This window comes from Trichomycterus rosablanca, chromosome 22, assembly GCF_030014385.1.
Source record: "Trichomycterus rosablanca isolate fTriRos1 chromosome 22, fTriRos1.hap1, whole genome shotgun sequence".
Taxonomy (NCBI): domain Eukaryota; kingdom Metazoa; phylum Chordata; class Actinopteri; order Siluriformes; family Trichomycteridae; genus Trichomycterus; species Trichomycterus rosablanca.
The window spans coordinates 16,948,155-17,020,243 of NC_086009.1; the positions used below are offsets into that span (position 1 = coordinate 16,948,155).

The 72,089-nt window shown below is 37.3% G+C and overlaps 2 protein-coding genes across 4 annotated transcripts; one reads left to right on the forward strand and one right to left on the reverse strand.

Annotated features, from left to right (window-relative positions):
* Positions 1 to 1,226: 1,226 nt before the first annotated feature.
* Positions 1,227 to 3,453, reverse strand: LOC134300039 (lipid droplet assembly factor 1-A-like). 2 transcript variants are annotated; one of them, XM_062984666.1, is made up of 5 exons: positions 3,412 to 3,453; positions 2,570 to 2,721; positions 2,068 to 2,236; positions 1,808 to 1,947; positions 1,227 to 1,718 (listed from the first exon to the last, which is right to left on the reverse strand). In XM_062984666.1, exons 2-5 carry the CDS (start codon positions 2,669 to 2,671, stop codon positions 1,647 to 1,649), a joined length of 483 nt encoding a protein of 160 aa, XP_062840736.1. In that variant the 5' UTR covers positions 2,672 to 2,721; positions 3,412 to 3,453; the 3' UTR covers positions 1,227 to 1,646. The 2 variants fall into 2 exon arrangements, with proteins under 2 accessions (XP_062840736.1, XP_062840737.1); XM_062984667.1 differs by lacking the exon at positions 3,412 to 3,453 and having other exon boundaries at positions 2,570 to 2,727.
* Positions 3,454 to 5,505: 2,052 nt separating this feature from the next.
* On the forward strand, positions 5,506 to 30,248 carry spag9a (sperm associated antigen 9a). Of its 2 annotated transcripts, XM_063018590.1 has the most exons (30): positions 5,506 to 5,979; positions 9,506 to 9,626; positions 12,834 to 12,904; positions 13,280 to 13,374; positions 13,892 to 14,045; positions 14,388 to 14,471; positions 15,805 to 15,949; positions 16,272 to 16,365; positions 16,907 to 17,028; positions 18,504 to 18,561; positions 18,874 to 19,026; positions 19,321 to 19,372; positions 19,630 to 19,760; positions 20,056 to 20,115; positions 20,512 to 20,679; positions 20,984 to 21,113; positions 21,262 to 21,354; positions 21,487 to 21,624; positions 21,858 to 22,026; positions 22,423 to 22,656; positions 22,942 to 23,134; positions 23,346 to 23,468; positions 23,636 to 23,716; positions 24,339 to 24,406; positions 24,500 to 24,648; positions 24,806 to 24,977; positions 25,707 to 25,820; positions 26,215 to 26,391; positions 27,803 to 27,934; positions 28,077 to 30,248. In XM_063018590.1, the coding sequence occupies exons 1-30, from the start codon at positions 5,680 to 5,682 to the stop codon at positions 28,202 to 28,204; spliced, it is 3,909 nt and encodes a 1,302-aa protein (XP_062874660.1). In that variant the 5' UTR covers positions 5,506 to 5,679; the 3' UTR covers positions 28,205 to 30,248. The 2 variants fall into 2 exon arrangements, with proteins under 2 accessions (XP_062874660.1, XP_062874661.1); XM_063018591.1 differs by lacking the exon at positions 14,388 to 14,471.
* Positions 30,249 to 72,089: the final 41,841 nt, after the last annotated feature.

Consider the following 72,089-nt stretch of genomic DNA (forward strand, 5'->3'; position numbering starts at 1 on the left):
CAACAAACAGCGTTGAAGTGACCACGATTAATTGTCTGGTTCGAGAATCTAACTTTTCCATTATTAATGACTTCATCAAGAAATTCAAACCAGTATAACATATTTTAATCATTACTGACATGCTGGAATAAAGTAGTAAATTGAATTACCTTGAATTTACATGAAATGTTACTTTTTTTTTAAGGTTAACAGAGCACTAGGATTTTAATGTCATTCGCAGCTACTTATTTTTTGTGATTGGAACACATCCTTTTGTCAACAAAATCCAGTTCTTTTTTGAAATTTATTTTGGGTTTTCTAAAAATGCAACAAAATCTGCTGGAATAATAAAAAAAAGACTTTACAGAAATTAAAATTACTAATTTGCAGGTGTAAGGAGTTTTTAAATGACCTCCCAGTTCCTTCTAGGTGATGGTAATTGACAACAGCTGGGGACTTGTTTACAGCACATAATAGGAAGGTCTAAAAAGCCTTCTACAGATAATGAAAAGCCAATTTTAAGCAACTTTAGGTCAAAAGATTATCTTACAAAAGGTACAAACTACTTGGAACCGTTGTCTTTGCCAAGTTTGGGAGAAAAAAAGGTAAACTGTCACCTAATGTGGAACTGTTTTGCGGTCATTGATCTGTGTGTTGGAGTGGACATATAAATGTGAAAAAGAAAGATTTTAACTAAACCAGACCAAAATTATTGTCAGAAAAAAAGACATGGGCATAACACAGAACAAATTAATACAACAGGTATTAATATACATTGACTCCATCATCAGTCATCCAACATATATCACTGCAGCTAACCTGTCATACTTGCATTGTTTTGATAAAAAATGACCTGAAAGAAAATGCCATATATGTTTGTGTTTTACAATCAGATCCTTTGGACCTTCTCCATCTATCTTGAGTCAGTGGCCATTCTCCCTCAGCTCTTCCTAATTAGTAAGACAGGAGAGGCTGAGACTATCACCACCCACTATTTGTTCTGCCTGGGCGTCTACCGTGCTCTCTACCTTTTCAACTGGATCTGGAGGTTTTACTTTGAGGGCTTCTTTGACATGATTGCCATTGTGGCTGGAGTGGTCAAAATGTATTGTCAGAAAAAAAGACATGGACATAACACAGAACAAATTAAATGTATTCTTATTATTTAGTCATAAAAAGAAGCAGTTGTAGAACTGACAGCCATGACATACAGCTGTGGACAAAAATAAGAGACCACTGCAAAACTGTCAGTTTCTCTAGTTTTACTTTTTAAGTATGTGTTTGTGTAAAATAAACATTTTTTTATTCTACAGACTACTACAAAACAATGTTTTCAGAACCCCAAAAATGCAAAAAATAAAAAGTTTATAGTTTTAAGAATACAATACTAGTAGATATTTGGTGGAATATCCCTGATTTTCAATTACAGCTTTCATGCATCTTGGCATATGCGCTCCAACAGTCTTTCACACTGCTGTTGGGTGACTATGCCACTCCTGGTTCAAGCAACTTGGTTTTGGGCTTGTGACTATCAATCTTCCTCCTCATCACACTTCAGAGCTTTTCAATGGGGTTCAGGTCTGGAGATCGGTCTATTGGCCCTTTATCCATACCTTGGTTGGCCTGGCTGTGTGTCATGGAGTATTGTCTGAGGACAATGTGGATCTCTAACTAGCTGTCAGCTTTGATGGAGTGTGTATTTCTGTCTCTATGTCCTCTTTAGAGACTGTCTGTTCACTCTATCCAAAGAAATGAACAACAGTTAGCAGGGTGGTTTCTAATAAAACCTGTTTGGCATGATCATGTGAAGTCTGGGGGTTTAACATACCTGTGAATGATAAGAGTAATTAAGGAGGTGTGAAATGATGGTGTAAAGGATGCTAAATATGCAGGATATCCAGAAAGAGACCACAGCTAGGCAGCATAGAACACACAGCAATGTGACTCCTCCAATGGTTAGTAGGAAAACTACAGAAAACACAGTAAACCAGAACATATATTCTAGTCAGAACATAGAATCTAGTAACCTAGAACTGCATTTTAACTGTCACATTATACTGAATGAGCAATTTCTTCTAAAATACTTACTTTCAACAAAGACAAAGTATATTGTAACAGTGGCCAATGTAACAGCTGCAAACACCAAGAAAAGTCCAATGGGCACTGAGGCTGTAACACCAAATACAAGCAGTACTAGTGTGATGAAGGGGTGATTACTGAGATACCTTCCAGGTTTGGTATTCAACAACTCTGCAATCTAAACAACAAAAAAGCCGCAGGATTAGTAGGTTGTAGCAGATAATTTATTGGAGCCTGGGAATAGATACAGATATACAAAATAGTTGTGTATAAATAATAACTAAGCCAGACAATTGACCTTAAATCAATTAAGATTTAGTGGCATGACCTGAAGAGTGATAATTATACAAGAAATCCTAGAATGTACTAACGTTCATTATAACCACTGTACCACAGAAGTATAGTTGTATTTTGTGGTAGAAGTTTAGCCATATTGTGTTTGTCTATTAATATGACTGAAATCGAGATCAGAAAACACCTGACATGAATGAATATAAATGATAAAATTCACCTTGGGGTCCCATTTTAAGCCCTCCATTGATGCTGTGAGATATACCTGCAGTGCCAAAGCACAAGCTGGCAGCAAAAGTTCATTTTCCCTTGAACGATTCATGGGTTGCAAAGATAAAACTAAAGATGCACATTCTAGTTCTTGGTGTATATCTGTAAATAAACAGACACATTGGGCTATCATTTAAATGCACTGAGAAGTTTCCATACATTTGTGGATAATATGTATGCCATGTCAGTCTTGTGATTCCAATGATTTCTTATATTTTCTCATTTCTGAAACATACTTTGCTGTCAAATATTGTTTGCCAAACATATTGTACATTATGTGTGGTCAAACAAGCCCTATTTATATAGACACCAGCTGTAATTAAGCACATTCCTTAATAAGAAATGTCAAATAATATTATAAATGCTGCCAAATTATTAATGAAAAGTTGCTTTATGTAAAGCATTGTTAGCAGATTTTTTGAAAACCCACACCTAATGTTACAATGATTCAGTCATAAAGCAGATGTAGTGTGTAAACCTTTGGCTTCTACTTTAAATAAAGTAGAACACAATGACGTTGTTCTTCTGTACTACTTCAAAAACTATTCATGCAACTACTAAAGAGTTTAGAAAACGTAATAAACATGAAAATGGTTTTATTTGCACTTAAAAACTTGAAAGCAGCCATTTCCATGCATGACTAGCAAAATACATTCTGCAGGAATCGTACAAGTCGGGCTTTGTACTTGCCACCTAACTTTAGCCAAGCTAACCATCTAACCAGCTAAACATAAAACACTACGCAAAATGTTTGCAAACTGTTTAAGTAAACAGGCAACATAATTCAAATACCTGTCAATCCGAAAATCAAGAAAATGCGTTAAGAATACACCACGTTATCAATTTTAACAGATTTTCAAAAACAGCAATACAGTTCAGTTTATGTTATTTTCCCACCCGTATTCAGCCGTGTTTGTCCACCTGTTTCCAGCTTCCTGTCCTGCCATTGTTCCCTCCCCCTGCACCAGGATTGGCTAGTTATTCTCAATAGCAGGTCGGCGATTGGACAGCTGTTATCCAGCTTGTTGAACTCTTCAGATGTTTAGTTTATCTGATCTAAAAAGGTTTGCAAAATTACAGTGCATGAATATGACAAATCCCATAATATCGGTTTACTAATGCCAAAACAATAAACAAAGCAATATGCAACACAACAGTTGGATGATGACATTTGAACAGATTGAAAACAACGACTGAGATTTTAAAAACGAAGCCCTACTTAAATCTGTTTTCAATACATTTAATACATTACCTATTTCCTTTTTTAATTTCATTAAGTGAATGTATTTTAGTGCTGCAAAAAAAAGAAATGAGAGTTTGTGTGAGAAAGAGTGAGGAACGGTGTGTGTGGTGGTGGTGGGCGAATCGATCCAAATATCGATATTATCGATACCAACGTTGGTATTTGAATCGGATCGATACTAGTGTGATGGGATCGATACTTTAGTTGAACTTTTTCTCCTCTACATTCGGTACGCTTCTCCCGTATCATCAGAAAGTAAAGATCATGTGTGTACAGATTCCGCTCCTCTCACATCTTACATGCTCACCTTACTCCCCCCTCCTGCTCTGCTGTGTTTTGTTGTGGTACCGTCACGCTATGTTGTTAAAATCCTAACACACATCAGTACATTAGAAGATTGTAAGTTTTTGAATACTTTGCTTTGCAGATACAAAAATACGGTAAATTCTAGTGTAAACTATACGTACGTAAAGTACGGACGCACCTTACGCACTTTGCGCAACCTACGCAAATCGGAGCATGCGCAGTGAGGCTCTTATTCCATGCGTTTGTGTTTTGGTGAATGAGAGCTCTTTTCTTTTGACTTTGTGCCTATAAATGTAAACAGAATAGCATCGATTTTTATTTTAAATTAACAAGGACACATATATTCGGTCACTATTAAAATATACACATTGATTCACCCAGCAAACACAACTATATGTGGTATGAGTTTGCTGCTTGGTGGTGATACAGCATGATGGTAACGTGAGAAAGTAAAGCACCAGAAACAACTAAATTTATTTACAACCCTACTAAGAGCAGCTACTTACAAAAATGTATGTATTACAATAATACACTTGAAGATCAAGAAAATTCTAGGCTACAACTGTCCCATCACTGTCCCTACAACTGTCAGCATCACTACACACACCTGCCACCAGGTGAGGGACAGTGAGTGACCACGTCTCGCTCGCTCTCTCTCTCTCTCTCTCTCTCTCTCTCTCTCTCTCTCTCTCACACACACACACACACACACACACACACACTAATAAAACTAATTTGATTTTGTAGTCGTTAGTATTTTTCAACTGTTGTTACTATTTGCTGTGTTATTGTTTTTTTTTTACTATTATAACTTTTGTTATATGTTTGTTAGAACGTTTGTTCGCTTCTTAAATCTATAACTGAGTTTTGGCATATTTGTCCTGCCAATAAAGCTATGATTGAAATGAGAGAGGAACCGTGTGAGTTTGTGTTATTTTTATTGTTATTATTATTACTGTTATACTTTTTTATTAATATTATTAACGTTATTATTGTTATTATTATTACTGTTATTGTTATCATTATTATTTTTTAATATTACTGTTATTCTTATTGTTATTGTTAATTATTATTATTATTATTATCATTACAAGTGTTGTTATTATTATTATTTTATTTTTAATCTGTTTATTATGTAACTGTGCTTTGGCAATACGAATGTCCATATTTGTCATGCCAATAAAGTTAAGTTTGAATTGAATTGTGTGAGAGAGGAACTGAATTGAACTAAATTAAAGGAGCTGTGTGTGTGTGTGTGTGTGTGTGTGTGTGTGTGTGTGTGTGTGTGTGTGTGTGTGACTCAGTGAGAGAGAGAGAGAGAGAGAGAGAGAGAGCGCTCGACCGCTATTCCACGTAAACAGTGCAGAACGGCGGCGGTCAGTTCCAGGCGGGGTGTTGTGGATATTTCATGCTTTTACTCTTCTATATTACTATTAACGGAGGAATAAGAGGGGCTGGTGGTGAAGGTAAAGGTACAGAACCGGGTTTTTAGCGCCAGGAAGGGGGAGATCATGGAGCTGGAGGACGGAGTGGTGTACCAGGACGACCCGGCCACGGCGGCGATGATGTCGGATCGGGTGTCGGGCCTGGCCAGGTCCATCTACCGCGAGTTCGAGCACCTGATTGGAAAATACGACGAGGACGTGGTGAAGGAGCTGATGCCGCTGGTGGTGGCCGTGCTGGAAAACCTGGACTCGGTGTTCGCGGAGAACCAGGAGCACGAAGTGGAGCTGGAACTGCTGAAGGAGGACAACGAGCAGCTGATCACACAGTACGAGAGGGAGAAGGCGCTGAGGAAACTCGCCGAGGAGGTGAGCAGGATGATGCTCATGATGCTCATGGTGCTCAACGCAGATCCGAGCCTTTGTTTTGCTTTAGCATAGATGTTAGAATCTTTACGTGTGTGTATGTGTGTGCTTTGTCATCCACATAGAGGTTCATCCCTTTCCTGACCGGATGGCTTGCAGGCCTTGGACGGAAGTTGAATGCTATTGAGAAGCGAGCTTTGTTTACATGTTGATGCACGTTTTGCACCCATGGTGGGACTGTATGTGGGTCTTGTTAGATTCTGGCCTAGGAATCTTTGATAAACAATAAAAACGTGGTGGCACCAGACAGCTGTTTTCATTCTGAGACTGAGGCAACATTCTGTTCTTCATGCTGTCATCTAAATTTACAGCTAGAGGGAAAATCAGATGAATGAAGACTGAGCACGAAGTTATGCAAGCTTCCTTATCAGCATCCCTCCATGTGATATCAAGGATACCAAATCAATGTAAAATGCAAAAAATCTTTATTCCAATTTTTTTTTATTAATTCTTTCATCTTTAGTCAGGAAAAAAAACTCCTAATACTGGAGCTATGTTAATGTAATAATCATTTTAAGGCATCCCTAATAACCACATTATCTGATCAGGACGCTTAATGCACCACCCAGAAACAATGTTCGCAGAGCAGGAACAAGGTGCCAATATATCTCACTCACAACAATTTAGAGCTGCCACTTCCCCTTCTGCATGCTTTTTAAAGCTGGGAGAAAATCAAGGCAACCAACTGAAACACACACTGCTATAGAGATAACACACCAGATTCCTTACAGCCAGTGACTGGCGGTGAGGTTTGAACCCAAGTCTCCAGGACTGGTGCTCTGTGGCACTCACACTTTGTATACTGTATGTTCAGTGACCGCTTTATGCCAGAGGCCTTTTTGAGAAACACTGAGCTCAAGGTGGGAATAAATCCTGGATGTGATTGTAGTCTATCATGGTCTATCACTATTTTGGGTATATTGGACATGACATGGGTAGACATCCTAGACAGAGCTTTAATTGGCTTAGTAACTTGAGCTTAAAATTGAATCCAGAATTCTAAAGCTGTGTGATACCAACACTGACTTCTGTGCCACTATGTTGTCTAATAATCTACAGTATATATTAATCTATATATTTATTTATTTATCTTTAATAACTATAGTGGGTCCCAGGAACACTGGACACAAGATAAATTTACCCTGGACAAAGTTTCAGTCCATCTCAGTCTATTACAATCACTGACATCTAGGAAAAAAGGCCAGCCAGTCCACAGACAGCTCCCAGAGCTCAGGATTAACTCACAAATTCTGAAGCAGTGCAGCACCAAAATCTGTTATCTGATCCACTAATTATCTTCATAATAATATTTTTATTTTAATTAATTGGTCTTCTCCTGCCAATTGATCCCAGTCAGTGTCAGTGATTTTCTAGTCCTACTAAAGTCTATTACAAGTCAAATACGTACTGATTAATTCACTCTCACACTGACATTCCAATTTCCAGACTGTGACCAATTAAATCAAGAATTAAACCACTTAGAGCCGAAGATGAGCTGAAACATCAGGGCTGACTGCCTAATACGCTGTCAAAACAGCTCTGACCTGCCAAGACATGGACTTCACAGGACATCTAAGGGTCTGATACCAGGACAATATCAGCACATCCTTCAACCTCTGAAAGTTGTGAGGTGGACTGCCTTACAATGCATACTGGTTCCATCTCATTGGTGTCCAATCTTAAATAAGAAGACTGATTAAACAGGTGGAATAAGCTATGTGCTGGGTTTGTATGAAAACACACAGACAGCAGGGGATTGGACACCCCTGCTGTATGTAGTGTAATGTAGGCTTCCTGGCTGCCAGATGTGAGAACCTTCTAGAGCTTGGTCCTTCCTCTGTTCTATTTTGTTCTACGGGAACCACATGGCCCACGTTTTATATTAAGAAGTTCCAAGCTTCTGTGGGTGGACTGCTCTGAATGAACAGCATGTGTGACTCAGCATCTTCAGTGTGTATTGTGTACCTCCTCTTGGAATGAGTCCTCACCTTATAGTCTTACCAAGGAGGTGAATATTTCTTTTAAACTGAGTTTACTATGGCGGCTGTTCATGATTCAGGAGAGCGTGTGGTGTAACTGAATGTGCTATTACTGCTTGCATGCATTGGTCATTTGCTGATTGATTCTGACTTTACTACAAAATAGTAAACTAAGAAAGAATCAGACCTAGTGCAGATGCTCTAATATAAGTTTAATGAATTAATAAAATTGACATTAAAATATGAATAGGGAAGATAATAATAATAATAATACATTTTATTTATATAGCGCTTTTCAAGATACTCAAAGACGCTTTACATAAGACAAATAATCAAAACAAATACGTACATACACCATACAAATCATAGTACAAAATCAAAATAGTACATCAACATCAAGAATAATTAAGATAAAAACAAAGAGAGCAGCATAAGACAGTTCATTAAAAATTAGCTAAATTATGAGAGAGAACAACAAATATAGAACAATTTCTTAAAATTAGACAGAAACAGGACAGATTTACATGCAATCAGGAAACTGAAAACTTTACAAGTTTTAGGATCTAGGACTTCACATTTCTGTCGTGATCTAAGTATAAAAACTATTAAAAAGAATAGCAAAAATAAAAGCATTTATTTTGTGTTGTTACAAGTTAAATGCCACTCTGAATAGATGAGTTTTGAGAAGTGACTTGAATTTGGACAGGTCAGGACAATCTCGTAGGTGTTTGGGGAGAGCATTCCATAAAGATGGAGCAGCTATGGAAAAGGCCCTGTCACCCCAGGTCCGGTGCTTGGTCCTAGAGGGTATGGACAGTAGGTTAGCCTCAGAAGAGCGAAGGCTACGGGAGGGAATGTGCTGATGGAGCAGGTCGGTGAGGTAGGATGGGGCCTGATTATGGAGAGCTTTGTGAGTGAATAGAAGAATTTTGAATTGAATGCGTTGAGCAACGGGAAGCCAATGAAGTTTTTGTAGAACAGGTGTAATATGATCACGGGAGCGAGTATGAGTAAGGAGGCGAGCAGCTGAATTCTGGATATACTGAAGTTTTTTTAGGATTTAAGATGACCAGAAGTACAGTGTAACACGCCCTGCCTCCTGGACATTGAAGTGCACTTGGTGCCCATCAAAGGGTTGTACCAGTGCTATCATAGTAGGGACAGTGGTACCTCAGTGGTTAAGGTACTGGACCAGAGATCACAAGGTTGCAGGTTCAAGCCCCACATCTGCCAGATTACGTCTACTGTTGTGCTTTTGAGCAAGACCCTTAAACCTGTACCGCTTAGATTGTATCTGGTCACAACTGTAGCCCTTGACTGTCACTAATTTTACCATTTATTTAAGGCTTTGGGACCCACCAAATTAAGGCCGTTATTTCCAAATGGAGACTTGTAAGAGTAGTGGAGCACTCTGTGAACATGTAGCTGATGCTGATGTTGGGATTCATAGTTTCAATACAGGTGCTTGCTTTTGTGTTCTCTATGAGCAGAAGTTTATCGAGTTAGAAGACTCTCAAGAGCAGGAGAAGAAGGATCTGCAGAACAATGTGGAGAGGATGGGCTCACAATCACGCCAGCTGGAACTCAAACTCAAGAACTATACTGACCAGAGTAAGCACTCACACTATCACTGTCTTACTTCTCATGTGTCCTTTAGGTAATTGTGTCAGGTTTTCCTCCCTTGGGCTCCAACTAATGATAATTTTCGTCATAAATTAATCTCTTGAACACTTTTGATTGATAAATGGGCTAAAGGGGATGACAAAGTGCACAGAGCAACACATGGGATATAATCAGTATGTCATGTACAGTATGTCCACAAAGTTCACCTGTATGGTAAGTGTAGCTTATAAAATAATCAAAGGATATATGTACCAAATAGGTGTACCTATAAATAATAAAGTGCTCAGTTTTTGTAGTGTATTATTGGTATATGGTTTTTGAGTAATATTTCCAGGGATTAAAGATAAAATTCCACAGTCTTTTACTGCCTTTGCCCTGTGTTACAATACTCACACAGTGCTGGACTGATAACCCGTCACAAGTGTTGTGTAACTGACTAATGTAGGCTCTGACCTCATTCGAGTCACACCACACATCTGCTTCCTCACATACCAGTTAAAACTTCCTATCTATTGACCATATGTAAAATATATAATCCACTGATTTTAATGTTGTCCAGCTCTAACAGCTTTATATAGTACTGCCACATGTATGGCTTTATTTACACTTGTCCTATCCCAACTGGTTTAAATTCTGGGAAATGCTTATGCAGAACGTTGGCTAATTAAAGACCTGAAGAAACATTACAGTGTATCAAAGCTTACACCCACGTGTGGAAATTACAGCTCAAAGTAGAGCAGTCATGTGCAACAAAGCCTAGTAAATGGTGAATGATTCACAAGAGCTTCATTCCGTCTAAAAATATTTCCCACTGAACTCATAATCCAGTTTAGGCAAAAAGAAATCAGGACTTCTATATGCAAATTGTGCTGAGAGTGCTACAGCTGTATTAGTACACAATAATTAAGTGTGATTACATGTACTGAATAATAATAATAATAATAATCTGATTATTGTAGTAGACATGAAATCAGCATTTCTACAAACCCCCTTTACAGAGCACTTGAGGCATTTTGTAATGCAATAAAAAGCAGTAAAAGTACAGGACTAGTAAGGTCTCTGGAAGGTCTCTGGTTCAAGCCCCACATCTGCCAGGTTGCCACTGTTGGGCCCTTGAGCGAGGCCCTTAACCCTCAATTGCTTGCAATGTATACAGTCTCAGTTGTAAGTCGCTTTGGATACAGGCGTCTGCTAAATGCAGCCCTTTAACCAGTGATCACAAAGTTGCAGGTTCAAGCCCCACATCTGCCAGATTGCCACTGTTGGGCTCTAGAACAAGGCCCATAAACCTGTACTGCTTAGATTGTATCTGGTCACAATTGTAGCCCTTGACTGTCACTAGTTTTACCATTTATTTAAGGCTTTGGGACCCACCACATTGAAGGCTGTTATTTCCAGATGGAGACTTGTAAGAGTAGTGAAGCACTCTGTGAACATGTAGCTGATGCTGGTGTCAGAATTGATCATTTAAATACAGGCCCTTGAACGAGGCCCTTAACCCTCAATTGCTTGAAATGTATACAGTCTCAATTGTAAGTCGCTTTGGATAAAAGCATCTGCTAAATGCAGCCCTTTAATCTTTATTAAACTAACAAAATCTTTGCCTATTCTTGCCTGATACAAGACATCAACTATTAAACAGTCTGTGGTCGCCATTGTCTGATTCCCCTAATCATAATGCGCCATTTGATTTCAATAAGAGACTGGACTACAGGCAAGCCAGTCAAGCATGCACACTCTTTGTCTATGAAGGCGTACTGTTGTAGATTGTGCAGAATGAGGCCTGGCATTGTCTTTATCGAATAACCATGGATTTTCCAGGATACAATGGAAAGCATATGGCAGCAAATGTCTCTCTAAAATCCGCGTCACCATTCGCGTCACCAATTCTATGGGCACTGACGTACCCCCCCATACCATGACAAATGTTGGATTTTGGACCTTTCAGTAATCAGTCGTCTTTGGAGAATCCAAGGTCTTTTCCTGAAAACAGAAAATGTAGATTCATCAGGTCATATCGCACATTTCCACTGTCCACTTTCAGTCCATCTTGGTCAGAGCTTGGTCCCAGAGAACTCTGTGGCATTTCTTGATGCAATGTTGAACTGTGTTAAGTGGTTAATATGATTTTTTTTTTCTATGCACTGAAGTGTCCAGTTTTTGTAAAATATAAATATAAGAGATTCTGCCCAAACGAATGGCTTAGCAATTATGAAATAATTATCATTCTCTGTAATAAAACCATCTGGGTTAAATGCTGGATTCAGGTGTCTCATCCTGTCATGGTTACATAATTTGAGCGTATAACCCATTTACATGCACATGGCTTCTCTCCAGGCATTTTGCATTTAAATCGAGATTTTCTTTTATGTGATCGTAACCCAGTAGTGTATGAAGCTCAGCTCCCCTACTGCGTTTATAGCAGGAGCACAACAGCAGCGTGAACACACAAACACACAGAGGCTGTTTAAATATGCAGTTTGGTAGATAAAACAAGGACCACTGTTTATTCTGGCTGCCAGTGGAGGACTGTGTTTCCTGGGTTATACTGACTTAATTCATTCGATGAGAGCTGGATGGGGCTCTTTATTCTCTTGTCCATATTAGGAATATATTGCAGGAGTGGACAGATCATTAAAGGAATAATTCATCATTTGTATGTACAGTACAAATACACTATATGGCGCAAAATATGTGGACTCCTGACTGGGCCAGTGATAGCTCAGTGGTTAAGGTACTGGACTAGTAAACAGAAGGTTGCCGGTTCAAGCCCCGCCACCACCAAGTTGCCACTGTTGGGTCCCTGAGCAAGGCCCTTAACCCTCAATTGCTCATTGTGTTCCGCTCACTGTGTAAGTCGCTTTGGATAAAAGCGTCTGCTAAACGCTGAAAATGTAAATGTAAACTTGTTGAAATAACATGTTCCAAAATCATGAGCATTAATATAGAGCGGCCACTTTGCAGCTATAATGGCTTTCCCATTCCACCAAAAATAGCTTGCAATCAATGTTCCAATTAATACCAAAAATATTTAATAGGGTTAAGACTAGGGTTCAGTGCAGGCCATGTATGTAAACATTTAACATTGACAATTAAGTGGTTAGTAAAAATTTTTATGAATGATTATATGGGCTGATGTTCTCTCTCTTTCTCTCTCTCTCTCTTTTTTTTATTTTTTATTTCTCTCACTGTTAGTAAGCCGATTGGAGGAGCGGGAAGCAGAACTTAAGAAAGAGTACAACTCCCTGCATCAGCGACACACAGAGGTATGTTAATACAAAAACAAATACAAATTAATGTAGGCGCTTTTAACGACAGGAGGTAGTTTGAGCATTTCGACTGATCTGCAACTACGCTGTATCTTACACAGAACGGTGTAATGGTTTACCTATTGGTACCCTGTCCATGGTATTCCTGCCTTGTACCCAGTAGTTTCCAGTGGAACCGGGCCCCTTGACCCTGACCAGTATAAAGTGGTTGATAAAAATAAAAGAAATTGCTCTGAATTGCCACCTGTTGGACTAAACAGCAATGAGACAAAATTAGCTGTGACTAAGTAGGTGCACATAATCGTCAGTGCTAATGATTCATAATATCATTCAGCGTTAATCAGAGGTGATGTTTTGCTTTGCTCTTTCTAGATGATTCATAACTACATGGAACATGTAGAGCGCATTAAAATGCAGCAGATAACTGGAGGAGAGGCCTCAGATTCAGGAACCCTGGGAAGGATCAGGTAGGAGGAGAGGCTCATCTGTAAACAAATACACCTGTCTGTACTGTTTAAAGTTTTACTCTTTGTGGCTATACAATTACTGACTGTAGCCTTTCTATTGCATTGTACACTTACCCATCAATGAAAAGGGGACCCTCTAGGACCACCACTGGCCAGAAAGTATTTATGTGGTGGACCATTCATAACACTGCAATGAGAATAATGTAGTATTTACATAATAGTGTGTTATAGTGGGATGAGTGTATTAGGTACAGCAGTGTTGTTGGGGTATTTATAAACCTCACAGTCAATGCTGGGCGGAGAGTAGAGTTACAACCAGAAATACAATTCAAACTACATTCTGTGATCAGAAAAACCTGATGTACACAATAACTGGGAGAGCTGTCTACATCCGTCTGGTCATATATTGTATATCATAGGCTAATAAATGAACTGACAATGCAGGTGTGTCTAATAAACTGGCCATTAAGTGTTTTGGTCTAACTGCATTTCTCTATATCGGTACTGTCCATGTCAGGAAAGAGCGTCCCCTCTCCCTGGGCATCTTCCCCATGTCTGGTGGTGGAAACAACTCCCTGATTCCAGACATCCTGGGCCGAGCGGAGACTCCAGGAACTGAAGGCTGGAGATTTAAAGACATCAGCCAGACACATTCCAACACCAGCCTTAAGGTACCTTCATCTTTAAAAATGAGGACAAACTGCTCACGTAAAAGTGTCCAGTTTATTAAGGTTTGATGGCTTTTGTGCTGCAGCTGCTTTCTTTAAATCCCACCAAAGATTTTTTATGGGATAAATATAATCCTTCTATAACTGACTGAAAATTCCAGACTGAATCTTTAAATCTGAACTTATTCAACAAATCAATGCATATGCTCAACACCATAAATAATGTCACACACCACTGCAGTTAATCATCCAATGATAGGTTTAGAAATATGGTTCCCATCACTTTTTCATGCTGTTCCACCTAAAAAATCAACCTGCTTCACTTGCATTGTCTTCCCCAAACAGCAGGAAACAGAGGATCCTTTAAAGAAAAGCGAGGTTATTAGTGCACAGGAGGCTTGGGGAAATATGCTGGGAGATGACTGCAAGGTAGTAGGTTCTGTAGCGGCCGAGAGCGTGTAGTCCAGTCCGTCATCATGCTTCAGCACTGCTTTGCACCATCCAGTACTCATCATGTGTAGTATTAACTGAATGCAGCCACAAAGCAGATGTGTGTAGTTTATAACACTTTAATTACATTGTACATTCAAATTGTATAATTGGATATTATGTATAAAAGGATAATTGGATATTGTCCTGATTAAAGGTGTACTGGCTAAAATGTAATTGTTGTAACTATTGATTACAAATAAGGTAACACAATATAACAGAATTGTTAGAACAATATAATAAAAGCTTTTTTCATAATACATTTATAAGAAATCGGAATAGAAAAAACACAGAGCTGGCCATGCACACGTTTTTACTGCTTACAAGTGAAAACATGGCAGACTCTTTTGCAAAAGGGCAGCATCTTATGATTCGATGGTGGCCTAGGAAACCAGTTCTACTGTAGTTCACCTTGTTACCACTATAGCTAAAATTCTACCCAGTGCACCTTTAAGATGGAGCTAAAATAGACTGTATTTTGACCAATAAGATGGTAGTTGCATTCAGTTTTATCACAAAACTGAGCTTGACTGCATGGCATTTTAGTTGCACCCTTCATGTTTCATTATTCTTATTTAACTTTATATTTTGTCATGGTAGATTTGTATTGTTATAGTAGTGAAAATGATACTACAGGTACTCAGATACTGTTGTTTTAGTACTATGCTAACTTCCTCTGGTGTACTTTTGTTATTTCATTTGACATTGTTGCCTTACTGTAAGGTTGAAATGGTTCTGTGTGGAAAACAGAGTGCGTTTTTAGTAGTAGGTAGTTTGTGATGTGTTGTTGTTGTTAGTGTGTGTTGTATTTGTGTTTTGGTGTGGTGTGTTGCTTAACTTTGTGTGGGACCCAATCTGACTCCAGTTTAGTATTACTAATTATAAACACAATCAGGGCGCTTGGGTGGCACAGCTGTAAAATACGCCAGCCCACTACCACTGAGATCTAAAGATCCGAGGTTTGAATCTCAGTGGTGCTGTCGACCGGTTGGGCTGGGCAGGTCATTGAATCTGACCATCAGCCCAGCATAGCAAACCAACAGAGAGTTTTGGGGAATTGAAAATGACAAAAGGTTAATTATTTGTTAATTCTAAAACATTTGTCTTGATAATAATTGCAGTATATTGTATACAGGTCAAACTGAGCTTGGGTCTGTTCTCTAATGTCTATATAGTTGTTGTGTAGTTGTGTTTTTGTCTCTTCTCTTACAACTGTTTAAAACCTCTGACCCCTGTTTTGACTTTTGGTAAGAGTGCGCTTTTGGATTTTTAGGACGAGCTCTTGGGCTCTAGGTCTGTCACCCCCATGTCCACCACAGCCTCAGAACCAGGTTTGGACTGCCAGCGGGAGGAGGGTGATGGTTCCAGTCGAAGTGCTGAGGTTCAGGCTGCTCCGGGTACCTGCTCAGTTTCAACAGGTGAGTCCGCATATTTTTGTGGTTTCTTGTCAAAACAGTAGGAAACGTCATAGATGTTACATGGTAATCATAGTAACAATAATAATTTTTAACAATAACGTGTAGAAATGTTATTGCAACATTCAAAAACTATCTGAAGAAGATCTGTATTAGCTGCAACTGTTGGAAAACATTTATTTTATATAAAATAATATATAAATACCTGTTCCTCTGCTGCTTGCACGAACTTTTGTCTTAAGCAGCAGAAGAGTTTACCAACTAGAGCTTTCTTAATTGTCTATAAAGTTAATGCTGTTTATTGTGTGTAATCTGTCTTGTGTAGGTTTGATGGAGAATGAGGACAAATCTGATGTGCAGGCTATTATTGAGTCCACACCGGAGCTTCAGCTGGACCTGAGTGGTTACAAAGGTTCCAGGTACTATACATAATGCTCAATTAATAATGGAGTAATGAATATGATTTAGTGTCTGATAAGGAATATGAATCAGTCTTTTCCATAACTAGCTCTTCAACCACTTTTGTTTTTATTTAATATAATTCACAGTAATATAGCTTATTATTTTTTGTATATATGATCATAAGGATAATAAAAATAAAAATAATTCTTCTGCCTTTGTTTGGTTAAAATAATCATTGTGGAATGTGGATGTAAAACCAGTTCTGGTCATAATTTTATGTTTATGTTTATGTTGTTTTATTTTATTCCGTTAATCCTAGGACCACACTGACATGTGGCTCAGTCAATACGATTCATTTTGTAATTCCTCAGTGTAAGCTTGTAGGTTTACACTAAACTATTAAACAACGGCGGCTAGTTAATATTTATTAATACATAATCAAAACACATTCTCAAATCAGATATATGCACTGGAAGTAGCCACACTATTTTTAATATGAGTAAACCTAGTATATTTCAGGTTTACTAATATTATATAACATTTCATAATGTATTCCAGCACACCAACTAAAGGTATTGAAAACAAGGCGTTTAACCGGAACACAGACTCTCTGTTTGAGGAACTATCATGCGCAGGTTCTGGTCTTATTGGGGACGTGGATGAAGGAGCTGATCTGTTGGGTAAGTTGTTTTTTTTTCTAAGAATTCAAGAATATTGTTTAACTGATCACCTCTGATATTTTAATCACAATTTAATGAGAAAATGTTTCCTTTGCGGTGAGTTGAATAACAAAAAATGGCAAAAATATATTATGTATACACCTGACTCATGAAGTGATGAATCAAGCCTCAGAATGTTATAATTTGACATATTAATCTTAATTATTGCAGAGTCAGCTTATAGAATTTCCTGAAGAAATAATGGTCTGGGGCTGTTTGAAAGTTAATGTTGTGATATACAATGATGTCTGTTTTAGTATTAAACTGTCCTGGTTTTAAAAAAAATACTGGTTGCATATTTTTACCTGCCAGTAGTGGAGTCTTACTGAGAGTTGCATAGCGTACGGAGAGACATGCTTAAGCGCTGCACAAATCATGTTTGGAACATGACTACAAATGAACTTTCTCCTGATAAATGAATGAATTAGTATTTTTTGATTTCACGGTTCTACTTAATCCTCACAGCTAAACTTCTAATCCCATGAGTGAGCTGTATTTCGCATTGTGACACTAACTGTAATCTCTCCTTCCATGCTGTGTTCTCCTGTTCTCTGGTTTCTGTCTGGTACCTTATTCCAGTGGAGTACTCTGGTGTGTATGTCCTTCCTATCCTGCCGTCTCTTTTCCTGACTTATATGTCCTTCCTATCCTGTTGTTTCTTTTCCTGTCTGTGTGCCTTTTCATTTCTGACACTATGTCCTCATTCCACTCTCTCAAAGAACTCTCTCTACTTTATGGATGCATCTACATTCATTACATTTTCACCTTATTTATTTGTCAGCTTCAGAATTATTGTTATTATTCAGAATTAATTAAATATTGTTTGTAGTAATAGAATAGAAATGTCATTTTAGAGATTAGATTTTTCTTGTATACAGTGAGAAATCTAAACTTTGTTAATAAACATTTACAATAATTCTGGACCTGACCAACATCATATCTGTACTTGACTAATTGCTATGGGATCTATTTTTGTGTGTGTTTTAAATCTGATTGACGTCTCTGCATCATTTACTCAGACTATCCACATCCTTCTTGCTCTCTCTGCCTAACATGGACTGCATGCTTTTTCAGACCTGAGTTTGCTTGGTAAGACTTACCATCTCTTCTTCCATCCATGCTTGACCGCTGTTTCTTCACCTCATGTTACCATGCTGTCAAATGGTGACATACACTTGTAATTGACATGTATTTCTGAGTAAAATTGATTTGTACATAATTAAAGAAGGATTTATAAGTTGCAGTCCAACTAGGAATATTTGTATGGGAATAGAATTAATCATAAGCTATAGTTAAACAATTACTAACAGTAGATTGAGTTAAATGACATGTTCTCATTCTTATTTTAAAAGAGAGACAAGCAAACTGGTGTATTTTTAATAGAAAGTGTCAAAATAACTAGTAAGTAACTTGTAATTGTTTTTTTATTTCTGCAGGCATGGGAAGAGAAGTGGAAAATCTCATTTTGGAAAACACACAGTTGCTGGAGACAAAGTGAGTGTGTTCCAAATGTCTAAGACCACCAGTGTAAATGCTTTTATTTTTGCATTACTTTTTAATAAATAGTAGGTCAATACTGCTAAATAGTAAGTCAAATTAGTTCTCTACAACTGCTGGCATTTATAATGTTTGTGTTTGTGAGGTCATGCAGTCACTGAAAGAAAAATCCAGACTCACATTTACTGTTCCAATTCACTCCAAAGGTGTTTAGTGGGATTGAGGCTACTGGAGTTCCTTAGACTTCCATACAGTACTGTGCTTTTTAAAGATGCACTGTTTAGGGTTTGGTTATGTCCGTGTACACAGAAATGCGCTGAATGTGGTGAAGAATGACCTGATTGTCCAAGTGGATGAGCTCTGCTCAGAGAAGGAAGTTCTTCAGGGTGAACTGGAGACAGTCCTACAAACCAAGGCCAAACTGGAGGAGAAGAACAAGGAGCTCGAGGAAGAGATCAAGAAGTTTGTATAACCTTTCTTCTCACTAAGGTTTTGTCATATTGTCTTGCTGCTTAAGAGGTTCTTGAAAGGGTTAATATAAGTCACAATAGGATTGTCAGACCTTCTTGCTAAATGGCTGTAATTCAATGATACTATGGTTGAGATAAAAAAAAAGATCTGCTGCTGTAGATCATTATGCAACCAGAGGAGACAAAATGTTACCTCATCCATGAACAGTTTAGATAAAAATGCTATGATAACCTTCTTCTACTCTGTTCTTGCTACTTGACTAATTTGCATTTTTATCTACAATAGACTTCGAACAGAAATGGAAAATGCCAAACAGAATAACAAAGATGAAGATGAGGTAAGAACTCATTTATGTGATCAAAAAGTAGGTTTTTATGGTTTTGTGTAATTTTTTATGTAGACACCCGTTGTATTAATAAGTTTAAGTGTTTCAGCCACATCCATCACTAACAGGTGTAGAAAAAAATAAGCAATATCAAATAAACCAAATGCTTTTAATTTGTGGCAACAGTTAAGGGAAGGCCCTTTAATGTATCAATTATTTAATTAAGGAATACATCTAATAGTCTGCTAATACAAAATGTATGATTTTAGAGTGACGTGCCCACGGCTCAGAGGCGCCGCTTCACAAGAGTGGAGATGGCACGTGTGTTGATGGAGAGGAACCAGTACAAAGAGAGACTGATGGAGTTACAGGAGGCAGTGAGGTGGATAGAAACGATCCGGTAAACACTGATTACATTACTTAAATATACTATTTACAACTTAACAATTCTGAATTGTTCTTATGACCTTACAATTATCTGCATCACACTAATTATCTATCATTTTTTCATGAATAATTCGTTTCATTTCATATTTCATTTCACAACTTTATTATGAGTTAAACCTGCCACTAGGAGGCCACTGGGAGTTTTGAGCTGCTGAGTAGCATAAATAAAGCAAAATTCATAAATTCATTGGCTCTGACCTGATGTTTTTTTTACGTGTCTTAAGTTGATATATCCCATGTTTCCACAGAGCTTCAAAGGAAAGTCCTGCGCTCTCCGAGAAGAAAAAGAAGTCCAACATCTGGCAGTTGTAAGTGTGTCAACTTCTCTGATTGTTCTACCCACATTTTATGATCAATTTTTATAAAATTACTTGATGCTAGATAACATAACTTCTGTACAGTATTCCCCATCGGTTTCTCTTGACATGTTTGTGATACTCAGCATGTATATAAAACAGTCAGTTCTGAATTGTCCCTTACTTGCTTTAAGCCCAGATCTATGAAAAGCAATAGAAAGATTACTCTATATTTTTTTCAATCAGGCCCAACCCTGATTGACAGCAGTTGTAGGTAATTTGCTGTAGGTATTTGCACTAGGTACTGTCATAAGGTTGGAATCTGTGCAAGGAATCTGTGCATGTTCCAAATGTGCACCCTCCTCTATTCTTCATCTCTGTATCTGTTCTTTCTATGTGCTCTCCCAGCTTTAGCCGCCTGTTCAGCTCCTCTTCGTCCAGCAGCAGCACCAGCAGCACAGTGAAACCTTCCCCATCCAATGTAAAGTACAACCCGCCCAGTGGCATGAGGAAGAGCAGTACCTTCTCCCAGTTTCCCACAGAACGCTCCAAAGACTTCGAATTCCTCAAAGACGAGTAAGAACTTGTTCACCAACATGCGTCTGTCCAGTTCATCTGTTTCTTCTGCTTCAGGTCTGAGCTTCATAATGAGCAATAAAACCCTTTATGATGTTAATTAGAACTTTACCTTGGCCATCTTGATCCACTGTCAAGTTTAGCTGGGTCTCCTCGGCCTTTCTCCACATACCACTGTGTATGGTTGATCTTCAATACATTCCTTTAAAAGAATCTGCTCTCAATGTCTTCCTATACTTATTTTTTATGTCACCTGTCTGTATGTATATCAGATTTCAAAAGTGATTCTCTTTCCGTCTTTCAGTGTGAACCTGTGCATTCCACCATCCCGTCGGGAGCAGAAGAAGGCTGAGTACATGAAGGTTAAAGCCCACGTGCAGAAGGTGGACGGGCGAATGGTGGCTCATGGCTGGAGTCTTCCCAGTAAATGCAAGGCAAGATGTTAAATTCTGTTACAGGAGTAAGATCAGTTGCTAGGACATTTCCAGATGTTCCTGCTGCAATACATGTGTACTTTTTGGAAAGTAAAAAGGATTTTATGTACACCTATAAATACAACTTTTAATTGATTCTTTCTCACAGGTGGCAAATGGTGGTCAAGCAGAGAGCAAGATGAAGAACTTGCCTTTGCCTGTGTTCCTGAGACCCTTGGAGCAGAATGATGCTTCTATGAAGGTCAGCTCTTGGGATTTAAAGACCTGGTTCATCTGCATCTTACATGAGATGTTAAACCACCAGACGTCTTCTAATCCTTCAAGCTTTAAAAAATGTAAATAGCTAAATGCAAATCTGTTGTGCTCGTTCTAGCTGTGGTGTGCGGCTGGTGTGAACCTCTCAGGTGGTGGGACGTGTGAAGCCCTCTCAGGTGTGTGCACTGACGATGAGAGCTCTGCACAGAGAAAAGGATCTCAGAGCAGCTTGGACCAGCTGGAACAAGATCCTAAGGTAAAGGCCTACGAAATGAGCTTGCCCTGAGCTTGTGCTTCCTTTTCCAACATAAGTCTTTGCTTGTGATGCTTAATGTGAGAACATAATCCAAGACATAAATCTCAATAAAGAGTTGGATCCACATATATTTGACCATATAATGTAACATTGTGTCTTTAGTAGCTTACATAAACTCTTACTGAACTTAACAAAGCATCTTGTGGATGCTTGTGTGCACGTGTGTGTGTCAGGAGCAGGAGCGAGAGGTGTTGCAGGCAGAAATTTCCAGCCGTGTTTGGATATGCACCAGCACGCCCTCGTCCACCAAAATCATAATCCTGGACATCACGCGGCCAGACGAGCTGCTGGACAGCTTCTACGTCTGCAATTCGCATGTACTGTGTATCGCCAGTGTGCCAGGTAAGCCAAACACACACTCATATAGGAGGCATTTACAGCACTCAGAGACAAAATGTGTGGAATTTAAAGGTGCATCTGCCTCTAGCGGTCACAAGGTAACCTATAGCAGCAAATCAAACTGTCTCCACATCCCAGCAAATACATACTTGCATACACACAATCACATATCTGAGCAAAAGTATTCACATCACACCAAATACATACTTGCATACACACACTCACATCTCTCATCAAAAGTATTTAAACCAACACATATTCTATCACACTTCTCTAGTCTTTATATGCTAACAGTGTAGCAATGAAACCTGCCAGTCTAAAAATATTTAAATATTGTACACATTAGTAACAGTATTAGTACATTAGATGTATTAGTAACAGGTCGTGTTTACTCTTCAGGTATTCTGGAGACTGACTACCCTGCTGGAGAAGAGGTTCCTCAGGATTCAGAGACAGGGCTTGAAGGTTCACTGACGGGCAGCATGACAAGTACCTGCTCACAAGGCAGTGATGGAGCACCGACTGGCATCTCAGCAGTTGGCTGTAAAACAGAGGGGGTGGGATCTGGCATACAGATTGGCAGCACGGGGACGAGTGAGCTTCCAAGAGAGCTCAGTCCTGACCGGGGCAAAGGTAAAAACTAGGATATATTATAGCATTTAAGCTCTAATTTAGGAACTAAATAATACAAAGGTCTTCAACCTTTTTTGGCCATTTCTGCATATGCAGACAAACAAATCACATTTATTGCCAACATTAAACAGGAATTGAGGGAAAAAAAGACCCCCCCCACAGTCACAAAAAATAGCCAAAAGTGACCGTTCCCCTTTATTGCAGGATAACGTTGGTATAATTGTATTAAAATCACAAATAAACATGTCTGCTTAGCTGTGATACAATAAAGTCCTGTGTGTGCAGTGGAATTATCTAGCGAACCGAGTCCCAACGAGGACGGCGTTCCCACAGCAGAGGAGGCCACTGAAGCTACAGAGGAAGAACATGAGACGCCGGGCACAGACACCAGCCAGCCTGGCATTTATACTGAGCATGTATTTACAGACCCGCTGGCAGCACAGCACACTGAGACCTCTTCAGCCACAGACAGCACAAGGTGAGAATCACAGCACGAAAGGTTTTATCATAGATTGGTTTCATCTTATGCAAGGCACAGTTCATCTGTATTCAGGCCTTGTTTATAGTTAGTGTAAATCCAGTAAATCCAGTGTAAAACTGTACCTATATACAGTATGTAGCATTTATAGCAGAGAGCTTTACGGTTATGTTACTAGTTGTACAAAGTTTTGTTTGTACTGTATCAACAGGGAAACTGGTCAGGAAAGAGATAGTGAAACATCACCAGGAAGCGAACAGGATCAAACCACATTAGAAACACAGAGAATGAGCAGCACCTTGCCTACCATGTGGTTGGGAGCTCAGAACGGCTGGTGAGACACCAACACATAAAAAAAACTAAATAGAATTTAATCCTATATTCCAAACAGTTACTACCAGGTAAAGCCAGGTTTACACTGTGTAATGTCATTGCTCTTCAAAGATCATCACTTCTCACGCTAGGAGTGAATTACACACTCTCTTTTTTCTTATTTTCTAGCCTGTATGTGCACTCCTCTGTGGCCCGATGGAGAAAATGTCTCCATGCAGTTAAGCTGAAGGACTCCATACTTAATATTGTGTAAGTGGAAAGAGTAAAAAATTTAATCAGGACAAGTAAATTATAGTAAATTACTATAAAAACAAAAATTATTATTTATTATATTGCCAAAAGTATGTGGACAATGGACCGAAATCTTCCTATTGAAAGACATCCCATTCTAAAAGCATGGAAATTATTATGAATTTGTTCCCCCTTTGCCTTAACACCTGTAAGCAATGGGTGTAGCTGAAACACCTGAACTAATAATAAGGCGTGTTCACATACTTTTGACCATATACTGTAGCTGCAAGTATTATAAATAACTTTTTTTTTCAGAAACATTTAAAATTGAACAAGGCAACGTTTATTCATGATCAAAGTTTTATGATTTATTTCATAAGTTTTTTGGGTATAGTAATTTAAATGGTTACTGGTTGACTGCTTGATCATTTGATATTGAGGAACATTTAATTTAATTATGCTTAATTTACTACTTAGATCGCTGTATTTTCAGTGTTCAAGACCAAGACTTTGGGTGTACAGTGTAGACTTCCATAATCTCTGTACTAAATGTCAGTGAAAATCGTATGCATGTGCAAAACTAAATTATCAGGCTGCAAAACAGGCATGGAATGTTACTCATCTGTGTTTCCTTTTATAGCCACATTAAAGGCCGAGTGCTGGTCGCTCTTGCTGATGGTACACTAGCTATCTTTCACAGAGGTGCAGGTAAGATAATTTCCATCAGTACAACTGTCAGATGAATCAGCCAATCCTATCTGCTTTCTTAAAATAAAAAAAAACATCTTTGACTCTTTATAGACAGACAATGGGATTTAACAAACTATCACCTGCTGGATCTGGGGCGGCCCCATCACTCTATCCGCTGCATGACAGTGGTGCACGACAAAGTGTGGTGCGGTTACAGAAACAAAATCTACATCATCCACCCAAAAGCTATGAAGATTGAGGTTTGTATGTCTGTTTGTATGCTGAAAATTTTTTAGGGGTTTACTGTCACCCAGGAACACTGGGAACAAGTAGGGAATACAGTCAGACATTTTGTTTTTTGTACCCTTGTAAGTTATGCATATGTGTGTTTATGTTTGTGCATGCATATCAATGCAGAAATCATTTGATGCCCACCCACGGAAGGAGAGTCAGGTGCGTCAGCTGGCCTGGGTGGGTGACGGTATCTGGGTCTCTATCCGCCTGGACTCCACCCTGCGCCTCTTTCACGCACACACTTTTCAGCACCTCCAGGACGTAGACATTGAACCCTATGTCAGCAAGATGCTGGGTAAGAATCAGAAGGACGCTTATATTTTTTTTCTATAGGCCGTTACATTTGTCTGAGTTTCTGCAGTGTGTCCTGCACTGCTGGCACAAGTCAGCATGTTACATTACCTTGGAAAATGTACTCAGACCCCAAACCCTTTTTATGTTTTGTCTTATATTTTAAATATAATAAAGTTTGGATCCATTAAGCTGTATTATTTATTATGTCAAATAAAAAATAAAACACCAGTGCTAATATGTTAATAGTCAACACCTCTTTGTGAGAGCTATCACTATGATAAGAACTGCTCATTGATTAAATTAAAATGAAGTCGAATTAGTATTTCAAACGTCAGAGATCTAAACATAGATAAGCAGAGATCTGGAGTATTAAAACAACTTTAATGCTTACATCAGTTCATCATTAGAAGTGGAGAAAATATGATTAGCTAGTTAAACTATCCACGTCAGGTCAACCCTCTCAACAAAAAAGCCACTTATTACATCCATTTAGATATGTAGTTTTGTTATCTCTAGTTCCATAAGACAAACTTACACAGTACTACTTCAATTCCATTGTTCTATTAGGTTCTCTTATTTGCTTTACCAAGAAATAACCATAGATTGGAACAATATCATCAGAGATTTTTAGAGACCTCTTTTAAGCACCTATTTTAAAACATGCTGCTATTATATGGAAGATTACTGCTGGTATGTTTGTGTTTTCATCGTTTGCCTCTTGGATTAACAGGCACAGGTAAACTCGGCTTCTCGTTTGTAAGAATCACAGCTCTCATGGTGTCCTGTAAGCGGCTTTGGGTCGGGACAGGGAATGGCGTCATCATCTCCATCCCTTTATCAGAATGTAAGTTACACTAAATGTTTTGAAACATTCATAATTTTTATTAGTTCCACACTTATCCCATCATCGCTCTGATCTGTCTCTCTGTCCCCCACTGACTCTGGTCTGGATTTTTCTCTCCATGCTTTCAATTGTAGGTCGCTTAATGTGTATGTAAAAGGTAAATGTGTATTTGTGGACTGATTAATATGAAAATGTTGTCTGCTTGTCTGCTGACACCTATGCAACCTGTTAGTCGCAACCTGTTTGCTTTAATTATCTTTGAGATATGTCAAGAACTTTTTATCATTCACCTTATCTGTACAGTGAGCGCATTTTGCTGTGGTTGCACTTAAACATAGGTGCACTTATACATAGCAGAATATTGAAGAATAATGTTTGCTTTTTTGGATTGTAGCTAACAAGAGTGTTGGAGCGATAGCAAGTCGTCCTGGAGGAGCAGTGCGTGTGTTTGGGAATGAGAGTACAGACAATGGGATGCCAGGCTCCTATGTGCCCTACTGCTCTATGGCTCATGCGCAGCTCTGCTTCCATGGTCACAAGGATGCAGTCAAGTTATTCATCTCAGTACCAGGTATCAGATGTTCTGCAGAGGTTCTGCAGTGTACTCCTGTTGAGTCTCCAAATGCTGAGAAAAAATTGAATAGAATAAAGTATATAAGAATGGTTTTTGAAACTGCAATGATAGTAGAGATCATCTTATTTTACAGCCATCCTGCTTGATAAACATTTTGTTTCTAATTCTCTGTAATGTATTTGAGAGAATGTACCTGGCCCTTAGAACAACAGTCATCACAAATCAACAATCGAATGAAACCATAAATATTGAAACAAAACAAAATCTTAAAGATAAAAAAATAAACCAAAACATGTTTGTCTTTGTGTACTTATAAATAGACATAAATGAAGTATTAATTGTGAGCAGACATAACAATGTAACTGTTTTTAAATAACTTAAGAACTAACTAGACACAACACTTACAAACTTACTAGACATAACACCAAAAGGAAAGAAATTGTGTGTTGTCTACAGAATGCAGTTTTAGTATGAAAGGGTATTTTTATCATTTCATTTTAGAATATCTGCATACGTAAACGGATAATATTGGATTGTCTGAATGAGAGGGTAGTCAATTGTTGCATTTATGCATACTCTATATTTATTTAAAATGATTCGTTATTGCTTTAGACTTTGTGAATTTAAATTTAAACAGAAATGTATGTATTTATGAGCATAGCTAAAAATATTTAGTCGCAATGTTAAGATGTAAGGTTACATAAAAGTAAATCACATTCTAGAAATTAATATTGGAAATAGAGAAAACACACTTCTGAATTTAGACAAATGTACAAATCGGTACACAGATTTAACTCATATTAACTTACTTTCATGCAAAATAATACAGACAAAATGTGGTTATATTGACCACATCATGCATCAGACTTTTCAAAACACCAAAAATGTTTTTCCTTAAACACATCTTATTTCCATATTTCATAGAGGAAACCCACAGGTCCTAAAACATCTTAATTTGTCCTAAAGTTTATTTTATTTTTCTTAGATTTGTTACATGGTTTTCCACTAAAGGCTATATAATTTTTGTGCTTTTAATTAGAGTTTGTTCTTACATGATTGAAGTGATTTTTAAACATGATGATATGAAGCCATAGAATTAAAGTGATAAAATCTCACATGCAGTGCAAGTCACACAAAAGTAATACAATAGCTAGTTCAGTTTCTATATTTATCTTATGTTCCAGTTTCCATGGATACTGGGCATTATGTTATTAACATCTATCGACTTCTAATGAGTTATGTTTTTAAAACTACATGTAGTTACTGGGGAAAAACCCATTCCTTATGACATGAAGCAATAGTTAATTACAACAATCATCACAATCATTCAAATTTGGTCACACGGATTTAAGGTCACATGTTTAAACCCAGTGCGTGTATGTGTGTGTGTGTGTGTTTTTATTATTAGGTCAAGTTATCCCTCCTGCATGTGTGACCCCAGACTCAGACACTTCATCCTCTGACAGTCCCTCACAGGAGCAGCAGTCCAGGTTCATGCTGGTCATGAGTGGAGGAGAGGGCTACATCGACTTCAGGATGGGTAAGAAAACCAGAAACCTCCCAGACGTCATGTATTATGTAAAACATCAAACATATAGGCCAGTGGATTAAATTAGCCTATATCCAGCCTACGAATAAAAAAATGGAAATAAAGAATTCTGATTTACATTTTGTAATTTTAGGTGATGAAGATGGAGGAGGAGCTGAGGATGAGGTACCACTGGAACCCACCGTGAAGCTGCAATCCGCTTCAAGTAAAGCTGAGCGCAGCCACATTATTGTCTGGCAGGTTGCCACCAATGATGAATGACCGGCCAATCACTGCCTCAGTTTTAACAGAGAACTTTGCCCCGATATTGCCCTGCATGGGACACTGTTTCATTTTTTGTAATGTCATTTCCATTATAGGACAGAGAAATTCATTTTGGAACATTATAGTTTAATGAAAAAAATGTGTTTGTTACTTTGTATTTTTGTTTAGAACAAGACATGCAGATTAAGAGAATCTTACAGAGGTGAGATGGAAGAGCATACGAACTAGAGTAGATAAATCCGTCCAGGACTGTAAATATTACAGTCTGAAATGTAGGAACTACTGAAGAAAACAAGCGCTTTGAGTTTACGTGTAGAATTGCACATAATGTTTTAGGAAAGGGACCTGAGGGCTATATCACCGTTCTAGCTGAACATACACAATTTAATTTATTTTGTTTAAGTACCGATTATATTGAAATAACTTATAAAATTATTGATAAAGATTAAATATATGATTTTGTGCTGTTTAAATACTATCAAGGTCGGCAAACTTGCCATTTTGCAGGTTAGTTTCATAGTATAATATGCCAGGGTAGCTAAACTAGAGTGCATCTGGTCTTGGTATCTGGACCATAAAAAAGGAAATTGTAATAAAACTTGAGTTTTGTGATTCTAGTAGTAAAATGGTCAGACTTTAAAGCCTGTAATACCTTTAAGCCTGATTTATCTCAAAGTTAATCACAAGCGCTGTTTGATGGTATAGCCCTCAGATGTAAGGTTTTTTTGTTGTGTTAAATTGGTGCAGAACCTCCCTGTGGTGCTGATGTGCACTGTGACTGGTGTATGTGTGATGTTTCTGAAACATCAGAAAGCTATTTCAGTTATCTTGACATGCATTGTTCTAGAACCCAAAGGCATGGTCTGTTTGTGTGTTTGGTGTCCCTCCTGAATAGAGTTTTGTATTTTGTTTCTAATTTTTGTTCGATTCTGCCTTCCAGGGTAGCACCTTTATGGCTTATACACCTCTACAGCTTGCTGGCACTTTAAAATAGTGACCGACTACACTAGATCAACACTAACTCAAGAGACCAGACATTTTTTTGTTCAAAAAGAGGCTTGTCTGTTACCAAAGGTCAATTTGTAGAACAAATGCTTATCAGCCTGTAGTTACTGGCATGTCATATAGGATTTCTTTGTTGTTTTGCAACATTCACTACACACTTTTTTAATGGCATTGTTTTATTTTTTTGACAGGGAATTTATCAGTTTTTGCTTTGCACCTTACAATGTTTGTTCCAGTGGTTTTTACATGTAATTTTTGTCTTGACTCATATTCAAGTGTATTGTCCAACATTCTCAAATGTCGATATTTTCTTATTTTAATTGGGGTGGGTTTTGTAAACACTATTTGTGTTGCCTGCACAACAGGCCAATATCTGTCTGTATTTCTAGTTAAATTAAGAAACAGGATTTTGAAAGGTTCTGGTTGAGTTTTTTTGTGTTTTTTTATTTTTTTTTATTAATGTAGCTCAGAAATTGAATATTCATATACTTATTACCATTCCAGTATTTATTTTTTCATAATGTATTTTGTGGTTAAGAATGTAGATTTGTACATGAACATTCTCAGTTTGACATTTGTCAGACACTCCAGCAGTTTTATGTGCTGTGTTATTGCATTAATTGTGAAGGGAATGCATTAATACTGCTTTTAAGTATAACATCATGGACTGAAATGGGTAGGGAATTTAAAATAACTTCTGAATGGACTGTGTATCGTCTGGAAATTAACTCATTCATTGTACCAAGCTATGCATGTTTTTTGAAGGACACTGCTTATACTGCATATTTGTTTATGTCCCTGATTATTGCCACCTTTTTGGGTGGAACAGTTAGTGTGGATGTGTGGGTGACTGACGTAGAATCGTGCTGTAGCTCTGCTAGCTGCATATGTATGTGTGATCAGTCTCTTAATTCTTACAAGATGCGCTGTGGTTATCACAGCTTGACATTACTGTGGTTTTTCCATGTTTGATGTTTGCTAAAACAGCATCATAGCCTTATTTTTAACAAGCTATTAAACTCAGTTTCATGATGAATTTACAGCTGCTGCTGGTCTTATTAAGCCATATGCAAAAAGGTTTAAAGCAGTGGTAATGAAAATGAAAGAATGTTTGCCAGTATATGCTAAAATAACTATTTAACCAAAGAGATTGCATAGGCCTGTTGTAAAATGTTCAGTGTTGCTTGCAAAAAAAAAACATCTGCATACAAATCTTACCTACAAACTAACAAAATGCAAAAGATCATCAAATGTTTGGAAAAAGTAGCAAGAACACTCTTAACTGTTTTACATGGTGTAAACGACTTTATTATGCTTAGGGTTTATGTGGCAACCAGTCAAAGGGAACAAGTCAGAAGAATTACTTCCAGTATACACAAGAGATTCTAAAAGCAAATAAGATACAATTTGTCAAACTAAAACAAAAAAGACAATAGGACAATGATTAAAACATTGTTTAAACATGGCCTTGCAGTTATTTGAAACATGCTAGACAGGTCTAGGGTTGCCAACTGTCCCGTAAAATACGGAATCGTTCCTTATTTGGAAACTAAACGTGGTGTTCCGTATTGAACTGATACGGGATGCACTTTGTTCCTTATTTTTTTTAATAATGGGAGAGAAATGCTGCAGATTAGACTGAGACAGGGCGATATGTACGAAACAGAAGAAAACTGCTGCTACTGTGGGAATTAGAAAGCGTTTGGTTATTATTTTAAGTATTTAACCGCTGTTTGAGTAGCGCAGTGGGCAGAGCGCAGCGCGCATGTTTTTCCGCGGCAGGGCCGGCGCTGTGGGGGCGCTTGGGTGGGCATTGCCCAGGGCACATTCGGGCAGGGGTGCTCCCAGGGCACTTTCGGGCAGGGGTGCTCCCAGAGCACTTTGAGGCTGGGGTGCTCCCAGGGCACTATCAGGCTGGGGTGCTCCCAGAGCACTTTTGGGCAAAGATCCACATGATGGCGCAGAAACACCACAAACATTCTGAAACATTCATTTGGTCAAATTTCAGTTTATTATTAAAATTGCCATAAATAACGAGTATAATCAGTATTTTCATATATGGAACTGCAATAAATTATTTCATTTAAATGTAAATAAACAACATTATAATACAAATGAATGCATTCAAATGAATTATGTGAATCCAGAGTCGGTTCAGTGATTCAATTAAGTGATTTATCAGTCACGTGTTTCTAGTGTGACGTCACCGACACGCCGTGTAGTATGTATCGTTGTTGTTAGCGGTTTAGTGAAAGTAGCAGCAGAGACACTTACATTAACTTTACTTTATTATTCTTTTGAAGCAGCGAAAGCTGGAGTAGAAGACGTGAAAAGAGAGGAAACCATACAGAGACAAACTCAGCTAGGATGTCAGAGATCATAGTTTGGATAAATGATCATCTGTTAACAGACTGCGGTCAAGCCAGCCTCCACTTCGAAATGCTCAGTCAAATCAGCCCCCACGTTGTTTCTAAAGATGTGCGTATACTAAACATTACGGTAATAGCGTCTGGTAAAACTGATAAAAAAAAGTCACTGACGACCTGAACGTGACCGCATCAGTTAAAAATATATCAGTAGAAAAATATATAAATATATCAGTTAAAAATACATAAATATATCGGTTACAAATATATATAAATATATCACTTAAAAATATGAATATATCAATTAAAATATATGTAAAAATATCACTTAAAAATATGAATATATCAGTTAAAATATATATAAATATATCAGTTAAAAATATATAAATATATCAGTTAAAAATATATAAATATATTAGTTAAAAATGTGAATTTATCACTTAAAATATATATAAATATATCAGTTAAAAATCTGAATATATCATCTAAAAATATATAAATATAACAGTTAAAAATATATAAATATATCAGTTAAAATTATATAAATATATTAGTTAAAATATATAAATATATCAGTTAAAAATATATAAATATCAGTTAAAAAAATATGTAAATTGTCAGTTAAAAATATATAAATATATCAGTTAAAAACTGAATAATTAAATAAACAAATTTCTTCCTGCAAACTGTATTTGGGGTACAATTTCAAGCTTTGAAAAAAAGAGTTTCTAGTAACCTGACATCATGATTTTACTTTAAATTTAAAGTCATCTAAAATTTAATCTTAGCTCTTTAATTTTTATTGTTATTAAAAGGAATCTACTTGTTTCCACACAACAATTCCACTTCATAATGATAGTACACCATCTGTAGATGTGACTCAGTTAATATCAAGCAATTCTGATGTATCATTTTTAAATAAAGGCCTTTTTATTATCACATTTCTATTATTTTCACTCTAGACTGTTATTAAAAAGAATTCTCTAGTTTCCACAGAATAATTCCACTTCATAATGATAGTACACCATCTGTAGTTTACACTTAGTTAATATCAAGCAATTCTGATTAATCATTTTTAAATAAAGGCCTTTATATTGTTATATTTCTATTATTTTCACTCTAGACTGTTATTAAAAAGAATTCTCTAGTTTCCACACAATAATTCCACTTCATAATGATAGTACACCATCTGTAAATTTCACTCAGTTAACATCAAGCAATTCTGATTTATCATTTCTAAATAAAGGCTTTTATATTGTCACATTTCTATTATTTTCAATCTAGACTGTTATAAAAAAGTATTCTCTAGTTTCCACAGAATAATTCCACTTCATAATGATAGTACACCATCTGTAGATGTCACTCAGTTAATATCAAGCAATTCTGATGTATCATTTCTAAATAAAGGCCTTTTATATTGTCACATTTCTATTATTTTCACTCTAGACTATTATTAAAAAGAATTCTCTAGTTTCCACACAATAATTCTATTTCATAATGATATTAGACCATCTGTAGATGTCACTCAGTTAATATCAAGCATTTCTGATGTATTATTTCTAAATAAAGGCCTTTTTTATTGTAATATTTCTATTATTTTCGATCTATACTGTTATTAAAAGGAATTTTCTAGTTTCCACAAATTAATTCCACTTCATAATGATAGTACACCATCTGTAGATGTCACTCAGTTAATATCAAGCAATTCTGATGTGTCATTTTTAAATAAAAGCCTTTATATTGTCAAATTTCTATTATTTTCAATCTAGACTGTAATTAAAAAGAATCCTCTTGTTTCCACAGAATAATTCCACTTCATAATGATAGTACACCATCTGTAGTTTACACTCAGTTAATATCAAGCAATTCTGATGTATCATTTTTAAATAAAGGCCTTTATATTGTTATATTTCTATTATTTTCACTCTACAGTAGACTGTTATTAAAAAGAATTCTCTAGTTTCCACACAATAATTCCATTTCATAATGATAGTACACCATCTGTAAATTTCACTCAGTTAATATCAAGCAATTCTGATTTATCATTTTTAAATAAAGGCTTTTATATTGCCACATTTCTATTATTTTAACTCTAGACTGTTATAAAAAGGAATTCTCTAGCTTCCACACAATAATTCCACTTCATAATGATAGTACACCATCTGTAGTTTACACTCAGTTAATATCAAGCATTTCTGATGTATTATTTCTAAATAAAGGCCTTTATATTGTTATATTTCTATTTATTTCAATCTAGACTTTTATTAAAAGGAATCCTCTAGTTTCCACAGAACAATTCCACTTCATAATGATAGTACACCATCTGTAGTTTACACTGGTTCAATGGTACAATGGTTCAAACCATTCTGATGCATCATTTCTAAATAAATGCCTTTATATTGCCACATTTCTATTATTTTCAATCTAGACTGTTATTAAAAAGAATTCTCTAGTTTCCACAGAACAATTCCACTTTATAATGATAGTACACCATCTGTAGATGTCACTTAGTTAATATCAAGACATTCTGATGTAACATTTCTAAATAAAGGCCTTTATATTGCCACATTTCAATTATTTTCAATCTAGACTGTTATTAAAAAGAATTCTCTAGTTTCCACAAATTAATTCCACTTCATAATGATAGTACACCATCTGTAGTTTACACACAGTTAATATCAAGCAATTCTGATGTGTCATTTTTAAATAAAGACCTTTATATATACAAAGATCAGATCTTGAGTCTGGAAAATTAAGCATAGTTTGTGAATGTGTCTGTAGATGCAGAAGGGAACTGTGTTTACTAACAAGGGTTTTAAAAAATATTCATGAACCCATGTTAGGCTAGTAAATTTTAAGGTGCCAGTGTTTTTTCAAATGTTTTACTTAGTTACTTAGTATAGCACTATATTTATATAGAGAACTACTACAATAAATCCTCCACAGAAGTACTCGAATACTACAGAACTTTAAGTGTTCATTGGTGTCTCATTGATTAGGGCTCTGGTCTGCATATTAAAAATTCATAATTCAAATTCAATTCATATAAACTGGCTACTTTGACTGCACTAGTAAATGAAACGGGTTGCCAGTAATTCTTAACCTGACTGTAAATGTAGTTTGCTTTTTTTGACACAAGGCGGCAGTGCTGGATTGGGCCAAGCTCAGACCTTGAGGGATACCTCCGTACAAGGACACCACTGGGCTTCTCTATTGCTCATGGTTACCAAACAGCCTAATGAGGCGTGGAGATGGGTCTCCGCAGATGACGTCACGAGCTCACACACACACACACACACACACACACACACACAGATCCTTGATACTTGGCTATAGGTGGATATGAATAGGAACGTCAGACGTACGTCAGTTGCTTGCATTGAGAGTATATGCGTGATTCCATTGAGTGGGTGTACATTTCATTACTGTGCTCTAGTGTAGTGCACTTGTCCTCTGGTAATGGACATGCTCACTGTTTCAGAAAACAAGGATTATGTTAATGGCCTAAATTAGATGACGATTGTTTTCTGTACATGATAGAACCTTATTATTTGGTGGATTTCTGCAGCATGGAGAGTAAAGCCCAGGTCGCCCACACAAAGAGAGAGAAGCTTCCTTGTTTTCTCAGTCAGGCTTTCCTACATGGCTTAGGAGGTGGCGCTTACTAAAGCTCACCAGCTGCTTTGTCACTGAGACCCTTGTGTTTATGTGTCTATTTGTATTCACAATCTAACCCCGGCCATTTTAAAGGACCTGTCTGCATTCTGCAAGCTGTCATAAACAAGACTTCTTATTCTGATAAACAGGACTTACTATATGACAGTAAGTAAATTCCTGGTGTTAATGTTTTATCGTAGATATACATCTTCTTAAAGCTACAGTATGGAACCTTTTGGGTTTGGGGTATTTGGGGACATCTTTGGCAGTAATGTGTACTGCAAGCAACTTGGCAGTATTAGTTGTAACATGAGAATGTTTAGCTCCTTTTCTCTCCATAGTTTTATTAAGTCGATACACAGTGAAGCACAGGGGCACAGCTAATAGAATATGGATCCAAGTTTATTTCCAAGTGTATTCCAAGTGTTCCAAATGTACACCACCACCCTTGACCAGGATTAAGTCTGTAAAAATGAATTAATAACAGTCAATGTGCATCCAATCATAATGACATTTATAGTGAAACTGAACATGATGATGTTAATTAAGTTTGGCTTAATGTTTTAGTAGCTAAGGGGGTGAGCAATTGCTTTTATATTTTATAATTGTGACAAATATGCAAAAAAATAAAAGAAAGTTGTGTCAGGAAGGTTGTGAACTGATGACATAGTGCATTAATGCTAAATGCCGCTACCTCTGCTATTGAAGCTCCTTCCACATCTGTGTTTGTTGTACTTACATGTTTTAACTCATGGCCATACAAAATGAAGTGATATTAAGACCAAAGCTGGGGCTGACCACAAATAATCACGATTTACAACTTAGATGGCTTCACTTCACTACTATTGGCATCAGGACAGGAAAACTGAATGCTAATCAGTGCTAGCTAGCTAATCGGGACCTGCACTGTTGTGCGCTTTGGCTGAATAGCTTTTTATTTCAGGTTAATCCTAGATTAACATAGGCATTTCACTTTCTATAGCAACACATGAGCAGTTAAAAGTAGTAAAATACTACTACGTTTTGCATATTTTTGAAACCTGGGATGAAGCTCAAGTGTTATAAGGACGTAAAGCCAAAATCTTTAAAGATGGACTGGAACTGAGGTTTGGGACTGTGGCGATATGCAACACCATCACTTCCTGCTGTGCCAGTGCCCCCCGACTCCAGTAAACTCCTACTAAGTTATTAAATAGCGGTGATGGATTGTAATAAACCTTATTAGGTGGTAAGTACTCTGGCATTAACAGAAACTGTGATACTGTGGACATAGTACCAAGAAGAGAAACTGGTCTGTCAACCAATGAACAGCCTTGAATGGAAATACACCCAGTGTATGACATGGTACTCAGGATTTCAGGGATGTATTTTTAAATGAGGTGTTGGTAAGCTGGCTGGGTGGGTGGTCGGTCGTCTGGTGTATGTGCATGTGTGAGGTCATGTTTAAGGACCATATTCACTCTCCGGCTATATTTAACCAGATTATCGGCGTCCCAGTTCTATTCATCGCTCAGGTTTACCTTCCACTTATAAGTGTTTTTACATGCATCCACAGGTCCAGTTCCTCTTCCTATTCCTCCTTTTCCTTCTCATTTTCAGCTTGATTGTGTTTGTCTTTTTATTTTTTACAGTCCTATCATGCTCTCCATTTCGTTTTCTCTCTGTGCTGCTGTATCTCAAGTGTACAGCTGGTCATTAGTGTGTGTTGTTCAATGACGTATGTCTGATTGATGTGCGTGCTTGGTGTGCTGGCAGCCATTCACTGCACCTGTTTAGCCACAAGTGTACCTCAAACAGTCATACACAGCTTCATGCCATGTTTTGTTAATCAAATCTACATGATTTTTACCCTGTTTTTAGGTACATTTTCATCCCACTTTTTTGGCCGAACATAACAACTATGAAAAATATGTTGTATAAAAACATACAACAAAGTCTGCAACATTGTCCACAATAATTGGGACTGGGGTGTGTTTACCATTGTGTTATATCATCTTTCTGTTAAATCATCTCTTTCTATTTCTATTTCTATTTAATCACCTATTTAATCAATGGGAACCTGGGAACACCATAACAAATCTCATTTCATCTGCTAAACTGTTTGCCTGTGTTGTATATAGTGTAAGTCTGGACTGCGGACAGGTCACGGGCATTAATGTTGGTTTTGCCCTTTACACCAAGAAACTAAACTGAGTTCTCTAAATCTTTTAATAATGTTATGGACTGTTGAATATGAAATCACAAAATTACATAGCAGGTCTTTTCGATCACTCCACAAAATTTCCTTCAGGCTGTGACCTGGTCCTAACCTCATAAGCTCACAGATGCATTGTATTGACCACGAATCCCATAAATAATTCTGTTGACTTCTGTTTGGGGCAGTGGTCCCCTTTCCGACTGCCAAACATCTTGCAATGTGTTGTTCTAGTAGATACCAGATGGAAAACCTGCACATTTTTTCTCAAAAGTTTTGGAAACTACAGTGACTCAGACCTTTCTGTTCTGCCTCACCACAGCATTTGTGTTTGGTAACTTCAGCAGTTCTTTAGCATATTTTAAAGACTTCTCTAAATCAGCACAGACAGCCTCGAGGGGAGCTAACCAACCGGAGAAAAGGATTCAGCTGGAGATGTGCTCCAGATGGCATGGTCAGTGCTTTAATAAATGACGTCAGTTAGAACAGAGCAATAAAGTGAACAGAACTCATCCACGAAGAGCGGCAGATTAAAAGGACAATAACTGTGTGAGAAGGAAGAAGCCAGAACTTAGGTACATTCATGGTTTAAACTGTTCCCCCTAGTTCCCTGTTCCCTTGCACATTTATCTTTTGTAAAGATATACAACATATAGCCTAAAATATGTGGGTACCCCTCCTAATGATTACAATCAGGTGTTTCAGTCACACTCACAAGTGCTAACAAGTGTATAAAGCTCAATACTATGAAATAAATTATATGCTTTTAACTTTGCGGCATCAGTTTGGGGCATGTCATTATGAAATTGAGCATGGCTGTGACCCCTTACACAATGTAAGGTCTGTAAATCTTGGCTTGACTATTTTGGTAGAGGAACTTTAGTGGCCTGCACAGAGCTTTGATCTTTACCTTACTGAACATCTTTGGGATCAGTTGGAATGATGATTATGAACAACATCACTGTCTGATATCAGTGTTCATAAATGCTCTTTTGACTAAATAGGCCTAAATTTGCACATTTCTATTTTGTAAACAGTCCTCTCAGAAGAATGGAGGCATTTATTGCTACAAAGAAATAGGGGACAATTCCATTTTAATGCCCATTGTTTTAGACTGGAATGCCTCCGTTCTTCATGGTCAGGTGTCTGTACTTTTTTGTTATAGTTTACACCAGGCAGGGATCAAAATAAAACTCAGATCTAACTGGTAGCAGTTACATATACAATTTCACCAAAAATAAGATGGTCTGATGAGTCAACTTCCACCATAATTCCCCACATCTGAATGGATGGATGGATGGATGGATAAAGAGTAAGAAAGGATTAAAGTCACAGTGTTTGCTGCCAACTGTTATGTAGGGCAAGGGAACCATGATGGAACCGACAGCCAACCTGATCAAATCATTAGCACAGTTTAAAATTGTTACTGTTTAAAATATTCAAGAGTAGTTTGATCAACACCAGATTTAAATCTTATACCTTTATGTTAAGTTCTGTATTGCAGATGGCAATACATTAAGGACATGACAGCTTTCCAGAAAGGATAAAAAGCTGTACTAGAGACTAATGCTGCCAACACTCATTATTACATCATAGTAATATATAGTTTCATGTTTCAGTTATTTTATTAATTTCCCCTGTTTAAAAATGATAAAATATTCAATTATTTGTATGACAGTCTTCAACAAAACATGCTTGATGATGACTGGCCTGGAAACAAGTACAAATTTAGGGAGTCCGAATAAAAACACAGGAGCAACTGTGGGCTTCTTCTTTCATGGCATGGGTGTTCCTGGCATGTTGGGAGAGAAGGGGTCATAGGGCTTGTCTAAAAGAGCATTTGTGTGTGGCAGGTGCTGGGTGGTGGAAAAAACTTTGACCTTTATTATCCCACTCCAATTTCTGGTCATTTATTTATCATTATATTTCAGTGTTTAACGTCTGTCATGGCTTGGGATTTTGTCTGTTATTCATTTTTAATTAATTTTTTTTTCCTGTGATTGACTAATATAAGTTTCCTCTGGGTTTCCATAAGACAAAATAAGACAAAATCTGCTGCACATAAAGCAATTTAGATGATTCATTTGCTAGTGTAAAGGATGTGATGATGTTTAATTGTCTGACCTCTTCTCTTGCTGACCTCAGCAGGTGACTTTTCTTTGCCCATATAAATAGAACCAGTTTGACTGCACCCATTACATGGTACATAAAACAGTGGCCTCTATGCCAAGGTTGAGGCCAAAATGAAGAAAAACCTTCTTAGGAAAGACAATTCATCAAGAGAAATTGTGTCTAAATGGTCAGAATCCAGGAACCACATAAAAGGTCTGATGTGTCACTTTTGTGTCACTGTTCACAGTCAAGTGAGCATTACATTAGCATTGGCTTAGAGGATTTTGAGTTAGAAAGTATACCCAGCTTCCAAATCAGCACCTTAGATCTTGAACAGTATAATAATAAGAAGAAGAAGAGCAGGGTCTTCTTCTTTGCAACACAACCTGTGTTTTTTAGAAGTTTCTAACTCATAACAGACCTCTTGTCTGGTGATTTTTGAATTACATCTGATCATACAGACACATTTTCTCTTAGCATAACAACAGTGTTTGTTTTCTTTATGACCTTGACAAAATAACACTAGCAAATGAATAATCTAAGTTGTTTTATTAGTATGCAGAGCTTATCCTAAAATAAAACACTGCTCAGACAAGGTGTTCTGAAACACAGACATGTCTCTGTCCCAATTTTTTGAGTGATGTCCACTTAGTGTTAAGCATTATTAAGTCTGTCTGAGTTATGAAGCACTCGCGGATAAGACATCTGCCATGCTATGAAGTAATTTACTTGATACTGTTGGGGCTCTTGGGTGGCGCAGCAGTCTAAAACTCTACTTTCTGCCTGGCTGAGCACTCAACAAACTGTCTGATTGAGGGAAGGTCAAATAGGGTTTCTCCAATATGTGGCTTCAACAGTGACGTCCCCTGTCTTGTCGAAGCACCATCACAAGTAGTGGAGGTAAAGTGGAGGTAAGTTAATATTAGAAACTATAATAATACTAATATTAATAATGAGAAAAATATATTTGGGTGGCACAGGAACTGATAAAGTGGGTGCTACACAGCAACATTGGTCCTGAGGCCTGGTCCATCACTGTTTATGAGAACTTAGTAATATCTTTTGGGTACTTAGGTTTCCTGCCCCCTCACAAAAACAAAAGGTGCACATAGGGAGTGCAGCAGTCTAATACACTAGCCTTTCACTCTAAAGTCTCCACTGGCCTGGCTGGGCCCTCAACAAACATAACCGGCCATGCCTGAGGAAGGGAAGGTTGTACTGGGAATAAGCTTACTGGTGTGGTCCTGCATTAATTCTAAGGTCCTTCGTAAAAAGCTGCTGCTGGGCGGTGTAAAGATCCAGCTGCAGATTCACTCATGCTGGACAAGTTGTCCTCTAGCCTGGGGTAGTGTCATATTGCTGGCAGGGGTCACCTCGTGCACAGGGAAATTAAGTTTATCTGAAATAGGACGATGCAAAAAAGGGGAAAATGTGTGGGGATGATTTTTTGTCCTGAAACACATGCACGTCACAATTCTCATTTTAAATTGATGTGTTTGATGTTCAGTTAAGAATTAAGCAATAAATGCAGTAACACTGTGTTGAGTTATTGATTGATTTATTGATTACTTTAATGATCCCTAAAGGGAAATTGCAGTGTTACAGCAGTAATTCCAATACATCACAGATATAGATTAATAAATCTGTTAAAAGAAATATAATACAGTGGCATGGGGGTGCAGCTTGTAAATTGGGTGCTGCACAGCAACATGGGTCCTGAGAACTGAAGTTTGATTCTTGCGTCACTGTGAGTTTTGCACATCCCTGTTATGTTGGTACAAATTGTCTTTGGGTATTTTGGTTTCCCCGGCTTCTAAAGAAAGGCAGGTCATGGGCATCCTGTCCAGTGAGTCATCTAACTCGGCTCTCAGTGTTTAATGAAAGTACAGGACTCTGTAACCCTGACCAGGATAAATTGGTTACTAAAAATGAATGAATGAATTTGCTTGTAAGTGAACAGCAGTTAATCTAAAAGCATTTTTAGGGAGAGATTCTGTATCTTTTGGCCTGTCCCAAATATTCTCTCTCTCTTTTTCTTATTTACACCGTTATATAGGCCTGTCTAGATTTGCTCTAAGCTTTGCATCTTCAGTTTTGCCCTTAATTTTGCCTTTAAGAAACCAGATGTCTGTTACTTAATAGATAATATAGATAAGATAATAATTACTGATAATCCGTTTAATAAAATTATTTTATACTAATTCATGTTCTGTTAAAGCAACTTTTGGCCACTATTGTGGCCTGTCATGGCCTTGCTGAAAAAAACGCACCACTGAACTGTATATTGTAAAACTGCATCCCAGCTATTTTTATATACAATGTTGTAATATACTATATAATATAGTAATTGTTATATATTAAAAATATAAGAATTTAAAATGTTTAAACCTTGTTTTTAATTACATTTTTGTTCACTTGTTTGTTTTAGCTTAGCTTAAATGAACTAAAAAATAAAGAGTTTTTATTGTTCTCTAATTTTGACCCTTTGAGTTTTTGTTCTCATTCCCTTTTTGCCAATGTACTTAATTGGTCTCATCTCTTGTTCGGAGAATGCATGTATTACTTAATTATATGTCAATTAATTTGTATTTTATTAATAAAGACAATACTTCATAGTGTTACTTTTTGGTTGAATTGTATAATGAGATTTTCTTTCTATTTTCTTTCTTTTTGTTAACTACAGCTAAAGCTGACAATGTCCTTTAACTTGCATGGCCTCCTCATTCATTATTGGTGATAATGATTGACTGTAGCGATTGACTTCTGTGTGCCCTTATTTATAGAGCTGCTTTGACAGTGTCCATTTTAAAACTACATGAATCAGTAGTCTCTGTTCCAGGGTCACAGAGAAAATCCAAACTGTCACCTTGTGCTAAGAGAAAATTTGTCAAGAAGGTCAGATGTTATTAAAAAATTGCATTATCATGAGTGGCAGACTCCACAGTCAAATCAAGATTTGCATTGTCATTGGTTTAGAAGCCGCCATGCAAGAAGAAAATCTGCTTGATTGTAAAGAGTGTCGCCCGTGTTTCATCAGCTTCATATTCACAGCAGACCTTTGGTGGCTTTTAAATTACATCTGACCATCTAGATAAATTTTCTTTCAGCATTAGTGTGATGGTTTGGGTTTTTTTCAACCGTGGCAAGTTCATGATTCCATATACTTATTAATTTGTGCAGCTGAAAGAGCCCTGTTTAAAGGTGGCACAGAGAAGTCGCCAGCTATAGTAAATTATAATCACCAAAAATAATTAAATTAAATTAAACACACACTTACAATAAGCTTATTATAAAAGTTCTCTGGGCAAAGCTATATGTGTTCTAGTCACTATTCACAGAAAATAAACAGTTGCAGAAATCAATAAAATACCAAGACTACCATGACATGTTTGTGCTTTTCAAGTATACTGTATATAAAATTTTTACACCTTGTAGGCAATGTGTAAAGCCATGGGCTAACGGTAAGCACTTTTTTAGATGCTAACAGATTTTTAGTACTGAAATATGTATGACACTGATAAGAAGTTAATCTCAGTGTGATCTTTTTATGACCATCCAAAGTTCCAGGGCAATGTCTGAGAACGGTGTGATATCATAGCTAGATGGCTATAGCAAACACAGATAACCTTATCTGCATTCAAAATGCATACGTCACTTTAAAAGGTGCACTGTGTCAAATCCTGACCTGTTAAGAGCTATAGCCCTACGAGAGCATGATAGCTGGGTTATTCATTATTTTTAGATGGTGTTTTTTAGAGACGTTGCCCCAGCCGATACATTCACCTCTCTCTATTTTTTTCCTTTTTTTGATCTGTTCATATTCTTTTCTTTGCCCATCACGCCCATGCATTTTTGCCTTCAGGCAGCACTAATAATACATGCTGGAGCCATATCCACTGCTGTGATGCAGTGCATATGTCAATACTGGAGTATATACAGTCCTGACTGCATTTAGTTTTTCTCCCTCTGATAAAAGAACACACAGTTCAGCTGTTGCTGCTTCCGATACCACTCGCTCGGATTCAGTTTCTATATTCATATTATATGGCGAGGAATGAAGTACATTGCTGACTTTGTCTATTTTTACAGGGCCAGGTTTGGATCACATCAGGTAATTGAATCTATGTCGCCATGCTAATGTTTCCAGAAGAGCTGAGGCAACTTTTTCTCTGCTAAATATGGATGATGATTTATGAACATGCAGAATTCATTTCACACTCGATACTTTCCGTTCTGTCATGGCTGTGTGTGTCCGATCCTGTAACACAGGGACAGAAACAGATTGTGCAAAACTTGGCTTGGGGTTTCATTTATTTACCTCAGAGGCATGTATCCCGGCTATGTAGCAATTCTGGGATTTGAATCCTCAATCTATGAAGCTTGATTTACTCAGAGCCTGATTTACTATAAAACTACTAGGGAACACATTAAACCTCACTTTGTATTAGCAAACTCAATAATTCTGAAGGGGGGGGGGGGTGTTCAGAGGTGCTGTTGTCTAACACACTAGCTCACCTCTGTGGAGTGTTAGAGATCTTACATTTTAACCTGTCCAAGCATCCAGCGAACATAATTTGCCTTGTATGAGGGGGGATGCAGTGGATTGGATGGGGTTTCACATCGCTGCTGCTACGAAATGTGATCTTTGCTGCTGGGCTGTGTGTCGGCACTAGAGGGGCAGGAGTCACATGGAGCACAGCGTGTCTCTCAATATGTGATATGGCTCTGTCTTGGAATCCACCACAGGCAGGTGATAAGAAGCGTCTGTTGTGTGTCGTGGGTGTGTGTATACGGTCTGTGACTCTCTTTGACCAGCACAGAGGGTGTAGTTTTGCTCTGAGTTTATCACAGAGCATCCCTGTTTAAAACATTGTCTGTACGTCTGTGTAAAAATGTGATTTGACAGTTCCTCTCACTCTCAAATATAGCCAACCCAAGTGCCACATCACAAGATGCTTTTAAAAATGTTGTGAAATCACACAGGGATATCATGGATTAGCAGACTTTGCACAATCTTGTGAAGTCCATGCCAGCTTGAATACATGGTGTTATTGCAGTAAAAGGTGAAACCAAGTACTGTGAATGTTTTATAGATTCAACTTTTCATTGTATTAAAATTAAGAAAACTGCAAAATAGATAATGGTACTTTTACAGATCCTTCCCCATCTGCTTTCCACATACTCACACATAGATTTTATTTAGATTCTAAATTTGTCTTCCATGTGTTATTCCTTTCTGGTTGAGATCAAATGCCAAAATTTTGGCATCCTACTTCAGTTGCAGACCCTGCTTCACTGTCTAAATAAATAATAGCAGACCTTAAGAGACCAAAGGAGAGAGACCAGTTTTTATCCATTGATCATTGATGCATAGCTTGGTTAGCATTTAAATCTACTCCTGTAAAGAAAAACTGGGTCTAGCACATTCATACCCACCTGCTTAGAGATTACGGTGTGTTGCCTGAACATGTTTCCAGCTTTGGAATGTTCATACTTTTACAGCATTTTATTGTTACTTACTCATAGTAAAATAGTATTGCGCTGTAATAGACTGCTAGTGCTGCCCCACATGCCTGTACGTAAATTAGGTATGTAGGTATACATGGCCCCAGTCAGGGCTGCAGCCACAGATGACTATGTAAGTAACCATAGGTAACTCATCTGTGTAGTTCATATATAAAAACTGCAAGGCCTGCATAATAATTTGAGTTTGATTCGAATGCCATACAATCCTTGCAAAATCACCTGCTGCTGTAGATTTAGTGGCAACACAATGAGCTTCGCTTGATCTCAATCTCTTTGTATTTCAGACTACAAGAGTTCTGCTGAAAAGTAATGAGATTGCACAGCAGGGTGCCAATGCAGAGCCAGCTCATATCAAGAGTGCCAAATTATTATTAATCTTTGTCCTACTTTTAGTTATTGATTTACACTACATGGCAAAAAAGATCTGGGTAGGCTTTCAAATCAGAGGATTCAGTTATTTATTGAATAAATCAATCACAGAGTCTTAATAAACATAAACTGCCAGTAAAAAGCGTTATAGAAATAAGCAGTGTCTTTTAACATGGTACTGTTAAAAATGTAAGTATATTTGCTGCTATGCACCATTATAAACTGTTATGCACCAGTAACCTAGCCTTCCTGATAACTACAAATGTATATTTAGTTTGTTGTCTTAGGAAGTACTATTGCTGTCACTGTAAGAATGAATCTGAATTCAAAACAAGATACCACACCCATCACTTCTCGCATGCTTATGCAAAATGATAGTAAGTTGTCGAGTTAAGTTATATATGGGAAAGCTAATATAAAAGGATATTCTCAGTGTGTTGTTTGAAGCATGGAGACAAGTGACTCCATTTTAACCCTGAACAGCACAAGCAATAACCTCAGTCCCTTTCTTGGCAATTTCTTCATAAAATGGTCTAAATGGATATTTGGATTACATTCAAATGGGATGTTTCAGATGTGAACATACTTTTGGTTATGTAATATCAAAATACCTTAATTTTTCAAACACGTCTTAAGTCAATATTGGTTTGATACTGTAGAAAAGGAGGATGGTTGAGTGGGAAATACAAACAGTTTCACTGGTTGGCTGTAATTAAATCATTTGGAAGCTCTAATATCAGGCGCTTCACAATAAGCAGGTAAACTCCCTCCTTATTCTTCCCTTTCTCACTCCTATATTTTATCCATCCCATATTGGCTTCCAGACTTCCTGTCGCCTGTGGGGTTTCTGTGTACCCTGTCAGAATGAATTTTATTATATTGAAAGGGTTATTGCGCTTAGTTAATTAACTCCCCAGGTAAGACAAGATATTACAACGTTAGTGCAGGTATGGGAACATAACACATATCTCTCTGTTTTAGGGTTGAGAGGCTCTTGCATAATTTTGTTGGATGAATTTCAGAGATGTGAAAGGAAAAGGAGAAAATAGAAAAATAAAGATGAATGTGTATAGATAGAATAAAATAGTTATAGTCCACCCAAAGTTAATGTTTTAAGTTATCACATAGGCCAAAAGATAAGATAAATGGAAATAGAATTGTAGGGTTTAAGAAGTTATATAAATATATATTTTTTATTTTATTACACTACAGATGGGCATAACTAGATAACCAACAGAGGGTGCCTTACTGCTCCAGTGGCACAAACACCCTGATAGTCTACCATTAAACTTCTCCCCAAGGTTAACAAAAATAAATATATAAGATCAGAGTGACATTAATTGTTGTGTGTATTTCACCGTTATAGTGTGTACATGTATGCGGCAGTGTATACTCTTGTTTTACAAGGAGTTGCACAGAAAAATATACACAATAACAAAAAAGGCATTCATTCATTTATTAATTAATTTATTAATTAAATATGACATGGTTGATGGTGCTAGATTGGCTTTGAGTATATCAAGAACACTTGATCTCTTGGGATTGGCATGTACAACAAATTTGAATCAGACTGAGCACTTTTGGGATGTGGTAGAAGAGGAGAATTGACCAATATGAGTAACAAAAAATAATGTAACAATTTTTAAAGCAATGGGTGTCCAACCTTGTGTAAGTATAAGGTTCCTAATAAAGCACTCAGTAATTGTATCCCTGTATACCTAAACTCAATACATTGTCCTTGAGGTGAAGGGGTTAGCATCAGAGCAGGAGAGGATGAGGTGGATTTGTAAGCAGCTCTGTGTGGATTTTATGTGGCATAAATAGCAGGGCTAATGAGAGTAGAGCTAAGCACTAATAATAGGTGAAATGGTTTGACAGGAGAAATGCACTGTAGGATTGAGTCTAAAGAATTTGGCCAAAGCTCCCCAGAATAAAAAAGCTTCATTTATTCAGATTGGTGTCTAAATGTAATTATATGCAGCAAAACAGGTAGTAGCATAACAAACATCTTTTGAGCTCCAGTACAAAAATAAACCTTTCATATGAAATTACATTCTTTCATTAATACTTTGCATTGTATGTGTATGTGCATAGATGTTAAGGTTATTTTTCCAAGCATCATGGGGGGCTGATAAAGCTGCAAACGTATTGGCTCCACTTATGCCCTATGGCACTAGGTCATGAGAATTTGTCTAAGTACCATTATCAGGGGCTCAATAAAGATCTTGAAGGGTTATGCCCCTGAGCATAGGTGGTAAACACTTGGACCCCCTTCCCCCAAGTCCTGACAACCCTACTAGTTAGTATGCTACATGTTGTGAAAAGATTAAAGTCATGCCAGATGTGAACTGTGTTAGTGCACATGCATATATGTACAAAGCTGAAATAATTTTAATTACTGTGTTGTTTTCAAAGCATTAAAAAAGGTAGAAATCCAGCTTGCTTATAGGCAGAAAATGGCCATATTTAAATGTAGAAAAGCATACTGACACAGTACCTTCAAAGGCTTTTGTACCGTTAGTAATCTTTTCTATATCAAGAACAGAAAAGTCAACATGTACAACAGTATACCATGTCTTGTTATGCATACAAGGTACATGTATCCTGTTAAGTAGAATATGCATATTAAGATACAGAATATTTACCTCTGTGGCTACCACCACCAAAAGTGTAGTATGATCAGATTATTAATGTGCATGTCACAGTACACTTGGGCTGTCAGAACCCAAAGCATCAAATAGTACTTCTGGTTGGTGATATAAAAGTATGGAAGCACTGACCCATCCAGAGGGAAAGTAATTACTGTGCTGGAGGAAGCACTATAGAGCAAAATGTGTTATTGTCTGTATACAGTGGGGTCAAAAAGTATTTAGTCAGCCACTGATTGTGCAGGTTCTCCTACTAAGAAAGATGAGAGAGGTCTGTAATTTTCATCATAGGTACACTTCAACTATGAGAGACAAAATGAGAAAAAAAAATTTAGGAAATCACATTGTAGGATTTTTAAAGAATTTATTTGTAAATTATGGTGGAAAATAAGTATTTGGTCAATAACAAACAAGCAAGATTTCTGGCTCTCACAGACCTGTAACTTCTTCTTTAAGAAGCTCTTCTGTCCTCCACTCGTCACCTGTATTAATGGCACCTGTTTGACCTCGTTATCTGTATAAAAGACACCTGTCCACAGCCTCAAACAGTCAGACTCCAAACTCAACCATGGCCAAGACCAAAGAGCTGTCAAAGGACACCAGGAAGAAAATTGTAGACCTGCACCAGGCTGGGAAGAGTGAATCTACAATAGGCAAGCAGGTTGGTGTGAGTAAATCAACTGTGGGAGCAATTGTAAGAAAATGGAAGACATACAAGACCATTGATAATCTCCCTTGGGGTCAAGATCTCATCCCGTGGGGTCAAAATGATCATGAGAACGGTGAGCAAAAATCCCAGAACTACACGGAGGGACCTGATGAATGACCTGCAGAGAGCTGGGACCAAAGTAACAAAGGCTACCATCAGTATACACACTACGCCGAGAGGGACTCAAATCCTGCAGTGCCAGGCGTGTCCCCCTGCTTAAGCCAGTACATGTCCAGGCCCGTCTGAAGTTTGCCAGAGAGCATATGGATGATCCAGAAGAGGATTGGGAGAATATCATGTGGTCAGATGAAACCAAAATGGAACTTTTTGGTAAAAACTCAACTCGTCGTGTTTGGAGGAAGAAGAATGCTGAGTTACATCCCAAGAACACCATACCTACTGTGAAGCATGGGGGTGGAAACATCATGCTTTAGGGCTATTTTTCTGCAAAGGGGACAGGACGACTGATCCGTGTTAAGGGAAGAATGAACGGGGCCATGTATCGTGAGATTTTAAGCCAAAACCTCCTTCCATCAGTGAGAGCATTGAAGATGGAACGTGGCTGGGTCTTCCAGCATGACAATGATCCCAAACACACCGCTCGGGCAACGACGGAGTGGCTCCGTAAAAAGCATTTCAAGGTCCTGGAGTGGCCTAGCCAGTCTCCAGACCTCAACCCCATAGAAAATTTGTGGAGTCCGTGTTGCCCAGCGACAGCCCCAAAACATCACTGCTCTAGAGGAGATCTGCATGGAGGAATGGGCCAAAATACCAGCTACAGTGTGTGCAAACCTGGTGAAGACTTACAGGAAACGTTTCACCTCTGTCATTGCCAACAAAGGTTATGTTACAAAGTATTGAGTTGAACTTTTGTTATTGACCAAATACTTATTTTCCACCATAATTTACAAATAAATTCTTTAAAAATCCTACAATGTGATTTCCTGTATTTTTTTTCTCATTTTGTCTCTCATAGTTGAAGTGTACCTATGATGAAAATTACAGACCTCTCTCATCTTTCTAAGTAGGAGAACCTGCACAATCAGTGGCTGACTAAATACTTTTTGACCCCACTGTATCAACCTGCCTGTTTGACATTATTCATCACTCTCCACAAACTGTGTGTGAGCCTCTAACGTTATGACATTAATTTATTGTACCAACCAGGCTCAGGCCCAGAGGACCCCTACAAATAATCAACTCACATATCTGAACTTTCTGAACTATCCAGAACATGTTTTGCTAGCTGTCTGGTGTAGCAAACATCGAGGTCAATGTTAATAGCTGCTGACTAAACCATGTTTTCTCATTAGCGCTGTAAGCTTGTAAAATAATCACCTTCAGTGAAAATGGTTATTTGTATCAATCACTGTAGACATTTAGTGTTCTCACTCACTCACTGGTTTTACTCGTATCATTTTTCTAAGACAAAAAGAAGTTTGGACTCACTACTAGGTCGGAGTATTGTGACCTAGTGTGACCACACCAAAGGGCATCAAGATGAAGTACTATCAAGATGAATAAATATGTGTAAATATGAGGATCCTAGTATCAAATTGTGGCCAACTTAGTTAAAGTGCTGTCAGCATTTAAGTTGTAAATGTAAATCAGAATTTGCAGAACAGGATTTTTTAGTTTAGGACCCAAAGCAAGTCTAGGTTGACTTAACATAATGGGAAAATGACTTGGGTGGAAAATGACAAGGGCCCAACAGTGGCTGCATAGCAGAGCCTGGATTTGAGTCTTCCGATTGAGAGCCCAAAGCTCTACTTACTTTGGCTACCACTGTCCCAGTTAATGTGTTGGCATTAACAGAACATCTGGTTTTCCAGATCGGTAGACCAGCCAAAACCACCCTAAGCTGACATAACCTTTCTTTTTTTTTACTAAGCAAGAACCAGCCCTTATACCCATGCCCATAGCAAAACCTAGACTAATAAACTAAAAATATACTGATGTAATTTAAGACTCCAATACTGCAACTAACCTCCCAGCTTCCCAAGGCTTTCAATGCCTATGAGACGTTCAATTATTTAAAATATTTGTCCAATTTTAATTACATGAGTGAGAGCTTAACGATCGTCTATGATTTTGAAATTCTTTTAAATGTTTTTTTTATTATCATAATCTACTGCTTTTTCCTGGTCTACATTATAAAATAAAAATACTTTCAGATTCACTGGCATAATGTTCAACCGTTTGTTTCAAAATTTACCAACATTTAACAAAATTGCCCTTTAAACCTCACTGGATTATGTCCAACATTTGGTTTCTTAGAGGTTAATCATTGCCAGGGACCCGAGGTCTGAAAGGCCAGGATCACGTTATGCTAAAGCAGCCTTTTAGCAATGCAAATAACTGATAGGCCTTATCTAGCTCCTGTTGATTTTTCCTCCTGTGTTTTTCCATTATTAACACGTACCACCCTGATGTTGGACCAGATAAAAAAAGTGAGCGAAGACGTGAGGATGGGAAGTGGATTAGTATGAACAGGTGTGAGAGGAGCATGCAAGGTTTCCACAGGCTAGTGTGAATTTACCTTCTGCTCCAGGAGCTTTTGTTTTCCACTTACAGATAAAGTAGAAGTGACCTTTCCAATCATCATGGGGAAAATATGAAATTTCCAAGTTTTCCATCTGCTTGACATTTCGCCGTTTGCCATCTGTCTTTCTCTCTCCCGTCCTTGTGTTGGCAGTTACTAATATGAACTAGACTGCTGATAGTGTAAAATCTAATATTATAAACAGGGATGGTAAAAGGTGGTGGTGATGGGGGTCATTGCCACCAACACTGAACAAATAATTTAATGGTTAAAGAGAGTAAAAGTCTCAAAATGCATGACAGTGTATGTAAAATGGACAGAGTTGTTAAGACCCATGATGCTTTTATAATCTAAAAAATATTTAACCATAGTTCTTACATCTGGATAAATTTATGTATGTAAGCATGCCTGTAACACTTTTTACTGCAAACAGTTCAGTAAGGTGGGGAATTGACGATATTATTGGCTACGTCTCATGATTATCATCATTAGGTCCACTATCTTCTTTACATTCACTGTTTACACAATCAGGTGCAACCTGTGGGGCAATTACTCCTGCCCTGATGATATTCTAGCATATGTTTTAATGCCACCACAATGTTAAAATTATTTAATGGTAAATTGTTAAAATACCAGTATGAGGTTAAGCTCCAGTTACGATCTTTGCATCACCACAATCGGACATTGTTAAACAATTATAAAAACAGCAGAATGTAAAGTAGATATTCACCTCCATAAAAAAAAATTCTTTTTAAACCATGGTCCATCATCCCACCAAAAACAGTTTATTAGCTGTTATGTTGTTAGTTATTTAAATTGCTCTTCTTCATATAATTACAGAACGTTCTTCATTTGACCTTCCAGTTTAAACTCTGGGAGAATTACTGGAGTACTACCAACACAATCATAAAAACAAACCATAAGGGGGGAAAGCTCCTCATATCAGTCATTCCTGTTGCAGCCATTTACACACTACTGTTCTGTTTGTTCTACAGTGCAAAGTTTTCAGGAGGTCACGTTCATGGATAGTTTATCGTGTTCTGGTGGGAGTGCACTCGTGTGTGCAGGGTCAACCAATGGGAGCACATTCTGATAAAGGACTTGTAACCCTGAGTAGGATTTGAAGCTGGTTTTCCATATTACTTTAAGGGCCTTGCTCAAGGGCCCGACAAGGGCCCGACAATTGACATGGACAGGATGCCAGTTCATCACAGTATTGTTGTTGTTGTTTTTGTTCATTAATTTTGTATAGTTAGTTAATTCTTCATTCTTTCAGGTTTATTAAGGTTGTTTAACAAAGAATGATAAAATGTTGAACTACGTATTGTCAGAGAATTTAGAAATGAAGAATCATTTCCAAATTCTGTGGGGTAACAACAGATCCCTGATATCTCAAGTTTGGATTATGACCAAACACAGACACTGATTACATTTTTTGAATACAATAATCTTTAAAAAAAAAAAGTAAAATGTTCATCATTTGTCAAACTTTGTAAATGTCAGTCTTCTTTTCTTCTATGTTTATATTTTGTATGAATAAAAAAAGCCATTTTTATGCTGTTTCAGGTAGCGCATATTAAAACCATGGAGTTTATAGGCTTGAATTCAGTCAGTGTAAACACAGTGCTTAAATTGCAGTGCTTCAGTTTGTGACGTCCTGATTAAATGGATGAATCACTGTACTTAGTGGTTATGTTTAAGAAAAATTGCATATTTGGATTCTTTTAACATGCACATCAGTGGGCGTTCTACATTTAAAACTGACTGAAAGGAAATTCAGAGCCGGTTGGGGGAATGTATCATAATGATTAGTTTTTGGTGATGTAACAAACCAAACCAGTGTAATTACAGAAATAGTGTGGGTGAAAAATCAGGGCAGAGATTCCCTCTGTTCTGTGTAATCGGCTTCATTGTATTGTTGACTGTTCTCCGATCAGAGTTTTAGCAGCTTACGCTTTTTCCCCAGCGCTTAATGCAGTCTCCCTTCACAGTACCAGAAATCTGGGAGGAAACGTATTACAGTATTACATAAATGAAAGATTAACTTCTGATTCCTGCCTCAATTTAGCAGTGTTCCCTGTCTATCTCTGATCCAGCTGCTGTGGCAGGGAGAGGGGGTTGCCTGTAACAGCCAATGAAAACGAGGGGCGGAGGAGGCCTTACCCAGCAACAGCTGTCTCTTGTACCCGATTGGTGGATGGCAGGCAGGTGGTTGTGTGTTTGGCCCTCAGCAGACTGTTGAGCTTTCAGTCAGTGACTCATCATATCATTTATGAGTTGTGTCAGCTATTATGAATACTAAGTTACCCCTGGCACTAAGCTTCACACAGCTAAATATATTGAAACTCTGGCTGGTAAAGTGCTAATTACATTGTAAAAAGCAATTCTAATTAAGCAAAATATCACCTGATGGCTCACTGGAGCACAAGAGCTTTTAAAATGGTGAATTTGTGAAAAGAATTAGGATTTTAAATCATTATGAGGCAAAACATAACAATTGATCTTGTAAATTAAAAACACAAACATCTATTAAAATGTAAAAAAAATATATTACTTTGTTATTTATTTGACTGTTTATGTACCATAGTGGATTTACTATGACAAAATCATCAAAAGTATACTAAAAAATACTTTCGTTGTGCTCACTTATTGTCCTAACAATTATATGCTTGCTTTAGTTGTTTTTAGTCATTTATTAACTAGTTTTATGTTTACTTACCTTGTTATAGGAAAAAATACAATTAAATATCTAGTCCTTTACTGTACTTTCTCTGGCATATGTTAATTGAATGATAAAATACATAGCACAGTAAAACTTATCATCATTTGACTGGATACAACATGACATTTTTCTTAGGCTTAATTTAAGTTAAGATTATTATATAGTCTGTTGTAGAAAGTGTTTCTAAAATTATGTAGATTTTTTAAGTTTCAGATGAAGTCTGAAGTAGAAAGTGTATGTACAGTATGTACTGTATATGTATGTAGTGTTTTGAGTCTCTATATAGTGTTTGGAGTATTGATACAAAATCTGCAGAAGGAAGTGTTTTCTATGAGTTTGTATTTGTACATGTTCAAAGTCTGTTGTAGAAAGCAGGCCGTAAGGTAATGTTTACTATGGAAGCTCTTCTGTAAGTCGCTCTGCTAAATGCCGAAAATGTAAAATGTAAATGTATAGTGAACTGCTATAACCTTACATTCATTACACAGAGCATTTTATAATGTAGTGAGTGGGTAATGTATAAAAACAGTCCTGTCTAAAGCTAAAATACAAGTTTCAGAAGACTTCCCAAATTGCTTGTCCTGTTTAGACTATAAACAACACACAGACGAAGCCTTATATGGAGAAGGCCCAAGTCAATGAAAGAGTGCTAAACAGCCTCTATTGACATTTGGTGTGTTGCCCTGGTCCTTTGGCTAGTACAAACATTCTCATGTGGGCTCCATCATTACTCCATTCATTGGCTCTTCGCTGGCCATTCATTAGTGTTGTACCTGAGAGGAGGTAGCTACGTGTGCCACTTCCTAAATGCTGTCCTAAAATCGCCCTGCATATTTCTAAACATTGGGTGTGTCAGTGGTAATCTGGATTTTAAATTGCTTATAGAGCTTGGAATCCCAGTAGAACTTGGAACAGTATTTTACAGTTTTACAGTTATGTTAAAAACATCTTTTATCAGCTGGTCTGCAAATGATTGTGATTACCAGTTAACAAGAGGTTTGTATCCTGAATGAATGAGGTACTCAGGATGGGCTATGTGAAATTAGTAAGATATGCACATTTATAAACATTTTATTTTGATTACTGACATTAATTTTACATTTTTAAGATTCTGCAATAATTTTGCAGTGTAAAAACTTGCCATCCACAGTCACAGAAATTAGCCAGTAAAAGCAGATGTGTTAAGTTGCCACTATAAGCAAATTAATGCACTTAGGGGAAATTGCAGTAATAATTTAGCAAACAAATTTATAGCCAAATTTAGTAATTTATTTATCCTAAGTAAATATTCCGTCCTGTTCACAGTAGATCCAGAGCCAAATTCAGCAAATCCACAGCAGGGCACTTACTTATTATTACTTTCCTAACAAATTATAAACACTGATGCCTTCTGAAGTTTGATTAAGATGATTATCTAAAGCACATCTAATGACTATCCATTAAGGTTTTTAAATACCATTCCTGAAACCATAGTTTACAATCAAGTGTGCTGGAAAAGGTTAAAAAAACTTTGAAGGGCAGAGGAACTCCAGGACTGATGTTGAGAATCTATAGATTAGTTCATCCATTTAAAAAGATAACTCTTTGGCAGTAATCCAGATTGTAATGTTTGGAGAAATAAATGTTGTGTTAAGAGCAGGGGTTAAATAATAGATCTTTATAACTGAAACATTCAATTGGATAATCCATTTGATGATTGATACCCATTGGTGACCACAATATAGGAGAGCTTAGCTTGGCTCACAGAATTTCTGATCTGGACAGGGTGGTGTATTACAATTACACTTACGCTTTATCATTTCCCTTTTTGGTTTCTGGCTCTTTAGCCACAGTATTCTTGCATCGTAGTTAAACATTCGGAATGTTGGGTTCATCCTTCAAAACCTTGCAGGTGCAGAAGTCTATCTGCCGTTTCTGTAATGAGGTGTGACCTGCCCTGTTACAAATTACATAATTGCTGCACATTAATCTACCATTTGATCACACCATGTGCTCTATTAGATTTAAATCTGATGAGGAGAGCATTAAAGTACACTGGCTCACTGTCTAGATCATGTAACCAGTTGACAATTACAAGTGCTTCATGACATGGTGCATTATTATACTAGAACTGTGGGGGGAAAAGGATAAACATGGTCAGCAAGACTATTCTTATCGATGCACAAATGGTATTAGGAAATATGTATTAAGAACCAAGAAATCGTTCGCGACACTTTTACACTACCACCCTCCTGAACTGCTGACACAAGCCAGTTTGAGTCCATAGATTCCTAATGCTTATGCCAAATTCTAAACTCTTCTGTTTGCATGATGCAGCAGAAATCAAGATACATCAGATCAGGCAACACTTTTTTTCCATTGTTTTTTGATCCTGTGCCTAATGAAGCCTCTGTATTCTGTATTTTTATACCTGACAGGAATGAAACGTGATATGGTCTAATGCTGTTGTAGCCCATCTGTCTAATAGTCGGTTGTGTTGTGTGTATTGAAATGTGTTCTGCTCACTGCTGTTGTAAAGATTGGTCATTTCCATTTAAGTTTCCTTTCCATCCTTTACCAACAAGACAGTTCTGCCCACTGTTGTGCATAACACTTTTAAGAAGTAGGCAGTTTCTGACCTACTAAAACCAGCCCATCTGGCAAAACAACCGTACCGCAGTTAAAGTCATATATCTGACTTTATTGGGGCGGATTTTATCTTTTTAGTTTTCCCTAAGCCTAATCAACCAAACAACCGTCTATAGGAGTTTTGTCAGGGCCCCCGGATTGAAATATGGTGGATGTTTCAGTGCATTGTATCTTATCATGCGAATTAAAACTAAATAAATGAAAACAGCATTTATTATCAAAATAATGAATGGCTTAAAAACTGTCAGTAGCCTGACTGTATGAATTCCTTTAAGTGTAATATGCAGCTTCTTCTCTAATCATTTTTGGGGGAAAAATCATGGGCTGTAGCTCCTGACACTTGCCGTTTATTGTTTAATTTACAGGTGTGAGTTGAAACATGGTCACCTGAAGGTGAAAAAGAAGAATGAATAGACAGCTGAGTACATTGGTAGAATTTGGCCTCAGGACAAGCCAAATTGATTGAACTGATTTCAGTTCTTGTCTCCATGCTGGTCATTGGTCAGCAACACCTACAGCACCCATTATCTGCTTTATCACCCATTATGTACTACACATTAGCCTTTTTGTTAAGAGGGTGAGGATTTTTACGAACATGTATGATTGAGAAAAGTCAGGTTTAAGATGGCAGAGTTATAAAAGCGATAGTTTGCATCAACCTACACTTCATAGTTTCAATGGATTTCATCAACTTTTGTAAGAAAACATGTACTGCTGCAAAAGAAAAGAACAATGTGTGACATGAGATTTTTCTTGTCTGATTTAAGCCTTATATTTCACCATGGTGCTAGCTTGCATAATATTTTTAGGCACAGTCTGTGTATTGATTACATCTGCTTTTCTTATCAGGGGAATGGCTTGGCTGGAGTCCCTGGCTCACTGTCCTTGAGATGCTGGATTATTTAATGCTTCATCCTTCCTTCTCTATGCCTCCCTTCCTTCCAATTACATCCAGAGAACAGTTCTCTCTTGTCAGGCTGTAGCAAGACAATATCAAAAGCATAAGTTGTAGCTCTTGGATTTCTCCTTTCTTACATGTACCCGCTTTTAAAATAAGCAGCACTTTTAGGTTTTCATCAGTAGGTCAGTGTGATTCACACACATGTAGCATTATGAAAAGCAGAGGGCCTGTGAAGTGATTGCCACTTTAACATCACATGGCTTGATGATGTAAATGATGAATGATAGGGCAGTGGTAGCTCAGTCGTTAATTGCTCACCACTGAATTGGCACTGTTGAGCAAAGCTCTCAACCCTCAATTGCTTGCATTGTATTCAGTCACTCACTGTATTGTAAGTTGCTTTGCATAAAAGCGTCCACTGAATGGCATAAATGTAAATAAATGAAATTTTGCATGTAATTGAAATTCCAATGAGGAGAGCTCTTTGGTGAATATGATCAGTGATTTAGGGGCAGTTTACAGTCACGGAAAGATGGATCTATGGGGGTATGATGATGAGAATGGACATTTTCACTTTTCCTTATTGAATAAGTGATGCAGAGGACTATTAGCCACAGTTGTACTGTAGTACAGCAAATAGAGTGGTGCCATAGAGCCTTCTCAACCAAGGCTTAATCCCTAATTCCTGGTATAGTCAAACAACCCCTCCAGTCATCACTAGCAATCTATAATTCATTTAACAGTACATTAGTGGTAGAAATATATTGACTGCTTTGTTCAGAACTTTTAACTCTTGTAGCAGTCTCCTTGTTGTCTGTGCCGGTCTTGTCGGGACGATGTAGACAAATGACATGTTTGATGTCGCATCACTTGACAATGCAAACCATCATACTTCAGCTGAGAAGAGCTTCTTGGTCAATCAGTGGATCAGGTGCAGCTTGCAATCATAAGTGATATTAGGAAGCTATGATTTATAGGTGTGTGATACTCAGAATAATGACTGACTTTCCCTTATTGCATTCCCCATCTACATACACTGTCTGTGTGGATCTAGCATGTCGGACATCCTTAAAATATACAGGTAGATAGACTGAATAGTCTGTATTACCTCAAATCATGAGAAAGTGGAAATGACTGAGTGGGTGTGTAATGCCCAGTGATGGAGTGGTGCACTGACCACAATCAAGTATTTAGTTATGGTGAATTAATTGATGAATGTAACACATGAGAGCAGAGGATATTAGAAGAGCCAAAATCTTTTGTAAGGACCATTATAAAAGTACTAAGTCAATCTGTTTCTTGGTTTTTATTTTCTTCACATTAAAATATTTTAGTATTAAAAAAAAATAATATAATAGCGCCCAGGTGGCGCAGCGGGATATTCTGCTAGCACCGAGATTCTTAATTCCTCCGTTCGAAACACGGTGTTGCCACCAGTGCCATTTGCGGCCATAATTGGCAGTGCCTGCAGCAGATACCAATTGGCCATTGTTTACAGATGGCACAAGACCCACTACTGAGTGTTTATTAACAATAATAATAATTATTAATTATTAAATTATTAATTATTAAATATATATATATATATATATATATATATATATACAGTGTATCACAAAAGTGAGTACACCCCTCACATTTCTGCAAATATTTCATTATATCTTTTCATGGGACAACACTATAGACATGAAACTTGGATATAACTTAGAGTAGTCAGTGTACAGCTTGTATAGCAGTGTAGACTTACTGTCTTCTGAAAATAACTCAACACACAGCCATTAATGTCTAAATAGCTGGCAACATAAGTGAGTACACCCCACAGTGAACATGTCCAAATTGTGCCCAAATGTGTCGTTGTCCCTCCCTGGTGTCATGTGTCAAGGTCCCAGGTGTAAATGGGGAGCAGGGCTGTTAAATTTGGTGTTTTGGGTACAATTCTCTCATACTGGCCACTGGATATTCAACATGGCACCTCATGGCAAAGAACTCTCTGAGGATGTGAGAAATAGAATTGTTGCTCTCCACAAAGATGGCCTGGGCTATAAGAAGATTGCTAACACCCTGAAACTGAGCTACAGCATGGTGGCCAAGGTCATACAGCGGTTTTCCAGGACAGGTTCCACTCGGAACAGGCTTCGCCAGGGTCGACCAAAGAAGTTGAGTCCACGTGTTCGGCGTCATATCCAGAGGTTGGCTTTAAAAAATAGACACATGAGTGCTGCCAGCACTGCTGCAGAGGTTGAAGACGTGGGAGGTCAGCCTGTCAGTGCTCAGACCATACGCCGCACACTGCATCAACTCGGTCTGCATGGTCGTCATCCCAGAAGGAAGCTGACGCACAAGAAAGCCCGCAAACAGTTTGCTGAAAACAAGCAGTCCAAGAACATGGATTACTGGAATGCCCTGTGGTCTGACGAGACCAAGATAAACTTGTTTGGCTCAGATGGTGTCCAGCATGTGTGGCGGCGCCCTGGTGAGAAGTACCAAGACAACTGTATCTTGCCTACAGTCAAGCATGGTGGTGGTAGCATCATGGTCTTGGGCTGCATGAGTGTTGCTGGCACTGGGGAGCTGCAGTTCATTGAGGGAAACATGAATTCCAACATGTACTGTGACATTCTGAAACAGAGCATGATCCCCTCCCTTCGAAAACTGGGCCTCATGGCAGTTTTCCAACAGGATAACGACCCCAAACACAACCTCCAAGATGACAACTGCCTTGCTGAGGAAGCTGAAGGTAAAGGTGATGGACTAAACCCAATTGAGCACCTGTGGCGCATCCTCAAGTGGAAGGTGGAGGAGTTCAAGGTGTCTAACATCCACCAGCTCCGTGATGTCATCATGGAGGAGTGGAAGAGGATTCCAGTAGCAACCTGTGCAGCTCTGGTGAACTCCATGCCCAGGAGGGTTAAGGCAGTGCTGGATAATAATGGTGGTCACACAAAATATTGACACTTTGGGCACAATTTGGACATGTTCACTGTGGGGTGTACTCACTTATGTTGCCAGCCATTTAGACATTAATGGCTGTGTGTTGAGTTATTTTCAGAAGACAGTAAATCTACACTGCTATACAAGTTGTACACTGACTACTCTAAGTTATATCCAAGTTTTATTTCTATAGTGTTGTCCCATGAAAAGATATAATAAAATATTTGCAGAAATGTGAGGGGTGTACTCACTTTTGTGATACACTGTATATATATATATATATATATATATATATATATATATATATATATAAATTAAAATAGTTTCACTGTAGTAATCGACAGTATTATTAGCTCAATTTCTCTAAAAAGCAGCTTTGGTGTAGTTAAGCCTGTACATGAGCTTTTACTACATTTTTAAATCCAGCATGCTTAACACTATTTCCTTTTCCAAACTCATCTGTTCAGCACACATCCCAAGAGCATTTACATATGCCAGAACTTGCCTTTTATCACCGCTCTGCAGTCAAACACCAAATAGAGCTCCCACTGTGATAGATTCCAGAGAAGAGTTCTTAAACTGACCCTTGGCTGACATGCTCAGTTTTCTACCCTCCACTTTCTTGCTTGCACCCTCCAGTCCTCCCTTTATTCCTCTCATCCTTTATTCTTCTCTAGTAGCTCATTAAAAACGTTTTCAGCTAAATCACATGTGACAGCAATTACAGCTTGGACTGTTTGCAATCTGCATTTATAGGTATTTATAGGATGTTTTTTTTAATGTTTTCAGACAAGATAGTTTACACACTCTGGACTGCATATGATTATGTTAAAGAATGTTTTTATTAGAAAATTATTAAACATCTACCTGTCAACACATTCCATCCCTTTTAACACATTTAAAGATTTAACAAGAATATATACTGCAAGTGAATGCTGTTATACAGTGATCATTAGATGTTTACTTCATCTCCTAATGTCAGATTTGCTCATTAAACAGTAAACTTTGTAAAGTAAGATGAGTCAGTTACAAGGTCTATTCGTTTTATTCTCTTTTCAGCCTTATACTCTTGTATAAGAGCTAATGATCTCCAAACACCAGGGCTGAGTTTTGTCAGAGTCCATAAACTATTAATAGCTGTCAGGTTATGCAATATGTGCGTCTACGCTAGATTAGTGTGGATTTACAAGTAATCAATAATGTCAGATTCAGACAAAGTATAATCAGTCTGGATGATTTTTAGTCTTTACTAGTAGTAGTTAGTACTTTAATAGTAGTAGTACTAGTAGTGGTAGGGTATTGGGTACATAATATTTAGTTGGCACTACACTGCAGATGCCTGTGGTCCACATCTGACTCTTATTGAAAATGTATGTTGCATCATGAAGAGAGGAATCAGTCAGACAAGGGCGAGCACAGACTGTTGAGAAGATGAAGTCAGTTGTATTAAGCAAGAATGGGTGAAAATTCCACATACAAAACTGCAACATTTGATGTCCTCAGTTGCTTTAAAAACATCAAAAAGTGTAATTATTGGGAAAGGGTAATGGAACTGGGGTAAAACACCCCGGTTCGAATCTCGGCTCTGCTACCAGTCGGCTGGGCGCTATCTATCGGGCACAATTGGCAGTGACTGCAGCAGACAAAAATTAGCCACCGTGTCTGCTGGGTGGGAAAATGACTGGACTGAGTGGGTGGGGTCTTTAAACACTGTGTATGGACCCTGGTTAGCAGACCGAGGCGCCTGTGCAGAAGTGGATGAGCCTCATCAGCGAAGAAGGGGTTGAGGACTGCACACGCATCGGAAGGGGCGTGGAGCAGGCAAATAAACCCTCCTTGAATGCAATCGGGATCCCCAGCAGTGGAAGACAAATTGGCTATGCTAAAATCTGAAGAAAATGGGAGAAAATGCATAGAAAAATAGAAAAAAACATTGGATAAATTGGACTTTGGTTAAATAAGGATTCAACTACATATACTTGGTTTATTGCATTTTACAAAATGTCACAACTTTTTAGTAAGTGGTTTGTATCTATGGTATGTGACCTGCATTATGTTGACCGTCCTAAACAAAAATCTCTTTTGTATCAGTTTTTAAATGTATTACTGTTTGATGAATGCTGTGTTAATTAATCAAGTAATGATGGGGCTACAAAAGTGGAAATTACTGGGTGTTTTTTGAGTTTGTGAGTCTTGATTTTGTTATGACTTTTTATCAGTATGATGAGTGAGTTCATCCATTGCTAAGCTTTAGATTAGTAGAAAGAAAACAGGAATGTATTTCTCTCAGCTCGGTTCTTTCTTATTGTCAACATGGCCTTGAGAATTGAATACGTACGCACCTGCACGTGACATGACAAACTCACATGACCGAAATGCCATATTTAGATTAATTATTAAAATATATAGGTATGACTGTCTCCTTCCCTTCCTGCTGACTTGACACCCTCTCCCTCAGATTTTGCAGCAATCAACCTTTGGCCCTGCTTGGTGCTTCAGGAGGTCAGATTACTGTCTTTACTCATTATACGCACTGGAGCGGGCAGACCTGGTACATTGCGATGAAAGAACACTGCACTTGAATGTCACCTATACAATGAAAGAGGGAAAATGAGCAAGGCGAAGTAATCAGTATGAATAGTTGCTATGGTGACACTGACATCACGGTTCCTAACAGACACGAGCGGCGTGTGTTTCGGGTTTGTGTGTTTTGTTGAAGACAATATTAATGATTAAGACCAAAGGGTTGCTGGAACTAGTTTATAGACAGTATTAAAGCCCAGTCATGTGGGAGTGACCTCGAAGATCTTTTTGTGGGTAATGTCATTATGGTCACTATATTGGGTTTGCATTACAACTGCAAATTATAAAAGGCCCCATGAAAAAAGGGACTATTTTACATTCTATGTGGATAAAACACTTCAAACTCTGAATCCGGGGATATAAAATATAGCAGTGTGATTGTCATTTTCCAAAGCAGTGTGGCAGAATGGCTGAAATTGACTTTTCTGATCCCAGCAGGGTGCTACCCCCTACTGCGATTTATATTTGTGCAGCCCACCAAGGTTTCACAGTTCAAAGATGTGTATTGGGACTACGCAATTATTTTTGCCATTTTTTGCCTTTTACCATTTATTATGGCTCAGTAGGTAGCACTGTCGCCTCACAGCAAGAAGGTCCTGGGTTTAATTCCCAGGTGGAGCGTTCTGGGTCCTTTCTGTGTGGAGTTTGCATGTTCTTCCCGTATTTCCTCCCACAGTCCAAAGACATGCAGTGAGGTGAATTGGAGATACAAAATTGTCCATGACTGTGTTAGACATAAAAGACCTGAACTGATGAATCTTGTGTAACAAGTAACATCCTGTCATGAATGTGACCAAAGTGTGTAAAACATGCTGTTAAAATCCTAATAAATAAATAAATTTATTGTAATTTTACCAGACATTAACATACTGTGGGACTCTGTGCCAATTTACAAGTGTACACAGTTATGAGGATGTTTAGACAGATGTCTCCTATGTTAATAGTTTTCAACAGGTAGTAGATTTTTGGGTTCACCAAGCATCTAAATCCAAAGTTAAATGTTACTTATGACAAAAAAGTCATTTTATTTATTGTTGATAACCAGAAATATAAGAACCTAATGCTGATAGATGCTATTGAAATTACTGAAACTCAAAACAATGTAAATCATATTTTTTCACATACAGTCTTGGCAGTTTCAGTTATGCTTATTTTATAGTCTACATTTTTGTTGAAAAGGAAAAAACAGGTTGTGCAAATGCACAATAATGTCAATACAGTTTAATATATGCTGTATAATTTCTTACATTTTACTTTTATTTGACATAAGCCTTCAACATTTGATACATAACTGTCAAAGCTGAAATGCTCAAAACATGCCCAGACATGCCTTTCCTATTAATCTATTGTTCCACCTCTCACTATGTGAGAAGCAAAAGTAATTGCAAATCAAGAACAAGTAACTGCAAAAAAGTCAAACTTATTTAACCTATTTAAATTGATTTTGATGCAGATTTGATGTCTGTGTTTTTTTTTATTTGGTTAAAACCTCTTCTTATCTTGCACAACCCAGTATAGTCAAAACACAAAAACCATGAGTCAGTCCTCAGTGTCGCAATCCGTGTTGAGAAATGCAACTGACATTAAATGATAAGATCTGTCAATTAGGAACAAAAAGCAGCAGTACAGTGTTGAATAAACATGGCACAGTGGTGCAACAGGCGGTGTTGTTGCTGCACAGCTCCTGGGTCCCGGGGACCTGGGTTAAACTCTCACCTTTGATCGGTTTTGTGCTGAACTGTATTTTTTTTACTTGCGGATTGAGTATACTCTGGCTACCTTGGTTTCCTTGCCCCTGCTAAAACAGGTAAAAGGGTAATTAGTTGCCACTAGATGGGAGCGGATAAGTGAATGGTTGATGCCCTGTGACGAGGCCCACATGTTGTGGAGCAGGGTGAAGAGTTATGAAAAGATGAATGAATGTATGTTTTTATTGAGTATTTATAACAGTATTTTGTTTAAATTTGTTGACAAAATACTAGATTTTTCAAGGGGGCGCCAAAGTTTCAGGGTGTTGTGTTCTTTTTTGTATTCCCTTGTAGTCTTGTTTGTATGTAGTTTGGCATTTTTTTATGCATCTGTGAGGGTTTTCCTTTGGGCAGGCAGATTCTTAAAAACAAAGTGGCTGTGATGGCAACCTCAGTTTAGAATTAATACTGGGTATGGTATTAAATGTTGGGACGAAGAGTAAAAATTTACTTTTGTCATGAATGAGTGTAAATACAAAAGTGGTATTCATAATAAATTAGCAAGGAAAGTTAGCATGATTAGCACAAAGTTAAAAGTAAATCTCTATATACCAAACGTTTCTGTTCTAAACTTAAACCATTACATTTAGTACTGCAACCAAACCTTTGATATTGGACCAGTGACTTATGAAAAAAACACCATTTCAGTTGTCTAATATCAAACATTCCTGTAGGGTGAAGTGATAAAAGACAGAAACCTTTCTTTTATCTGTTAAGATACCTTGGTTTCAGTGCAGCCTCTGTTCCAAACAGCTTTATGAATAGTGGGCTGAATATTTCCCAGTGGCCTCCAAGTTCTCTAAGATCGTCTGTGGGAGTGAGACACTTTTATGGTCTTTATCTTCTCATAGGAAGCACAGCAGGCCCAAACATCCCCCAGCAATATTATAACTAAGCTCTCTGATCCCAAGTCAACTGTCTCACCTCCTCTCACACCCTTTTCTCCTCCCTTCACACCCTCTTTTCCCCTTTTGTTACAGACCAAACCATCATCCTGAGATCCTGAAGGGCCAGACTGGTCTACTACTGCGTCTCGTGAGCTGCTTCTCTTCCTCTGTAATGTTGAGAAAGGTGTCTGTTCTCTTGGCCAGGATTTTTTACACTTCTCAGTTGGCTTTGACACACAAGTGTGGTAGTAAATCTGCTGCCTTATGTTGTCATCGAAGCACAAAACACTTGAGTTGCTAAATAGCAGTGTAGGGTAGTACTGAAGTTTATTAGTGTAAGAAATCAGCCAAAAAGTGGTGACATTTAGGTACTGCTCATTTACATGGTTATGCACTTATAGGTATATAATCTAAAACTTAATAATGCTAAAAATTCAACAAAATTAAGGAAATATGAGAGGTTACAAGGAGTAACAAGATAAAAGTGGCCAAAGAAAATATATTAAACAGCCTAAATGTAATACAACTAGACAACTAAAATGTCCCTATGGACCCTAAGGGACTCCGTTTCTTACTTGCTTAATGTGCTGCCTTCTGGGTTTTATGCAACATTTTATTAAATTGGATATTTTTTTAACCATATCTCCTCTGTCCTAATAGATGTATGTTTTGAGGAAGCCAATGACTCCCTTCAATCCAAAATATTTGCTTCCAATATCAGCTTTATGAAAGCAGGTGCACGTTGTTGCAAACACTATTACATAATATACTTATACATACTGTGTTGTTTGCACACAAGGACAGCTTCTGAGAATGTTAAATAGATGCATGACTATGAACATTGTAAGCACATGTAAGCACTAAGTAAATGAAGCTCATCAGTAAACATCAACACAACTGTTCATTTATGGTCTGTTTATATGGTCAAATTTAATATCCTTCACTGAAAGCCTGCAATGACTGAAGATAATTTCTCAGATCCTGTTGTAAGCCGTGAGTAATTTTAGCCATGAGACAGGCTTGATGAATATGAGCCTTGTTCATCTTTTAAATTGTCCTCACTGCATTTTAAAAACTTTTTAATACAATTTCTAGGAAGGGTTATGAGCATGTATTGATTAGCCTTTCTAGCTAATCGAGATTGCTCTCAGGTCTTAAAAAGAAAAGAAAACACTCTCATCTTGTAATGTTTGACATTATATGAGTGCCATTATTTCTGTGAACGTAAAACGAGTTAGAAGTCAGTTAGAAGAAGCGATAGCATAAATCTGCACGTTTCTGAAAAAAATGGCAGAGCCAGTAAGCAGTATAAATAGAGGTGTGGACGCTGCATTAAAACTGTCACTGTGACTAAAAAATAGCACTGACTCATTCAATTTACACAGTATACAGAGTGCTGCAGACAACAATGCAATATACTCGATCTAAAAAATGAGGAATGTCACTAATAATAGCACAAAATGCACTATATGCTTTAAAATATTAATACATTAAACAGAAAGCAATTATTTTATGTCCATTAATGTGCCAGCATGATCTACTGAGTCCTGTGGTTTTAAAACATTGTGTACTGTTTGACAGCAAGCCCCTCTGTCCTCACAGTTGCTTTTCATCTGAAATGTGGCTGACAAGAATGTTATTAATGCAGTTTTTGCCAAACTGTATTCATATTCTTTTTGCTTTTGACAACACAAACAATACAAAATACATGTAAATGCATAGTTACATTATAATGAAATACAAAAAAAGAGAAAATCTAACAATAATGATAACTTGCAAGGCATGATAGTTTAGACATCCTTCTGGTTCTGCATGCACATCATGTTTAAGATCTATATGTCAAATGTATTGATGTTTAAGAAGACTGTGATATAAACCTTTCAAACATTCAGCTTGAATTTTTAAAGTAATTCTTGGTGAATTTGAAGAACATTTTGGATCATCGACCTGTTGTACACTCCAGCCTCAGCATTTGTTTCCAAAATACCACTGACTGACTGATTTACATGTTGTTTTTACACTTTATACATTCAATTTTGTAATGATTGTTCTTTCACAAAGATGCTGAACAATAGAATAACACACCGCCACTTCTGCACCAGTTAAAACTTACTGCTGATTTTTGCTGTCAAATCCTCAAATATGTTCTGTAACCTTTACCTATTTTAGGCATCATTTAAGTTACTTAGTTAATTAAATATAACATAACTATGCATGAACAATTTTGGGGTGGGGTGGGGTTGTGTTTACTTTTGTTTATTTGAAAAATTAACAATTTATTTATTTGATTTGACCAAGGGTACCCAACCATTTCACATACAAGTGTATAGTTTAGGTTGTCACACTGTCAATATAAGAAAACAGAAACACCCTTTGCACACATACACGCTGCAAATGTTACATTGCTCTGTCATTACATTTACACTACAGACTGAAAGTATGAAAGTTTATTGTCTGTTGTTCTGTCCTCAATTCTATTAAGACTATGTGGACCCCAGTAAGAAAACCTTTAAATATGGTTGAACTCTACCAGATTTGTCAATGACAGTGGTCCAGATATTTATTTTGCACTTGAGTTTATTTAGAAATTTTAAAAGCAATAAAATAAAAGTAGTGCTACTATTTCAGTGCTTAAAATTAAACAGAAATGTCTATATTAATTTCAGAAACTCTGATTCCTGACTAACTCATTTCAATTCATCATTTTCACATTATCTGATTACATCTAAACATCAATTTTTTGCACTTACTAAATTATTCTGTACATTTCAATGTATTCAGTGTAAATTGCACATGGGAATTCCCAGAATGATTACAAAGCAAAAAATATCAATAAGCCCATTTTTTTTTACCTCAAATAAAGAAACAAGTTGTACCTTTACATGTTCCATATCCAAGACCTTCTGCAATATTATTTTGCTTTAAGATATTTTTAAACCTCAAATCTTACATTACAAGTGGAAAGTTACTGGCTTTGTTCCCACTATTATTTCCAAATGCCCTTTAAATACAGGACATTCAATCAAAAGCAAGAAAACACTCTAACCTCATTAGGAGGCAGGGAATGTTTCATGGCCAGCACTCTTTCTTCCCAGTGAGAGTTGGTGATCAATAAAAAGGTATTTTTCATTGTTGTTGACATAAACCAGGTCATGCACCATCAGGGCTTTTCAGCAAGGCCAGGCACTTTTTTGCAGCAGCAGACTATTGACTGGGCTGAATGCACTGTTTCTGAATTATGTAAGATGCAGTTCTGAATGCAGGCACTCTAATGGTGTGGAAGATGGAACTACAATGTTTACATCTGATAGTGGGGTATAAACAGTACTATCAGATAACATACTATGGAAAATTGAACCACAATGTTTTTGTTTTTGTACATCTACTTAAACTGAACAAATACTGTATGTATATATACAAACCTATATCAATACAGGAAAAAAGTATTTAAACATTAATAATAATAAGCTTTAGGATATCTAAGTTAGGAAATAATTAGCTGTTTGCAGCATTGCAGCTTAATTTTTTTGGCAAACAGACTTCAGTTCCCCAAGGGTCTCTAATATCTTTCCAATGTTAAAATCATTTATATATTTCCCATTTGATTTAGTCAGAATATGCAAGCATATTCATCTGAGCTTACTGTGGGTATGGTGTTCTGGGGATCATACATACAACTGTTGGCCAATATATACATTGTTATACTTTAATGCTGGTTTATAGTCATATACTTATATCCAAAAGATTTTATTGGTCATAAAAAAAATTATTTTCTTAATAATAAGCTTAATTAGAAATTATTTAATTTAATCAAGGATATAAATATATTTGCATTTATTACATAATTGTATTTAGTGGATGACAGTGTAACTAAGTGATAATTAACATGGGTAATACACATTCATACTGGAAAAGCTACAAGACAAGCTGCTATTTATCTGAAAGAACTTTCACATAAGCCTTGGCTGGAATCAGTGAGCCAGCTCTTGAGGAGTAACCTAAAGCCTATTTAAAGACTAACTTAGGTCAGTGTACCAGTAGTCTAAACAAACGAAAGTTTCTTGGGTACCTGGTTTAAGAACAGTTTTGAACCCTAATCATTTAACTTACAGATTTTTATAGTCGTGTATTCCTCTCCAAGGTCTTTACTGTGACATTTACACCCACGTCTTCTGACCTTCTGTTTTCTCTCCCTCACCCCCCTTTTTCACACATCTACTTTCACAGTACTGTACATCAAAAGAGGGGGCAGAGCATTTGTCCATTGCGTGAACCAGCTTTAGAGAACCATGTTAAGAAATAACAAAGCCTGACGTCAAAAGCTCCTGGTCTGAGCCTGATGGTTTTAGATGTAGTCAGAGAGGGAAGAAATAAGGAGGGGTGGAAAGCAGCCGAGGTTGCTTCTGTATGTGTGACTCTCATGTTAAACACTGTTGGTAGCCAGCCCAATCAGGGAAAGCTTTCTGTCCTGCTTTTTTTCCTAGAAATTAGCTTGCCTTCTGCTGGCTTCAAGAAAGAAATAAAACAGTCATTAGACATGGCTATACACCAGAACCGATTCCCCCAACACCACATTATGCAGTGCTGCATGGATGCCCCTTCATTATACTGATGAAAGCAAGGCTAGCGAGGACTGTTTATGTCATGAATGTTTATTACTTTGCATTTCCTTTCTAGCCTGCATGCATTTTCTCACTGAAAGAGTGTCAGAGTCCTCTGAGAATTAATAGATTATAGATCTTTAAGTCTCGACAAAAACAAGTTATAGCAGAGAATGGAATGTGTCTTATTGAATTAACTGTAAAACAATACACCTCTGTTAATGTGCAGCCCTTCAGTACTGCTGATCTTTTCAAGTGAATGCAATTTATCTTATACAACATATTGCACTGATACAGTGTTAAATAGCCAAAGCCAAAATAATTGGCATTTTTTGTAAAATATTTTTGTTTTTCCTTTTGCTAATATAACAGAATAGAACGGAGTCTTTTCCCATTATGGTTAATAAGAATGGAGAATAAGCAATCTAACCATAGGACATTTTGGACCATTTGGACATCAACCCATTTTGGATTTAGATGTATGTTGTAAAGTGTTGTCCTGCCTGATCATGCAAACACATTTGAGTTTTAGCTTCATTAAACTTGATTAATATTCTTAGTGTGAGATTAAGATAAACACACACAGTTTTCAACCCTTTTAGCTAATAAATTTGGGACTGTCTGAAGTAGATATCATCTGCATTATATTTCCATGTTATTTGTTTTTAACCTTACTGACAATAAAACATATTTATGTAAAACCATTGTTCACTATGAAAAGGGTAAATTCATTTCACTTTACATGTGAAAGACATAGTAGGGAAATGGAAAAAATGCCTATAGCAATGATAGCCTTTGACCAAGAAAAACATGTATTTGTGTGGGCTGTTTGCAGTATAAATAACAATCAGTAGGCTGCCAAATATGTAGGTACTCAGACCAACACACAAATATGTTTAAATAATTGCAGTTTTAGTGTAAATGGCATATCAAACAAATACAGTATTAAGTGAATTAAACTAATACAACTGATATATCTTCTTAATACTTCTCAATACCCAAACCTTCTTGACTGTGGATAGTTTTACCTGTGTTTCATTATCTTTTAATTCTTAGATTACATCTAACCATTTGAATATACTTCCTTCAGCATTAGGTGACACTCCCCCACTAGTGCGTGCATTAATGGGTGCAGTCTAACAAGACCTATTTAATTTAGAATAGAAAAGTCACGGGTGTGTGGTGTGTATTATCTTGAGATAGACTGATGCCCTGTCTAGGGTGTATTCCTGTCTTGCGTCCAGTGTTTTTGGGTGGAACCGGACCCACCACAACCTGATTAGGATGTTTGATTATTGAAAATAAATAAACACATTACTAGATTTGTCACAAATAACAATATAAACTAAATATATTACTTTCACATAAGCAACTGTAACAAAAGCTTTGTTAATTTACTCATTTGCAGATTTTGTACAAGGCTTTCAAAAGTCCTTGGAACTTGGAACTCAAAGTACTGATATACATAGTACCAATGTGTTGGCAACCATTATCTGTAGTGATTTGACATGATTAGTAATGTCACTTATTGTTATTGGTAATTTAATAATAATAATATTGGTAACACTTGTATAAAGCTGTATTACAACCTTATTGATCTGTTATGTATCAAAACATATTCTGATAGACAGAGGGTGGCACGGTGGCTAAGTGGGTAGCACTGTCGCCTCACAGCAAGAAGGTCCTGGGTTCGATCCAGAGGTGGGGCGGTCTGGGTCCTTTCTGTGTGGAGTTTGCATGTTCTCCCCGTGTC

Bases quoted from the DNA above. Each gene is read 5' to 3' on its own strand.
- LOC134300039 (XM_062984666.1), bottom strand. From the start codon at position 2,671: ATGAATCGTTCAAGGGAAAATGAACTTTTGCTGCCAGCTTGTGCTTTG. The intron at 2,237-2,569 runs GTGAATTTTATC...TTTGTTGTTTAG, and splicing joins GCTTAAAATGGGACCCCAAG to ATTGCAGAGTTGTTGAATAC. The intron at 1,719-1,807 runs GTATGTTAAACC...TTCTTTGGATAG, and splicing joins ATTACTCTTATCATTCACAG to AGTGAACAGACAGTCTCTAA.
- spag9a (XM_063018590.1), top strand. From the start codon at position 5,680: ATGGAGCTGGAGGACGGAGTGGTGTACCAGGACGACCCGGCCACGGCG. The intron at 21,355-21,486 runs GTCAGCTCTTGG...TGCTCGTTCTAG, and splicing joins AGAATGATGCTTCTATGAAG to CTGTGGTGTGCGGCTGGTGT. The intron at 23,135-23,345 runs GTGAGAATCACA...CTGTATCAACAG, and splicing joins TCAGCCACAGACAGCACAAG to GGAAACTGGTCAGGAAAGAG.